Source organism: Papaver somniferum, chromosome 7 (genome assembly GCF_003573695.1).
Source record: "Papaver somniferum cultivar HN1 chromosome 7, ASM357369v1, whole genome shotgun sequence".
NCBI classification, from domain to species: domain Eukaryota; kingdom Viridiplantae; phylum Streptophyta; class Magnoliopsida; order Ranunculales; family Papaveraceae; genus Papaver; species Papaver somniferum.
Genome location: NC_039364.1, coordinates 204,525,040 through 204,597,128, shown reverse-complemented (window position 1 = coordinate 204,597,128; position 72,089 = coordinate 204,525,040). Strand labels below are relative to the sequence as shown.

Genomic DNA, 72,089 nt, shown 5'->3' with positions numbered 1-72,089 from the left:
TTACTAGAGATATACCCACAAAACCTACTTTTCCAACTTACTAGTTCTCCGTAATGATAGCATCCAACGCGCTAAGAAGACATAGAAATTCTGCACACTAGTAATAAGAAGTTAGACACATAAATGAACACAATCTCATCCTAAAGTTGAGAGAGAAATAACCATCCCTTATCGAAAGAAATTTAGGTTCGGAGTGATCAGAAGTCTCGACTCTGCCTCACAAGAAAGGGTTTTATGAAGTTTCTCTCAATAATAAATAGCTTTTTATGGGTCACACATGTGTCCAGGTAGGAATGAAGAGAGAATCCTGCGACACGTTGGATGGTAGGAAGGCAAACCCTCCGAATTGTTTTGAAAACCCACATATTTTATTCATTTTGAAAACCCTTTTTTCTGACGATCTCTAAGAAAAGAAATCAACCACTTAACGAAGGTGGGAATATGCTTACTTACCTCGTTATCCGTTCGGCGTGCAGTTAGCACCACTCTCACAACATCCATAGAAACGTCTTCGGTCTTCAATCCTTGTCTTCATCTTCGGTCTTCAACTAGTGATGATAACTCTTGAACTTCGTAGAATCTTGACAATGTGATTCTTTCCTCTAATTCCTTGTTGCTTGAAACTTCATTGTGGATATTCCTTCTTTCCATTGGCTTTATTGAAAGAATACAAAACTAAAAACGAACTATACAAACCAAAATATGATGCAATGATTTTTTTTTTTCATTTTTTTTGACGACGGACTTATAACAATGACCACGTCCCAAGTTTTTTTTTTTTTTTTTTTAGAACAAGAGAAAATAATATACAAATATGATAAAATAAAAATTGCAAATACAAAGGCCACGGTGTAAGTACTTTACCGCTTGATTCTTCACAACTTGTATGTCTCGATATCATAAACTCCTTGAACTCTCATCTTGATAATCTTCGCTCTTGTACATAAAGTCTTCAACTTGTAAAAATTCTGCTCCTTGTCTTGTTTCTTTACTTGAATCTGAAATCTGCTCATTTCTGTTCTGTTGCTTGTAAACCTTGAACGTCTTCAACTTTCCTTCGAATTTGTGATGCTCTTATTGTTGATGATGATAGTGTTTCTATGGACCTGTTGGTGTAGAGAGAGATAAAGTGGATGGTGCTAACTGCGAACAAGATTACAAGTGGTATGTAAGTTAGCAATTCGACGTCACCATCATGATTGATAAAATAGCACTCAAGAGATCAAAATAGTGCTTCTATTGGTTGGAGGTTGGGTAGCTCACCGTTCTACCCGGAGTTTACGTACGGTGACACACACTCTAAAAGCACATATTTAGACAGGTACAAAGAAGTGAAGGTCGGTGTCTCTCATGATGTAACATGGGTGGTCTCCACTATAGGGGATCACAAATCTAATACCGAATTCAGTCTGCACCTCATTTTCCACTGGCATGGTTAAATCCAACTTTAACTCTCATACAAGTAAGAAACCCGACCACGTTCTCTGTCATCTCTAAGTTCAGTCACTGTTATGAGAATTTCCATGTAATCTTAGCGACATGTATACTATGTGACTCTAAACTAACTACAAGTTGGAGTTATTCATGCACTAATTTACAAAAAAGTTGAAAAATCATGAAAAATTTACAATGCAAGCTTAACCACTCCCCCACACTTAAACTTTACATTGTTCTTAATGTAAATTGAATCGTCCAAAAAAAGTCAAGGTGGGAAATCATATAATGATATGTGACAAGAAATCAGAAAAAGTAAATACAAGACAAGAAAAAGCTAAAAACAAAACAAGAATATAAAAATAAGACAAGAAATACTCATCGTATGGGTTGCCTCCCATTTAGCGCTTGGTTTAAAGTCGTCGACCCGACTTGCACGATGAATTCCCCATACACCAATAATCTGAAAAGTTGGGGATCCTTCCATGTAACCTGTTTTGCAAATAGTAACTTCACACAAACATTAGTATAATAAAGCAAAAGTGAAGTTATAGCCCAATAGAAGTTTCCCCCACACTTATTTTTTCTACACTTGGAAGTGTATAAAGAACATAAAAATCAGGAACTTCTATGGTTTCTTCTTTGCAAACATTCATAATATGAGAATCAAATGTTTCTAATGGTGGAAATCGAGAAACAAAGTCATTCAACAATATTCTCGAAGCACATACATTCAAACCAACAAGAGGTAAAGTAGAAGAAAAAATATGCAAAGGGTTAGACAAAACTTGCACAATCTCTTGTATCACATAATCCTCTTCATCCTTGAAAAACTCACCTCTTTTATATCATGGTCCTCTATCAAACCTTGCAACCATTCTTCATTCGTTCCTACCTTAACTAAAGTCTCGGAATTAACATCATCATTATAATCCTTTGCAAGATCAATTGGGTCTTCCACAATATTGGTCATAACGGTCACATTCTCAACATACTCGTCATCATTAGGCTCAAACTCTTTTGCGGCTGCAAATTTCGCTATAAGGAACTTTTTTAGAAGACTCAAAAATGCATCATCCTCAAGCTCCACCCTTTGAATAGGCTCTTGATCATTATTAAGATGAATGCCTGAGTAATCTACACAAGTGTCAACATATTCCTCTTCGTCTTCATTTTGATCCCAAAAAGATTCCGTTGTACACCTTTGGGAAATGTCACCATGAGTTGGTTCAAGCGATGTATCTTCGTAATCATAATCACTTTCATAGTTAACATAAGATTGGTTCTCGCTGAATGTAGTGTTGCTAATCTCAATATCATTCTTTTGAATAGGTGAATGATCATTATTAAGATCAAGAGTTGAGGTAGTTACACAATTATCAACGAAAGACCCCAAAGGTTGGCCCTTTTCAACATTAGCATCAATCAAATATTCATCACAAACCATAGGCACATTAGAATAGTTATTGTTTTTAAAGAAAAGTTCTTCCTCATACCTTTCTTCTTTGTATTGATCAATATCTCTTTGTAAGTTAGCAATACCTTCACGAAGTTCTTGGAGTTGCTCGTCTGTAGTCTCTTTAGCTTTTTGAAACTCTTCTTGTAAAAAGTTGGAAACTTTGTCTAGAAAGTCAGAGACTTTTTGTTCACGAGCATAAGAATCCTCCCATCCTTGTGGTTGTTCACACACATACCCGCCATAAGGTTGTTGAGGAAAACCATAAGGATCCATGGAATAATGGTCATAACCAATGAATTGGTTTTGATTATACCCTTAGAATTGGTAGTGTATTGTTGAGGTTGTTGAAAATCGTATCCATTCATGTAATATGCTCCTTCCATAAGAAACAAGTACCTGAAATTAGATTCTCAAACCAAGGTTAAAAACCAGAAAATAAAACAAAAATAATAAACAAACTATAAACAAAACTAAGAAACCAAAAACAAGTGACAACCGTTGCCTCCCCGGCGGCGGCGCCAAAATTTGATCGATGTCGTATGCGTCAAAAATAAATTACACTTTGTCACTACTCAAAATATGTAATATAGCAAGGGTAAGAAAGGATCGTTCCCACAGAGAGGACTATGGTTGTCAAATTGTTTCGGTTTCCTATAAATAACAATGGGGGGTTTTCTAATTTTTATATACCAAAATAAAATAAAAGCAAAACAAATAAATAAAACAAAATCAATAAGATTATAATATTGGTCAAGGATTGGTTTTCATTCACAAACATGTATTTGAAACAATAATTAGAATTGATATTTAATCTCAAATTTTATCAAAGGCCCTAGGATACCTTGATCGCAAGAATATCCCGTTAATTTCCTCTTATCATCAACAAACACATTAAAAGATGCGGGTATAAGTTCTACCTTAGAGAACAACCTAATGTTTAAAAGCACTAATCAAGTTTAATTCCCTAGATGCATTAAGTTCTATGAAATCAGGCCAATCAAAGCTATCAAACGTGTAAAAGCACTAATCCAATTTAACAAAGGTTATGATTCATATGTGACTACTAGGATGCATCACTACAAGCAATATTCACAATATGCTACTTGCAATCAGAAATTTATCACTTTTGCGTATAATAAACTCTAATCTAGTAATAGAGATAAAAACAAACTCAATCGATTCTAGACTCGACCAAACAAGCATTCAATTCACATAACAATATTAACGATGAATCATAAACGATAAAGTATGGAACACAACTCATGTTTGAAAATCCAACTTATTCCTTTGACCAATGATAAAAACTAGGTACTCATATTCATGGAGTTCATAACAAGGAGGAAGATAAAACCTATCATGTTTCTAAACCCTAGAAATGAAAGTATAAGAAAAAGACCAGATCCTCTTTAATGCCGAGAAGGGTTTTCTTTTTATACCCTCCAAACTAAGTTCTCCAAATCCTGGCCATATCACATCCCATACGCACCACTACTGTCCAGGCCTTACAAAGCCCAGAAGACCATTATCTTGTTAAGCTTGTCAGTCTTGTAGAACTGACAAGCAACTCCAGCCCACAACAGCACTGCAAAAGCTGGTTATTCCATTTACGCTTATTCCCTGCACAGTCCTAGCATACATCTAAGTTATTCATTTCCATTGCCACCAGAACTACCTGAACAACCACCTTATATCGATCCACAACATCAACTCCATCCTAAATTCCATCTCCATGGTTCACTGACCATTACTGGCAACATCAGCAACAAACGACATTTCCTGTATTCATTGAAATCCCGAAATTTTCCTCTAGCATTCATCTATTCGAACACAATTCAATCAATTCATTCCTGCGATAGTACTTGTTCTTCTATGCTCAACTGCAATTCTCAGTGGCAACAACTACAGCCTCATTCACCTGTATCTTTACCAATACATCACCACAGTTCCATTGCATCTTGTTGTTCAGCTGCACTACCATTACCTCAGTCCATCTACCTGTAATTTAGCTCAACCACTTCCTGCAATTTTTTTCTAAATCTCAGCTCTGCACTGCCTGTAACCATTCTCATCACCATTCCCTGTCTCGAATTCCACCAGAATCAAGGCATCAACATTAGTACTCATTCCTAGTTCAGCCAATGACACTGAGAGCTCCATTTCTGAACTGCTCAGCTACTGCAATCATCTGCTACACCATCTTGCAACTCCATATTCACATTTGAACAGCAACCAACAATCATCTCCAACTCAGCCTTCCCAACACCAGCTCAACTCACCACCACTTCCATTCCCATCTCAAAATCACTGGAACCCATTTTTTCTACATCTGCAGCTCATTTTTTCCATTCTCATACAATTCTCAGCATCACCACCAGCTAAACCCATTGTAAACAAGCACCAAGCTGCAACTGCAATCAGGCCATATCTTCCATGTTCTTGTTATTCTGAAATCTAAATCACCACCAGTTCCTTCTCTATTCAACAATTTGTAGCCTCCAATTGCAGACCACCAGTCTTCTCAACTTCGTCCCTGAACTTCTCTGAATTCTGACCTAGCCGTAGCAGCAACCACCATCAATATCCATACTCTATTTCTGAATCACACAAACCCATAATTGCAACCCATTTCTCAATCATCTCTCCTTTAACAACCATTCGGCAAAATCCACCGGATACAGCAACAAATCCCTTTGTAATCTCGGTCTCAAGGCTGTTATAACATGAATTAGAACAAACCCATTCTTCAATTCGCTTTCAGCTGTCAAACCTCTATCAATCACAGCTGTAGATCCTCTTTTGTTCTTCTCGGATTTCTCAGTTAGAACCCAAAATTATCACATCTCGTCACTGCAATTCGAACTACAGCTCCTTGTTTCCATTGACCTCGAACCTGTTTAACACCTCTGGAAAACCCCTATGAACCCATGGTCTAGCCGCCGAGAGTTTGTTGCAGCGGCAGAGAGCATAGTAACCAAGTCTACTAAGACAAGAAAAGAGAATTAAACTCGTTCTCTCTGTTCAACCTAGCTTCTGGGTTAAAAGGATAGGAAGTGATAAAGGCACCCACTATCAAGATAAAGGCCACCAAAAAAATTATTAGGCCTATCAGTTCCGGGTAACTGACAGTATAGTTCTTCACATCCTCCTTGCGCAATCTCAGCCGGTTTCAAATATGAGTTGCCTATGAATTGATCCTCTCTGTCCTTTTCGCTTCATATTGACGATTTCTTCTTCTTTTGCTCTAAATGACTCCAAAGTACCTAAACACTCAAAAGCAAACATAAGATACATAATTTACAAGAAAACTCGCAAAGAAAGCATAAACAATAGATAAATATCAAGGTGTTTACAACACCTATCAGGTACTGATGCTAAGTACTCTTTGATCCTGTGAAAGGCTTGTTCACATTCTGTGGTCCATGTGAACCTGTTTCCTTTCCTTAGTGTATCAAAAAATGCTTTGCATCTATCTGACGACCTTGCTATGAATCTTCCCATGGAAGCTAAGATTCCATTTAGCTTTTGTACTCATTTTAAAGTTTGTGGAGATGGCATCTCCATTATTGCTCTGACCCTTTCGGGGTCTACTTCTATTCCTCACTTAGTTACCAAGTATCCCAAGAATTAACCTGAGGTTATCCGAATGTGCATTTATCCGGGTTCACCTTCATGTGGAAGTTTCTCATGGCTTCGAATATTTCCCTTTGGTCTTACAGGTGGTTTTTTGCTCTTTTCTCTTGACGAGCATATCATCCACGTAGAGCTCCAGTATCTTGCCTATCCATGGCTTAAAGATTTTTTCTACTAATCGCTGGTATGTTTCGCCCGCTTTCTTTAGTTCAAATGGCATCCTTGTATAGCAATACAAGCCTCGTGGGGTAAAGAACGCAGTATGCTCCTGATCTTCTTCTGCAAGGGCTATTTGGTTGTAGCCCTCTGGTGACCTTCGGTTGCGTTGACCAGTTGGTCAATGTTTGGCAGTGGGTAGCTGTCTTTGGGGCGCGCTTTGTTGAGATTTCTAAAGTCAATGCAAATGCGCACGCCCCCGTTCTTCTTAGGTACGATGACCATGTTAGATATCTGAAAAAGCGGGGGTACAACAACCACACCCAATATTTCGCTTAGCAATATGTATGGACAAACTCGAATATACTTTCTAGAGAATCAACTAGACAGTCAGACTCAATCTAGATAAAAAGTATATCAAAGAGTTTATATCTCAATCTCTCGATTTGATCTTTACTCAAGAAAATAGAAATCTGCGAGTCTTTATCAAAGAGAGATAACTTGGATGGTACCAGAGACCAATATCCAAGTGTCAATCAATTAAAATCAACAACCAAAAGGTCGGATATTCTAATTGATTGAACAACACAAAACCTGAGATATTTCAATTATATAAACAAATATAATGCGGAAAGGAAATAACACAGACACCAGAATTTTGTTAACGAGGAAACCACAAATGCAGAAAAACCCCGGGACCTAGTCCAGATTGAACACACACTGTATTAAGCCGCTACAGACACTAGACTACTCCAAACTAACTTCGGTCTGGACTGTAGTTGAACCCCAATCAATATCACACTGATCCAAGGTACGGTTATGCTCTTACGCCTCTGATCCCAGCAGGATGCTACGTACTTGATTCCCTTAGCTGATCTCACCCACAACTAATAGTTGCTACGACCTAAAGTCGAAGACTTTAATAAACAAATCTGTATCACACAAAAAGTTCTACGGTAATAGATAAATCCGTCTCCCATGAATATACCTACGAGTTTTGTTCTGTCTTTTGATAAATCAAAGTGAACATGAACCAATTGATAAACCGGACTTATATTCCCGAAGAACATCCTAGTATTATCAATCACCTCACAATAATCTTAATCGACGTAGCGAAAAAAGATATTGTGGAATCATAAACGATGAAACGAAGTGTTTTTGATTACTTTTCTATCTTGCCTATCGGAGATATAAATCTCAAGCCAATTATTACAATTGTACTCAAAACGATAGAAACAGCAAGATCAGATCACACAACTACAAGAAAAGTAGTATCGGTCTGGATTCACAATCCCAATGAAGTCTTTAAGTCGTTAACCTGGTTTAGAAGAAGAAACCAAAGGTTAAAGGAGAATCAACTCTATCTTATGTAACTAGTATCACACGTAAGGTGTGGGGATTAGGTTTCCCAGTTGCTAGAGTTCTCCCTTATATAGTCTTTCAAATCAGGATTTGCAATCAATGTTAGCTTGGTAACAAAGCATTCAATATTCACCGTTAGTTGAAAACCTGATTAGATTCAACCTAATAATTCTCAATCGTTGGATCGAAACCTTAGCTTGTTACACACAAATGAAATGTCCAATTTTGGGTTTATGTAACCGTTCCCAAACATTAACATTTGTTGGTTCAACAATAGTTAACCAAATGGTTAGCCATATGATCACTTTCATATCCACCATATTCTTCTTCACCATAAATAGTCCAAATGACTCAAATGAACTAGTTAGAGAGTTGTTCAATTGCTTAGATCTTATGTAACTACACAAGAGACAATCGAAGCAAAAACGGTTTGATTCACTCAAATCGGTACATGAACTTTATAGCCACGGTTTGCAAAAGCATTCCTTAGTTTATATAAACATGAGTTCAAGAACAACTGATTTTAGATATAACCTACTCAAGTTCGTGGACTGGGTTTGCGGACTTAAGCTCATGGAAGGAGCTCACAAACTCCAGCAGAAATTCTCGGGTCGAGAACTTCCTCCAGTTCGCGGACTGAGTTCTCGGACTTGGCTCACGCCACATTTCGTTTCTCTTGATCAACAAAGTTCGCAAACTTTGGTTCAAGTAATAAGGACTTATACATATATGTGTTTCCACAATAATGCTTATATCCTTCCAATAGTTATGTAATATAAACTCTCATTTCAATCATTGAAACATTCTCAGAGGACGTTATACAGTCGTTATTCATAGACCATTTTTCGTCAGAGCAATTTCCAAAGTGATTGAAACATAACATGACATTCGTCACTAGGTAAAGATGAATTTGGCTAAAGTGAAAGCTTACCAACACATATTTCGAGAAATAAATAGGCGAGTTAAACTCGGCTCGAAATAGCAAATGTGTATAATGAAAGTCTATATATCAAAACGACTTTTGTCTCAAGAATAGGAGATAGAGTAAATAGACTTTTGAGTGACATATAAGTTCAAGTCTCCGCATACCTTTTAGTCGATGAAGTTCCACCAGTTCCTTGAGTAGTCCTTAGTCTTGTACGATGATTGCCATAGAGTCTTGAGCTCAACTACACTTTCTATCCTAGTCCGAGACCTTTATCTATAATAGGCTAGAAATCAAGACTTATAGTTTTGATCACTAACATTGACAAACATGCTTGAGATAGCAATGCATGCGAGTTCGACCGAGTAATGCTCTAACAATCTCCCCCTTTGTCAATTTTAGTGACAAAACCATTAATACATATGGAATACAAAAAATAAATAAATTAACTTTTGTAGCTCCTATTCCACATCCCTAATCTTCAACATTACTCGAAATCTTCGTCACTTCCAAGTACTCCAATGATCCCAAAGGTTATAAGTTTAGCATCATCGTTGTTGAAAATCCGTAGCTATAACAACGAGAAAACAAGAGTTCTCAATCATTGTTATACAGTGTCATAGTATCATTACACATCGTCAAAGTCCAATTGTATCACAACTTCAACAACAATACTATGGTGATATGTATCACTCCCCCTTAGTCAATACTCCATCTCACATGGTGTGACTACTCGTTTTCCCGTAACCTACGTGATGTGTACAACTCAAAGGATCTGATACTAAGGAGTATCGATACCTCTGTTGAACTGATTAAGCTAAGCAATAAATGGCATCTAAGATCACAATAATAACAAAGAACATAAGAGTAATGTAAAATCCTCCAAGTTATCATGAGACACAAGATGTAACGTGGTTCGACATTTGTCTACGTCCACGGGGTAATGAGTGATACAATCGTATTAAGTATGTGGTGGTTACAAAGATCTTAAATGCATCCCAAAGTAATAGAGAGAACTCAAGTTGAAGTAACTACTTAAGCTCTAAACATTAAAGAAGTATAAGCTTAAGACTAGATCTTCTCTCCTAGATATTGAATGCCCTTAATTTGTTGGTGAAGCTTGGTATTTATATCCCCTTCTGCTCCTGGTATATCTTTGCTGCCTCTGGGTCCATCGTCTGCCGATATACCTTCCGTACCAGTGGTACCTTCGTCCACCGCATGCTTCTCCAGTTGTATCTCGCCACCTCAGCTGACCCACGTTCCTTTGGGAACTACCCAGCCACAGTGCGCGTTATACCTTCGTTCACCGCTTGCTTCCACCAATCGGGTTTTGACAAGCTTCCTCTCTCTACGTGCTTTGACTCATACGTGTAGATAAGAATCAGAGCATTTAATGCTGATTGGATGCATCATCTACCTCTGTCCCTTTGCCAGCTGACCCTATGTAGACTAGCCTTTTTCTTCCTTTATCTTGACCGTTCACGTCCCTTCTCTTGGGATGATATAAAGCAGATCTGCGAAGGTATCCCTTGTTACTCAGGCTCCTCTGTCTAGCGAAGGCTATACAGTTTTAGACATGTATGCGGCCACTAAGATCGTGACACGTGCTCTGCAAAATATTGGTATTCACAGTTTGCCCCTTTTCTTTCATATTCTGCCGTTTGGTAGAAGTGGAAGGAAACTTCCGTTACGCCGCAAATTTTGCACGTACCGATTGGGTGGCCCTACATGTTCTTTCATGCAATAACTTCCCCTTGAATTTTGGGACATCCAAAAAATATTTGGATTTTCCAGCCGCCTATAAGAGGAGAACAAAGAGAAGACAATTTCATTAACTTTTCTTCTTTTCTTCAGAACTGTCGCTCTCCATCACTTTCGTGGAGATGTTCTTCTGCTGTTAACTGCTCTTCATCCTGTTTTCTTCTTCGATTCTCCTCGTACGTTGGCTTCACTGTGTCGATCGTACAAGTAAGTGATACTCACTTTCGATCATGATTTTCTTCTTGTAGTTATTGTTATACTTGCATGTGAGAATTTTCGCTCGTTTTTAACTGCTTGTGATGATTGGGAACTTGGGTTTTGTTCCAATTTGGCTTTTGATGTTAAATTTTCCATGATTGTTTTTTCGCCTGCCAGTTTGGTCGTGTGATCAAAGATTTTCGCTTTTGCGTCATGATATGTTCAAACGTGTCTTTTTGGTTGGTTTATAAAACCCATGCCCAAAATTTCCCGTTTCTGCCCCTTTATTTGCCTTTTGGAGGTACTGTAATTTTTCTGCCGCCATTGTTGATGATGAAGTTTTTCCTGATGGTGTTAGGTATAATGAGGCTTCCGAAGAAACCTACGCGTAAAAGGTTGAGGGTGTCTTCGTCGACTGATCCTCCTTCGCGGATGGATCATCCTGATTCTACGCCATCCCCTCCTCCTGAGGATACTGACGTGCCTGCGATTGCTGATATATCTACGGTTTCCGAGAAGGCCGCAGAGTCTGGGGATGAAGAGTTTGATGTTGAAGATCTTCCTCCTCCTCCTCCTCATTATGAGCTGCAGAGGCTTCAATTACGTGACAAAGATGGCTACGGTCACTTGTCCCTTGCTGAGATTGAAAAGAACTTTCGTCTTCACAAGTTTGAGGTCTTTTTTGTTAACGGCCCTGATGTCCTCACCGATTCTCTCATTCGAGATTTTCCTTACGATGAGAACAACCTTTTGATTAGTGTTGGTCAGCTGGACGTTGGTATGTTTCTTCCTCTTTATAGTAGAAAGGATTCTTTCTATTATGATGTCTTATCCCCTAGGGATGACCCGGCGAACAAGACTCAAGTTCGAGTAATCTATCAGTATACTGGTAATTACTAGCGTGCCCTTCGTGAATGCTGGTACCGTAGTAGGGGCAAGACCACCTTGGAGTCTTATGATCCCTTTGGTGAGGGGAGATCTAAGAGAGAGGACTATACTCCCGCCAACTTCAATGCCACCTATACTGATGCTATTTAAAAGACTAACCTTCTTCCTTGGAGCGTTGGCCCTCGTCGCATCCATGTTACTGCTAAGCAGATTAGGGAAGGTAACAGCTTTCATTTGCTGGAGGAAGTTGACAAGACCGGTTTGACTACGATCCCATACTCCGCTAGGATGTCTCTGCCAAAGTCTGACCGCATTCGTATTGATCATGATGACCGCTGGGCTCGTACTCCCCTTTGTGTGGTTGGTCCTTGGGCCTATGGTTTTACCACTGCGGACCCTTCGGTTCCTCGCTCAGCTCGTTCTCTGCCGGAGAAGTATGATGGTTATCAGCCTTGGGTTTTCAATCATGATGCTTCTCACGAGGTACCCTTGTTGTAGCGCCTTTGTACTGCTTAGATAGCTTCGTCTGCTATGGTATCTTTTCTAACTTTAGCGTCTTTATTTCGATAGCTTCCAGTCTGCCCCTGCTTCTTCTGCTGGGACTGCTCAAGGCTCTGCTGGTAATTCCGTGGCCACCAGGAATAGGAAGAGGAAGGCTTCGTTTGGTACACCTGCGGAGGTAAGGATCATACCTTTGTGTTTATATATTCCTTAGTACCTTGCCCCTGATTCTTAGCTGTCGCATGTGTTTCTTTGCAGTCTTCTCAGAGGAAGGGAAAGCTGAAGATCGTGGTTGATCTTGATGCCTTGGATGATGACCCTAAGGCCGCCGTTGAGGAACCTGTTGACGAAGATATGGAGGATATCGAGGATACTGGCTTTAGTCCTCACTTGGATGACATTGAAGAGGATTTTGCCAAGGATAACCCTAGCCCAGTCCGAGCTGCTTCCGTTGAGGGTGAGAACCTCTCTGCTGGTGTCGGTCCTCAGTTGATCGAGCCTGTTAGTATTCAAGCGCCTGCGCCTACGTTGTCTTTGAAGATGCCTTCGCTTTCTGCTCCCTGCAAGGCTTTGCCCACCGTTTCTGCTACTGTGGAGCTGCTGTTGTAGCTTCGAAGAGCCTTCCTTCGTCTCCCGCTACTTCCCTCCAATCTAGCGGTTCATTTGCTAAGGTTGTTGCCCCTTCGGCGAGGGCTGGTAGCTCAGATTCTCAGCAGAAGAAGAAGGTTGTGATTTCACTAGCCAGCTTCTCCTTCGATGCTTGCTCCTGCTTCACTAGGGAGTGCTTGGTCTGTTTCTACTGCCCCTGCTAGCAAAGTGTTGGAGTTCCACCTTCGTCACCAGACTGGGCCATACTGGGAAATCTTCCTTCTGCTGGTGATATGGATTTGGGCTCTCAGGCTATTCCTTCTGTTCCTAGCTCTTCCACCATGCCATCCCTCCGTCGTGGTGAGGGTTCAGCTGTCGTGCCCCTTGCTCGCGTGCAAACGAACGAGGGTGCAGTTGTGAGTCTAGCCAAGGTCGAATGTCGGAGCTTGAGCTTAGGTAGCTCTGATGATGCTATTCTTGAGGCCATCCTTCGTAATTCCAAGGGTCCCTTTGCTGTTGGAGTTGACCATCATCATCTTGGTAGTTCTTTTGAGATAGCTTCGCAGTTGGATGTCTTGTCTGCTCAGTACCGTGCTGCCAAAGACTTGTTCTTTGATCCTGATTGTCTTCGCTCTATTCAAAGCTTTGGTGAGATCCGCCGGGGTAACATTCAAGAAATATAAGCTTTTATGGATACCTACGCCATCTTTCTCCCTCGTCCCTCATCATTCTCGGTAAGTGATTCTTATTTTGTCGCCTTTCTTCTCGATTTACTCCCTCGCCTGCTCTCATACTGCCTTGTTTGGAACTCTGCAAGCAAATCGATGTTAGTTATACCTTGTTTAATGTATATAGGGCTAAGTGTACTCATCTGAGTCCTCTGCTGGAGCGTGCTCGTCAAGACCATGCCCTTGCTATTGCTCAGCAGCCATCGTCTAGTGATGCTGCTTCAATTGCTAGGATATCTTCGTTGGAGGGTGACCTGAGGAAGACGCAGAGGTCTATGGAAGCTTGCTTATTGGCTCTTGAGAGAGCTAATAACTCTGCTAAGGTTGTCGAGGAGGGTCGTAAAGCTGCTGATTCTGCCTTAGCCACTGAGTCCTCTAAATCTATTAGTTAGTTTTTTCCCTTCTCCTTAGCTTGTTTCTTTACTTTGTGGTTGCTTGGTTCTGAGACAACCTTCCTCTGCCAGCCAGTAGTTCTAGTGAACTTAGATATCTCCAAGATCAAGTGGCTAAGCTAACCTCCGACGTCTGTTATTACCAAAAGAAGTCTGATATGTTGATGAATGTGACCGTTCATAATGAGGCCCAGCTTTCCCTTGAGTCTGCCCATAATGATGATTTAGTGAAGCAGATGGTTGTGCTTCGTAAGGAGTGTGACGAAGCCCTTAGATGAAAAGAAGGTCTTATTTTAAAGAAAAAGGAGGATATTGCCTTAGTTGAGAAACGTCTCTCTACTCAAGAAGTTATTCGTAATAAATACCATGCTGATTTTGAAGATGCTTGCGCTTCTTTAGGCAAGGTCATTGCAGAACGTAATGTATTGACCTCCGAGGTCTGCTCCCTTAAGAACAAACTTGTTGACGCCGGCTCCGTGCCTTCTTATATGTCTCATGCATCCTTAGTAAAAATATTTTAAGAGTTAGAGAATGTGTACCGAGCTTTATCTTCTGAGAATGCGTCGCTCCGCATAGATGTTGACGATCTTCGGATTGAAAGGGATACCCTATTGGATAATCTTGATACGGCTGAGGTGGACCTTGCTGAAGCTCAGCATAATTTAGAAGAGTCCCATATCCATGCCGGAGGTAGCTTAAGATGACTATTCCCTTCGTAGTATTCCTCGTATCTTTAGTTGCTTTGCATTGTCTCTAATATCCTTCGTATCTGTAGGTCTCCAAGAGCAGCTGGTGGGTGAAAATGCTAAGATCAACAACCTCGAGGGTCAGATATCCAGTTGGAAATATATCGCCAGTTTGATGCTGCTGCTAAATTTAAGGCTGATGCTCTTCAGCGAGCTAACGATCAACTCAGTGCTCAGCTTAGGGAGCTTCGTCAGAAGTCGGCTTCTGATCTGTTAGCTCAGGCTTCTGAGATGGAGGCGCGGTTTAAGAGTTCTGTCATCGATTATATCAACAATGCTTTTGCGGAGGCTGAGCTCCAAGCGGAGGGTGTCACCTTTCCTCGTCTTCCTTATCCTTGATTGTGTTATGCTGACTTCGTTTTTAACCGAACTCCTTTGTTGTATTATGCCCCCAGCTGAGGGGCCTTCGTTGTCTCCTTTCTTTTGAAACAATGCTATGTTATTTGTAACTGTCGGACCTTTGTCACCTGCAACTTTTGGGGTGTGTTAGTCTTCTTTTGGTAACTCTATTGTGGTACTTTTAAATTCATATATATATATATATATATATATATATATATGTGTGTGTGTGTGTGTGTGTGTAGACGTATTGTGTCTAATTATTTGCACGTTCGAGTCATCACTAGGTGCTAAGGTATTTTTATATTTTTAACCTTTGGTGGAACATTCATCGTCCTACGTTAGTATCCTTTTGCCAGAAGGTACCGTGGTGGCGAGGGTTCCTACGTGGGCAATATTTTTCCTGTAACCCTACGCGTTCAGCGTGATTGCTGCTTTACTTCGACAAGGTATCTCTCTTTATGGGATATATTGCTTATTATTTTCCTTTTGGAGGGATTCTTTTGCCCTTAGGATCCGAGATTGACATATGCGCAGTTATGTTGTGCCTTGTCTCATCGTCAATTCTGACGGATGGTGTCTATTCTAACCCACTTTGTTTTAATAAACATACACTTTCTCTTAGCAAAAAGTTTCTTTCATTGATTAGTTAGGTTTATAATACCTTTGATCAGGGATAGAACATGGTGGGCTTCCGCCCCTTCCCTTCTTCTCCTGAGTGATAACCATTCTCTTACGGGTAATACTTCTTTAGGTACATTGCGTTCCAAGGGTGTTGTAATACCTCCCCTTTGAGGTTCCTTAGGTAGTATGAACCTTTCCCATCAATGTCGTGTATGATGTAGGGTCCGTCCCACATTGGAGCTAGCTTTACCTATTCCTTGTTCCTTTGGTATGGTGGTGTTTGACGTAACACATATTCTTCTACCACAAAGTTTCTAGGGATTACCCGCTTGTTGTATTCACGAGCTAGCCTTCGCTGATAATTCACCATCCTTTGCAAAGCTACTTCCCTCCTTTCTTCGAGGTCGTCGAGCTTTTCCAGCATGAGGTCAGTTGTTAGGTTCTTTTCACACGCTTCTGTTTTTGTCGTTGGCAGTATTATCTCCGTTGGAATGACTGCTTCGGCTCTGTAGGTTAGTAAGAACGGAGATTCTCCCGTGGCTGCCCTTCTTGTAGTGCGGTAGTCCCATAGGACATTGTGTAGCTGTTCGCACCATCTCTTCTTGTATGCCCCCAGCTTCTTCTTTAAGTTCATCGATATCGTCTTGTTAGTGGCCCCCGCTTGTCCATTGCTCTTAGGGTATATCGGAGTGAACTTGTTTTTCTGAATGTTGAAGGCGTTAAAGAGCATATTTATGTTCTTTCCCTCCAATTGTTTGCCATTGTCAGAGACTATGGCTGCTGGTATTCCGAACCTGCAGATGATTTGCTCGAACAAGAACTTGAAGACATCTGTGTCCCTAATTCTTGCCAAAGCCATTGCTTCCACCCATTTGGTGAAGTAATCCGTAGCTACAATAAGAATCTTCTTTTTGACGACCCTTCTATCAAAGGTCCAACGATATCAACACCCGATTTGGCGAATGGCCAAGGGCTGATGACTGAGTTAAGATTCGTTGCTGGCGCTCTGATTTTTCTTGCGTAGGACAAAACAGGTCCATTAAAAACAACCCTGGCGATTGAATCTCCTCCAAAACCTCCCGAAATTCCAACCCTAATTCTTGTCCGTGAATATCTACTTTTCCCGCAAAATTTCAGTTTTCAAATGAAGAGGATGAAGTGCCCCTTATCATGTGATAGGGTGCCGATAGCAGGTGGCTGTGAATAGTAAAGAGCATGCCCCTTATCAAGTGGATGCCCCTTATCCAAAATGGGGGTCCAAATAGCAAATATCCTCCAGGGGGTTTTATCAACTTTTCGAGCCAATTTTTCCTCACATGTTTATTTCTCCAAAAACACCTACACACATAAAAACACCATAATAAGTACAAAATCAAGTATCAACAATATAGAAAATTGAGGAAAACTTAGATACAAAAATGTGTCTATCAGGATGTTGGTATCAAATTTCGAAATGACCAATTACGTGACGTAATCGTTGACATTTGTCACAAAGCTGGTGTGCCTGCACGTAAAGACGCGGCCCTTGGGCTTCTGTCTGATGATAATAGAGACTTACTCCCTGCGGACATCCTTGTTCTTAACTGGGAGAATGGCCAAGATGTTTGTATGGATGTTACAGGTGTCTCTCCCTTCACAGGTGAGGGTGTCCGCGCTTTTGTCCCAGATCAAGCTATTTCTAATGTTGTTATGCGCAAAAGAAATAAGTACTTGGATCAATGTACTTCACATGGTTATGGTTTAGGTCTCCTAGCCTTTACCACGTCGGGGGAACTCGGAGATGATACTTTGTGTTTTTGTAAGAGATTGAAGAATTGTCTTGTTAGTAATGATGTCAGTAGTGGTGTTGGGAAATTTCTTTTTTATAGACTGGGTGTCGCTATTCAGAATGGGGTTGGTGCTCAGCTTGTTGCTAGGCTACCAACTAAAGTTCTGTATGATTCTATGTAAGAAGTATTAAATAGTGATTAAGATATCGAACTTGGTTCTACAAATAAAGATAACTAATAAAATCCAAAAGAAAATACGATAAAATTTCTATGTCTTCTTTCCGCTTTGTCTACAACTCCAAGTCTTTAATCAATCACCAAAATCTTTGGCACAACTTTCATTTTGATCCAAAACCTGTAGCAAATAGTGAAATACATAAAAACGTAAAATTGAACAAAATAATAGAAACCTAAAGTAAACATACTACTACTAAAAAAAAAAAACCTAACATAAATCTAAAACCCTAAACCTAAAACTAAGTATGTTTCCGCGGCACCAAAAATTGATGTGATTCTAATTGTCGTACAAAAAGTGATAATAAAAGAAATTCGTTATTCAGACTTGTGAAGATTTGATTTTAAACCTAATTCTGAATTAAACTGGTAATTAAATGAAACATGATAACAATATCACGAGAGACTGGGACTCAGGATTCCACCATTCTTCAAATTTATGTGATTCATATATCATTTTTAGACAATTTTTGCTCATCTAATAGAAATATTGACTCTGATTCTTTGCTAAGTATATTTTTAAAATATTAACTATAAAATAAGCATAGTGCACCAAAAGTACTTAAGACTAAGCATACACCATCAAACAAAATCACAATTACTTAAGAAAACTCATAAATCAATTGAAATTAATGCAAAAAGTCATAACAACATTAATTATAATTACCACAAGCGTGAAATATGGCTACCTCCGTCATCCCAGTGTTGGGGTTTAGCTCCTCATATTGAAAACATTCTTAAAAGATTTATTCATAGCTCAAAAAGTGTTCGGATGAAAAAAGATAAACCAATAAAAACAACAAGTTTGTAACGTTGTGTTGCCGTTACAGACTAGCTGTTACAAAGTAACTGTTGCAACCTGAAGATAAGTGTTGCAAACAGAAAATAAGTGTTGCAAAAATCATGTTAAAGAATAACGACTTTTCCATGCAGTCAACTTCTTCTTCTTCACCTGCTGCTACAACTCTCTGCAACCTCTCGATTCTTCTATGTAGCGTCCCCAATCATTCCCAACCTCTTTGTTGACTTTATGTGGCTCGCACCACCTTATATATACGAAACAGGTCTAAAAATATCTCCATAAATTCCTTATTTATCTTGTTTTTCTTCTCCTAAAATTTGAGGGAATATATTCTTTCAATTTATTTACACGGCTTTTGATTTGTCTCCCAAACTCTTTCCAAAGACAGAGTAGAATACAACAGATAAGATTTTATTCACCCAATATTCACGAAATTACCAAAAATAAATTAATAATCGAGACATTCTCTTCCCAGTTTTACCGGAACAATAAGAAATTTTCCTTTGTTTTTACGATTCTAAAACAAATAGCTTCCCTGTTTAATCGCAGCAAATCAATCTCAATCCATATCTGAGATAACTTATGTGGAAAACTTGACTAAAATCATTCCAGAAAATCTCATTGTTGAAAAGCAATTTTTTCTGCCAAAACTCTCTTGAACATGAAGAAGAAAGTAGGGTCCCCTAACAGAAATGGGGTCCCTTTAACACATGTAATGGGGTGCCTTTAGTTTTTTTTTCCATGGGGGTGCAAATATCACTTTTCAAGCCAATTTTTCCATAAAAGTTTACTTCTCCAAAAACACCTATAAACGCATAAAATACCATAATAATTTCAAAGTCGAGCACTATCAATACAAAAAATTAAGAACAATTCAGACACAAAAGTGTGTCTATCGGTGGATCTTATGTAAGGATCTGTAACTACTCATAATACAAATCCCGATAGAAGTAATGGTGGGAGCCCTGAAGTTACTATTATTGCTGCCAATCCTCCTCCTTCCAGCATCACTCTTGGTGCCACCAACCCTCCTCCCCCTGGTAGCACCCTTGTAGGTACCAAAAACACCCAAGCTCCGCTTAACCTAGCCGATTTAATGCAGATGAATAAGAAGTTTTGTCCAAGACACGAGCGTATGTGGCTACTGCTCAGAGAAAGATACTTATTTATTTCAAGTCTCTGATGGAACAACTTTCCCCGAAGCAACGTAATCGTCAGGTGGAACAATCCAGGAATGCTTTCATATTAGTTGTTGGTGTTGACACATCAGGAACTCCAAGGGATGTCGAAGTTCGTGTCGTCACAGAGCCTCCACCATCAAGGAATCAACAACCCAATTATGTTACTCGTGAAGATTTGGATCGACTTTTGTGGAACCGTGATAAGGTAGACCCGTCTTCACTTCATCAAGACCAACCTCCTTATCCGCTCGAAATCCATAGGATTCCACTGCCAAGAAGATATTCCTCTCGTGTCTCATTTATGATTATCAAAAAGTATTTATAAAATAAAAATAAATTCTTAAGGGCATACTAGCGGCAGGTGAACGTATAAATGCTAGATTAAAACAGGAAAAACATGGAATCATATGCAAGATTGACATGGAGAAGGCATTCGATAATGTGAGGTGAGTGGCTTTATTCAAAATTATGAAGATGCATGAGTTTGGAAATAAGAGGAGAAAATTGATGGAATGGTGTATCTCTAGTGTTAACCTTTTGATTCTTGTGAATGGTAACTCTTCCGAAAAGTTCACATCTAGTAAAGGCCTAAGACATGGAGACCCACTATCTGCCTTCTTATTTCTACTGGTAGCGGAGTTCCTCACCAAACTACCACAACAAGAAAATCTTAAAGGAATAATGAAGGGTTTTAGAGCATCACGAGCATGAATTGTAATCTATCACCTGCAATTTGTAGATGACATTATCATATTCCTTGATTTTTGAAATTCTAGTAATTTTTTAGAACATTCAAGAGGTAAGATATTTAGTAATTCTTCTCATAATTTTTGAAACTCTAACTGGACTCAAACTAAATATAAAAAATTACAATGGTAAGTACTAAGGTAGATAACAAATTGTAGAGCTTACAAAAGAAATGAGTTGTAAAATACAGAAATTGTCAATTAAGTATCTTGGATTAACTTTAGGCGCCACTCCCAGAACTTATTTAATATGAGAGACGGTATTGGATAAAATGAAGAGCAAGTTAGCACATCGAAAGACCATATTCCTAAGAAAATTGGATGGGTTACTTTGATAAAATCAACTTTATCCAGCCTTCCAATTTACTATTTATCCTTAATAACTTTGGTAGATCTAATTGAGAAAAAGTTGGTCAATATCATGGGAATATTTCTTTGGAATACTAAACAAAACAAGCTCAAAATATGTTGTCTGGCACGGAGGAAGATGTGCAGACCTAAAAAACAGACGTATTGGGATTAAAATCTTAAGATATGCTAATATTTTTTTTGCTAGGTTGAAATGGTTTACTAAAGCAAAAAAACATAATTACAAGAATTACAAAATGAGGGCTCAAGGCTTCCCCACCCCCATAAACCAAAGGGGCAAAAAACTCTAAAAACACATAAAATAAGCTCATAGGAAAATTAGAAACGTTTCGCCCCTTATTTTCAACCCTAAAATTCTTCTTCTTAGGAATGAGACCAGCAATTATTTGAGTCAAATCATAGTCACTATAAGTCTCCTTGTAATCATCTTCATAATCATCATAAGTTTCATCATAGTTACAATCCTCTTCATTTTCATCTGAAGCACAATTACCACCCGGAACAAGCTTAATAGGAGATTGAGCTTTCTTCTTAGTTGACATTCTATCCAGTTGCTCTTTTTTTCCTTGAAATAGTCTTGTCTATAAGCTGGATCTCTAATGAATTTAGCACGCACTTCATCAATCTGAATAGTACTTGCCTCATCTAGTTCCTCCTTAGTCAAAATATTATCCAAATCAAAAACATTTTCCTCCAACCATGCTTGAATATCCTTGTTATGCTCACGGCTTGGACTTTCCTCATTAGATTGAATTCATAGCCATGATCTTGGCAGCTTGCTTGGCCACTTTTCTAGCTTGTTTCCTTGCTAGAATATCTGCATCAACTTCACCATAATCTTTCGAACCCATACTATTATCTAATTCACTAGAATCATCTTGTTCCTCCTCCACCAAAACCTCATTAGAGTCGTAAGATATGCTAATAAATGTCTCTTTAAAATGTATTATTAGGCCGACCGAGTAAAGCGAGTGAGGACTCTATATATGGTGAGTTTATGTGAATGTGGCACATAACTTTTTTTTCTAATTTGAAGCAAAAAGATTAGATTTGGTGCCCCAAACCTTTTTCAATCAACAATGAAAGGTCCAAAATGACCCTCCACATCTAATCTAATCTAATCTAATTCTTTTAAAAACCCAAGTCATAGGAGACCCCACGTCGCGCAGTGGGAATACCTCCCTCCTCCTTCAATGGTGACCCTCACCCACTCATAGAATTGATCCGTTCCACTTTTCCTCAAAGAAGAGAAAACCTAGGCTTTTTTCCACAATTAAACAAATTTTTCTATTTATCACCAAAAAAAAAAGAAAAAAAAAACACGAAATCTCAAAACCTACATCTCAAATATGTTTCAAAAAGGAAAAAAAAAAAACAAGTTTTCTGTTGAACGAAGTTGAATCTCCATAACCCTAATGACATCTCTTTTATCCATACCCTTATTCTATTCTCTTCTTCTCTCTTTGTTTGCCTTCTCCACCTCTTTGGTTTTGTGATAAAACCCTAACCCATGTATTATTTTGCAGTTACAATCAATAAACCCTAACCCATGTTTATTTTGCAGGTACAAAAGAGCAATATCACATTCTGTTAATCGGTGTGTGATCTTATACTTTTTGCCTATCTCACAGTTTTGTGAGATACTTATTTTTTTCTTTTTCTTTGATTGATAAAGAATTTGATTATGGGTTTCTTAGTTGATGTACACAGATATTTGGTTGGTATAAATTGCAGTGTGGATTATGTGAATCGATTCTTGCTATCGTTTCTTCTTCTCAGCACTTTGGTCGTTGGTTTTATTTTGATTACAAGTTATTTCATTGAAAAAAACGGCATTCCGGAAAAAGAAAAAAAAAAAGAAAAATGTGATCTGCACATATATAACACTTTCCCGGAACAAAAAAAAGGAAGGAAAAAAATTCATTAAAACCCTAAAACCACAGCATAATGTTCTCTTTTCACTCATCGTTTTTCTCCATTATATTCTCTTTGATTTTCAGAGTAATCATCGTGGCTTTTAGGTCATGTTCTTATTAATACGAAGGATAATCACGAAACAGGGGTTTGCTTATTTGGATGTTTCGATTTTGCAGACTAGGGTTTATTGAGGTTTCGCTTTTGACTTCAATCAAAATCACTGGTATGGCATCGCTTGATTCATTCTCTTCTTATTGTTTGGTTTCGAAAATCACTGTTTCAGACAAAACCCCTAATTGATATTTAATTTTGATTCTTGATGTGTTAGGTTTTTTTTTAATTTGTCTTATTGTATCTGAATTGCAGTAATTTTCTTAATTTTAGTTTACTGATTTTTCTAAGATAGTGTTTAGGTTGTACTGTTGATGGTAAGGTTTTTGTAGCCTAATTCCATTGATTTTCAAGTTTCTAATTCTCTTAGGGTTTCCTAGAGATTGTATTTCATGTTTGGCCACATGCATTCTTCTAATTGAACTTCCATCACATATTTCTTTATAAGGTTAGATTCTATGAACAGATTGTCCAATAAGGGTTTAGATGACTTGGTATTTGGATCTTAGTTGATATGAGTTCAGGTTGTGCTTTCTGCTTGGTTAATTGTGGACAAAACCTTTATCTAATAAGAGTTTATAAAATTTCCCCCTTTTTTTCCTCAGCTACATTCAAGTCAAAAAAATTCGTAAGAACAATCCTTATTACTCTATATACTACATATCCATTTTTCTCATCTTCGAGATCATGATGCAACTGTGGTACTTGCGCTGCTCATCCATCAGTTATGCTTATACTGTAATATCTTAATCTCTTTGCTAAAGTAAGCATGAATTTGATAAAAATGATTATAATAAGTTGTGAAACAAAAATGTAAGCATCAAGTTTCCAGATGTGAACATATGCATGAACTACATCTTTGGTTTCCGTTGACTATTAGCTTTTTCAACTAATTTTTAATGGATTCTTACGGATCAGGTGATCCTTACAACATACTTATACAAGTTTTTCTGATTGCTATTTGATGCATTACTACATGCATATACAGTTACTCTGATTGCTATATTATTCTTTTAATTTTCGTAGATGTTTCAACTGATTAAAAAGCAGGGAAATTTGACCCTTGCTGTTGTCAAGCTTGAATACACCACCATGCGCAAAGAGAGGCCAATAGATCTTTCTACTCCTTCAATGACCCTAATTAAGAACTTGAGGATGACCACATACATCCGTGGTGACAGGCCTGTCTTATGCGAAAAAAGGTTGTACTTCACTCACTCCTCCACAAACGTCGAAGTTGCGACCAGAGATAATCATGGAGTTCCAAGGTATGAGTTCCAAGGTATATTTGAGATAGGTACCTATGCGGTTTAGTAAAACCAATCGAAGACTTTAGAAGAATGTGATATTGTTGAACATACAAACTCAGGTAATCCAAAAGATTAAATTTTATTTTTGAAACCCCTATACAAGTACCAGATACAAAGTAGTTCTGATTTTAATGAAGAGTACCCATATGCAAGTAATGAAATTCCATTTTTGGAACTTATATTATTAATCAATGTAGCATTCTTTGTATTTGTGACCAGGAATGAATTTGATAAATATGATTTTGGACCTGAACACTGCTATTTGTTCCAAATACAGATTGGATCATTTGGGGCAAGTGAGACAAAGGAGCTGGGCTCAACAAGCTAGAGAGTAATTTTACTATCAACATTCACTAGAACCACTCACATGCAATCTAAGTTTGTTGGAAACAACTAATTTCTATAATGAAGTTGAATCAGCCCGTGAAGGACTTATGTCGTAATAGGCAATTCAGTAAGGTAATATGAGGTACATTTTAACATCTGTGTTTTCTTATATTCTTTATTACTTTGGTCCTCGATATATACCTTATTTTTTTAAATAATATGTGGTTGGCTGTCCCTTCGGTGATGGAGAAGTTCATGTTGCTAACAATGACCGATTTGGACATTATTGAAGATGTTGTTTATTTAAATATTTTTCCTATCTACATAACACAACATTGTCTCCCACCAAACAAAAATTTGCAATTGCATTAGATATCTGATTTATTAGTTAGCATTTACAACAGTGTAGGCATACACTTTTTGGTAGCACTGCAGACGTAAATCTTTGTTAGGATATGACGAAGGTTTCTAATTTATCGGTACTTAAAATAGTTGCTTTGGAACTTTGTAGTTATGCATTATAACTCTCTGCTAAAGAATGTTTATATGAGTTTTATAGTAACCAAAATCTTTGATTAAAATATTTGACATAAAATCTTAGGAAATAGATGGGGGACAAAAAGTGAGTAACTAGATTTGATTTTTAGACGTAAGTTTTGTATAAGATTGCAGATTAATATTCTAACCTCTTTATATAATTCATGTTTGAGACATATTCTAACTATTTAAATTACTTCTTTGGTTTTGTGTTGTGTAAAACATGCACTATATGCACCTCATATGTCTGTAAACCTTTCTCAAATACCAACCACTTAGTGAGTTTATGATTGTGTATTTGAGAAAGGGGCATGTTAATATCCGGTGTTTAGACTAAACTGTAGCTTATTAAATATCAGCGATATGGTAGAGCCGCACGTTCACGCAGGGAGTGTTATACCAGAATTCACTTATCGTTTAATTGGAAATGTTAGCCTAAACAATCCTTAGTGCCATCCACCCCTCCAGTTCATGGCCAGATATTTTTCAGTGGAGAATTAGCCTTTAGCCTGTCATGTTACAATGTTACGTGCACAGTCATCTACTATAGCGCCAACTACTATAGCATAGCAAGAGTTCTCAAATGTCCGAGTTCTTACCAACATGAAGGTGTTCATGTATTGAAGATGTTTTTGCAGGGTGCTACCTGCACAATTCTGTCGTTACCGGTATAAATTAGAGTTAGAGTGCATTGAATTATGGTGTTTATGATCTTTTCTTTAGTTTTACTTACTTTGTTGAGTCCTCTTTTCTTCTTTGTTCTGTTGCAGGTCCGAAAGATGCACTATGGTCGCAGAATCTTCAAGGTGTTGTGGTAGGAGATACCATAGAAACCCAAAAAAAAAGTGCAGCACATGTGGATCTTAAAAGAAAAATAGTTGTGCCAAAAAACTAATATTGTGCTCTATATTTAGATAGATTATATACAGGTTTTAATCTAGGGTAATAAAAAATAGTTGTTTACATGTAATTTAGCGGGTCAGGTAAAAATTCTATTGTTGGATTAATAGCTAATTTTGATGTATTTCATTATCATAATTAAGCGCTTTATTCAAATAAATGATATAAATATTGGTAGTATTTTGTTATAGTTGGAGGAGTCTTTGGACTATTATTTCATACCTACAGCAGGAGAAGCAACACCCATAGGAGAAAAGAGAAGAAATCGACTACATTGTTTAGAGATCAAAATCAACTTTAATCGTATATGGGATCAAAATCAATTTTAATGAAAAATTATCGTTATTCGTCTTTAATCTCAAATTCTAACTCTACCAAGAGAAATTCACACAGTGGCTAACAGACATAAAAAATTAAAATTATAGTTGGGTATGAAATAATAATACCACAATAAAAAATTACTCTCTAGCTTCACCAATAATACATTACAATGGAAGCAAATTTTGTGGCATGAGCTATTCTTAATATCAGTAACCAAGCTAAAAACTTAATATCAAGAGAACGTTATCCGTTATTTACTGCATCAAAATCAAAAATGTATCGGGATGGGGAGAGGCGAATCCGAACGACACCAAACTAAAAATTTAAGCTACGGGGCGAGGCGCAGCCGAGCCACACCTAATAAAAAAGGCATCGTGATGAGGTGGGGTGAAGCCCCGCAACACCAAATCAAAAATGCATGGGGACGGGGCGAGGCGCAGCTGAGCCACACCTAATCAAAAATACATCGGGACGGGGGGAGGCAAAGCCGACCACACCAAATCAAAAATGCACGATGGGACGGGGCGAGGCAAAGCTGAGCCACACCAAATCAAAAATGCATGGGGACGGGGCGAGGCAAAGCTGAGCCACACCTAATCAAAAATACGTCGGGATGGGACGAGGCGAAGCCGACCACAACAAATCAAAAATGCACGACGGGACGGGGCGAGGCACATCCGAGCCACACCTAATCAAAAATACATCGGGACGGGGCGAGGCGAAGACGACCACACCAAATCAAAAATGTATCGTGATGAGGTGGGGCGAAGCCCCGCAACACCAAATACAAAATGTACGACGGGATGGGACGAACCCACATCACACCAAATCAAAAATATGGTTAAAAAAATGCTCGGTGCGTAGCACGGGCACAAAATCTAGTTTCTAATTACCTTTGCAACTGATGTAATACCTTCATTCAGTCTCAATCCTCCAACTTTCGAAAAATTCTTATTGAAATCTAATCACCAAATTCAACATTCTCATCCATCAGTTTCAATTTTAACGGTGGATTTGGACTTCTTGCGTACAAATTTGAATTCAAAAACCCTAATTTTCATGTGAAAGGATTAGAAATCCCTGGATCGAAAACAAACCCTAGAAATAATCTAAAGTAACAGTGATATTTGTGCAAACCCTAAAAATCATCTAAAGTAACAGTGATATTATGAGGAAGAGTGGTGGTGGTGGTGATTGAATCTGCTTGGTAGTTGATGCCTTAGCTAAAAAAGTATGAGTAGTTCCTTATGTAATAAAGTATGTGTAGTTCCTTGGTACTTTGCTAATATCCTGGCAGATATTTTGTACCTTTCTGGTTCTTTTCAGGATATTTCTTTTAGGCATAATTATAGAGAAGGTAATTATGTGGCTGATGCCTTAGATAAAAAGGCAGTTGTGATAGACTTATCTATACATGGATAGAATTACCTTCTTCTTTTTTGTGCACTCTGTTAAATAATGATCACAGAGGGAGGGTCTTCCCTCGTTTTGTAAGGCCCATGTAGTTTTGTTTTAATAAATTTCCTTTACCAAAAAATGATGTAATACATTTGCAACTTATGTAAATATAACACAAACTAAGCGCCGTAAAGACTTTTGTTCTAACAGAATTACGCGATTCCCCCTCCGTGTTTTTAACTTTCTAACCTGTTCCATCGTAATAACGCAAAGTTTAGAAGGATAATTGTGTAAAAAACCCACATAAGGGTGAAATCGAAACTGAATTCTTCGACAACTCTCCTCCACCTCCAACCACCACCAAGCAGATTCAATCACCACCACCACCACTCTTCCTCATAATATCACTGTTACTTTAGATTATTTCTAGGGTTTGCACAAATATCACTGTTACTTTAGATTATTTCTAGGGGTTGTTTTCGATCCAGGGATTTCTAATCCTTTCACAGGAAAATTAGGGTTTTTGAATTCAAATTCGTACGTACGAAGTCCAAATCCACCATTAAAATTGAAACTGATGGATGAGAATGTTGAATTTGGTGATTAGATTTCAATAAGAATTTTTCGAAAGTTGGAGGATTGAGACTGAATGAGAATCGAAATTCTTTTTCAACTTTCACCGACTTCTCATTGAAATTGAACCACCACCACCTCGATCTTCAAAAAATTGGTAAGAAACACTTTACATGGGTCAATTATGTGTCGTAATTGAAATCAGTCGTATTCCTTATGGTTGGTTTGTTTTCATGATGAATCCTCCGGTTCAGGTTAGTGCTTTTTGTTGGAGTCGAATTCAATTGTTTTGGAATAACATAGGGTGGTGAAGATACAAATTGAAATGTTGCAGACCCCAATATGGGTAAGATTGTAGTTTATGGCGCTTCATCAATCTCTTTACTTATTACCTTTTTCGATTTGATTTGATTTGATTTGAGCCAGTTCAAAATTGATGATTTGGTTTATGATTGTTGATTCTGTAGACAAGCGAAACTGTACCGATTTGATAATGATGGAAATAAGTGGAAAGAAAGAGGAAATGTATTTATTAAGCTTCTTAAACATAAAGAAACTAAGATATTTTGTTTGGTTCTGAGACAATCTGGAACACTGGAGGTTATTGCTAATCATCCAGGTTTGTTTATGTTTTTAAATTGATTTGGTTTTTTCTTTTTGAAATTTGGATTTGATATGAGAAATTTGATTTAGGTTTTTTTTTTTTTGATTTTTTTTTTGTAGTTCTTCCTACAATTTTGGTTCAAGAACATACTGGGAATAGGAGTCAAATATCATGGTCCTGGCATGTACTGATTTTTCTAATAGTGAATTGAAAGAAGAGGTGTTTTGTGCTCGATTTGTTGGGCTGACCGAGCGAAGCGGGGGAGGGCCTTATATGACCACTTTTTTTGTAAAATGTAAATGATCGATTGGAATAAAAAGATTGTAAATTGTCAGGGCTGAAAAACCAAAAATATCCTTATGGATGACATTTTTGTCAAACTGACCTTAAGGGTGCGGGATCGAATCCCGGCCACCTCTTTCTTTTTTCTCCTTCTTTTCTTTTTCCTTCTTCTTTCTTCCCTCTCCTTCGTTGTTTTTTCTTCTTCGTCCCCAAACTCCAACAGAGAATTGAAGCCAAGAAGACAAGATGGAGATGTTCATGGGAAGTGGTTACTGGTTTTGAAGGGTGATGTTTCTAGGTTTGATTTGAAGATAATTCAATCGAGAAGAAGGGTGAAATTGCAATTTGAAACTAGGGTTCGAAGTTAGGGTTTCCTTGAACTGAGATTTGAAACTGGAAATGCTTCCGTTGAGAGGAATCGCAGATGAGTTTTTTTCTTGAACTGATTGAAGTAAGAAATGGAAATTAGGGTCTCATGATTCTGAATCTAGGGTTCGTTGAGGTGAATCTGTGGCTGAATTAGGTGGAACGGTGATTGAGATGGAGAATCAGGAGGAGATGTTGATTCTTGTGGTTGCTGTGGTGAATTCATGAAATGGGGTTTCCTTGAATCCGTGTTAGAATCAAGAAATAAAAGAGGACCCTAGTGTACTGCTATTGATTCATGGCTGCATGTGGAGAATCAGAAGAACATAAAGATGGAGCTTGATTTAGGGTTTGCCGATTTGAAGGACGGTTGGTGTCGGTGCTGGAAGAAGTTCAAGGAAGAAAGGAGCGGAAGGTGTTGATCTTGAATGGAGTATGAAGATTCAGGTGGTGTTGGTCCTCAGCAGCTGGAGTTACCGGGAGTATGAATTATAGCTGTATGTTTAGGAATGATTGCAGAGAAAGCATGGAAGAGCTGGAGCAATGGCTAGGCTTGAAGTGCTGAGGTAATGGAATTGAACTGGCAAGCAGTGAAGATTTGGCGGTGTTGTTTGTGGAGATTTGCCTTGTTGTTGTCTTCAGTTGGAGGAAGTTTTATTGGCAGAAGATGATGAAGTTGAGTTGAGAAGATAGACATGAAATGGTAAGTTGCAGATTGCAGTGCAGTTTTGGTGTTGGGATGTTTGAACTGGAATGGCTTGAACTCTGTTGAAAAATGCAACTGTGCAGTGAATGAAACTTACCATGGGAAATGAGTAAGTACTACAACTAAAGAGCCGCGATAGGGTGCACTTGCGTGCACTGCAGATAGCCTAATAATCGCACCCTTGAGCAAAGAATCTTTTGGCAAGAGTACCACATTGAAATGGTTTCAGGAGGATTCTGACAGAAGGTAATTCAAATGTATATTCTTGTTTTCATTCCCATTAACATATGAATCAAAAGTGTAGGACCTGGATTCATGCTTGGTGTCAAACTTATGTTTTTTACTGGTTCTTTACTCATTGGTTTACTGCAAAATGTGGGAATTTAGTGGAGGAGGAGATCTTAGTTCTTAATATTGATTTTGAAATCATTTCAATAATTTGTCTCCGACAGCAAACTTTGTTATAGTAAAACACACCAACATTGAGTTTGCATAGATTTGGCACTTGCTTTGAATATGGCCATCTACTTAGTTCTCAAAATAGTTATTGTGAACAATTGTGCATTTACGGGTTTCTGAAGAAATTATGCTATTAGGATCTGATTATCATTTCAGTTTAGAAATTATGCTTTTACTTTAGTGGTTCACAAATTATTACATCTGTTCTGCACATCGTCGTTATGAATGGACCACTGTCTGTTAATTCTAGGAATTTCAAGTTTCCCATGCATGTTGTTTTGTGATAAATGAATAGAGGCTATATTATTTATTCAATTCATTGTTTGAGTCGCCTATATTCAGTTCTCTTCTCATGCTTAATTTTTTCCTTGTGATGATAAAACCAGCATTGTATGCTCGCATTATTCAAATGTTAGACACTGGGGATGAGACCAGCAGGAAATCTCTGAAAGAGGAACTACTGAAGATTATAGAGGAGCAGTAGTAAGCAGAATGGTGAGACCAATGTGAAGGTGATTGACAAAAATGGTGGCTTGAGAGTGGATGAGGATAAAGTTGATAGTAGCAAAGAGACTGGTAAGTGTACTTGCCTTCAAATTGAGGCTTTTTATTTTTCCATTTGAGTGATTGTTATGGGAGTTTTTGTTTCTGAATGTGGAGGGTTGGTGAAGCTAGTTGATCGTTTGCACTCTACTACTCTCCATTATTTTGCATGGACGTATTGTATGCTAAATAGGTGCCCAAGGGTTTGCAGCCATGCCTAACTTCTGACTTCTGTTCTATAGACTATAATGGTGAATTTGATATGTTAAGGTCAATAGATAAACAGATGTTTCTACACCCCTATGGATTTTTTCTCTCAGTTAGGCACCTTTCTTGAATTTGGTGATTGCTAGGGTCTGATTGCCATTTCATGAGGGAAATGATATGCTTTTGTTGTTTCTCAAGTGGTTCTGAAAGTATTACATCTATGTTACACATCGTTATTTACAAATCTTGTACAGTGTGCCCAGTTTTATGAGCTGAAATATCTTTGTTAATTCTGGGGTTTTAAAGTTTTCCATGTGGGTTCATAAATCTTAATTTGGTATTGTTATTATTAGTTTATTTAATCATATGCCACTAAAAAAAATTTATATCTAGCTCACCTGTATATAGTTTTGCTTTTCATTCTTTTCCTTTTAATATTTTGTTTTTGGGTTTGAAGATTTAGGCGATCGCTGTGTAAAATGGTTTAAGGGTAAGCAGAAAACCATCAGAAACTCCCGAGAAGAGCCACCACTAAAGAAGAACAAGTTGGAGGAGAAAAATGGTAATCAGAATGATGAGCCCAACGACAACGAAGGAGTCAGAGTAAATAAAGTAATAACCCTCTTTTGTCTGGCGGTTTGAAAGAGTTCCGTAAGTACTCCCGACTACTACATTTCTTTTTCATTTGATTGATTTGTTGAGAGAGTAGCAAAATTAAGCACCTTGCAATATCTCAACTCTTGTTAAAGATAAAATAGAAGTTTTGTACGTAGCTCTTCATATTGTCTTTCTCATCATTCTTTCTGGTCCTTGCTCTATCATTTCGTGAAAATTGCAGCGGAAGAACGTGCTAGGCTTGCAGATGGAAAAGAAGTCCATCAGGTTGATTATATGTCACCTAAACCTTGGTATCATGAGAGAATTGTGGTATGTTTCCCTTGTTCGTTTAAATTTGATGTCCCTTTGAGAAAATATATCTAAACCGGGTAAACTGATCAATTTTGATGTTTGTTTCGCAGAAACCTCTCGGACCTTATCTTACATGGTAGTGTGCTAACTGAAGAAGACAGCTGATGATAATGTAGATTTTTTAAATATTCCTCCCTGAATGTTTCAGAAAAATTTAAAAGAAATTCATAGAATTGTAAAAAGTCTCCTTATATGTTTTGATTTTTTAGAAAACAAAAGCAAGTATAAGCTGTATTAATAATGTAAGTAACTTTTGCTAAAGAATGCAAGTAATTTTTGCTAAAGAAGCAACTTTGATGCGAATACTGGCAGTTCGTCATTCACTTTTTAACTAGCCCAGTAGAAACATTCCTTCTGTTCCAGGAAAAGTGATATTCTCAGTTCTTGTCCTATTTTCAGACAAAAACGAAACAAATGAAAGTATCATTTTTCTGAAATGGGCGTTATAATTGGCAGTCCGAATTTTCCCATGTCTTAAAATAAAATGGGCGTTATAATTGGCAGTCCGAATTTCCCCATGTCTTAAAATACTGGAAACCTGTGACCCCAATGGTCTACAGGCATGCCAATTGTCTCTTGGTAGTCTATCAAATACTAAAAGTTTGTAGTTCTTGCAAACTGTTTGTCAGAGAGAGTTGCAGCCAAATTTTAAAAATCTGAATCTATGCAATCACGTAGTGGTGACGTTTCGTCAAGTTCTTCGGTCGGCCCTCCCACCGTGGCAACGGTTGTACTAGTATACATGGACGGTAAGTATTTGCTTGGAAGTTTCATTGAATTTTATTTACTAAATGGATATATTGTGCAGAGATTTGGCGACCAAATTTGGGTTTACTCCTCACCACTGCGATATTTTCTGGGACCAAATTTGGGTATCGTGACTGTGGTTGCTCTAAGTATCCAAATAATTTGAGAGGTTTATTTTCACTACTCTTTTGCAATTTCTTATGTGCTTTTTTGGGGATGAATGTTTTTTTGTTAAGAAGTTTTTACTCTTTGCTGCAGTAATAATGCAGGAGTTATGGTATTGCCTTACAAGCTCTCTGCAGACAAGATAGAGCTTCAGTTTGCAACAACATCTAGGTACGTCGTATCAGTGGTCAGGATTATGTTTTGTCTGTCAATATAGAGATTTATTAGGGTACTCTAACCTTATCAAGCATCAACCAACAAGACGTCCTTTCGTACTTGAGTTCTGCGCTATACTGTCCTGACCGTCTTATCTAATTCCTTATTCCCCAACATAATTTAATTTTGTGGACACGTAACTGGCGATGTTTCTATCTTATATTATTTCAATTTTGTTGCAGGTCATTTTCTTTTAACAAATCTTTTGTTGGAGACCATGAAAAATACTGCATCTCAAAGTACAGTAGAAACTTTATAAATTAATGTTGTTGGGACCAAGATTTTTAAAGCGTGAAGCGTTTTTCATTTTTAAGAAGCGATGCGTATGTTGAAGCGTGAAGCGTCGTTTCATGGTTAGTGTTTGAAGCGCCTATAAATAAAACTAGTTGTTCTTAGTTAGCTATGAAATTTATGTTTAAATAGGAATTACCAATAGGTACTATTATGGTAGTCTTAGTTAATGGCAGGTCCACCCACTAAAGCCCAGTAAGCATAGGTCCATAATTAAAAGAAAACATGAAACTGGACCTAATTTTTTAAGCCTAGGTCCTGTACACGTGCGGGACACATGTGACGTATTATCATAATTCCCAAAACACCCCGCAAGTTTTTTTAAGCTAAGAAACACGTTCGTTTCTTTTTCATTCTCTCAATTTATGTTTTCAGAGAAGAGCTCTGCAAGTGAAGATTATTTGAGGTCCTTGTTCGATTCATGAGTTCGAGCTCTTGCAAGTGTAATCGGTAGGTGGATTTTTTGTTCTTACGATATTAATCATCACAACGATTTTTTGTTCGAGCTCTGCAAGTTTTATTCGAAGTTTTTCCAGTTTTTTTTGTTCGATCCATGGTCTAATCGTTGTGGTGTTTGATTAAGATTTTGATCTCCATGTTTGATTTCTTGATTATTTACTAGATCTAGATGAATAATCACGTTTTTGGTTCATTTCGATATTAGATTTGATCTAACTAGTTCCATTTTGTTGTTTTTAGATTTGTTTTTTTGTATGAAACAACAGTACGTATATCCTGTATTGACAGAAACCTAGATTATTTTGAATGAAGAAGAAGAAGAAGATGCATCGTTATGACTTACGACAAGAAGATTTGTTGTGTTTCCATGTATGTTTTCTTATCATCTTCTTTGATTATTTTTTTCGTTTTTCTTCTATTGATTGTATTATGAAGATGCAATCGATTTTCCTGACGTTTTTATGTTTTCAGGTTTTTTACAGTTTTTTTTGTGTATGAATTGACAGTACATATTTGGTGTACTAATATAAAATTCTTATGATTTACGAGGAGAATATTTGTTTTCTGTTTCCAGGTATGCTTTCTAATCATCTTGTTTGATTATTTTGTTCGGTTTTCTTTTTTTGATTTGTTTTTTTGATTGTATTCTGATAATCAAATCGATTTGATTGACGCTTTTATGGTTTTTAGGTTTGTTACAGTTGTTTTTCGTGTATGAATTGACAGTACATATATGGCGTACTGATACAAAACTCTTCTAATTTTGTTTTATTTGAAGTTTTTCCAATTTTTTTGGTTTGATCCATGAATATGTATGTATAATACTGATAGGAAGTGCTATTTGCTGTGTTTTTGCTCCTTTTTTAGTCTTACCCTTCAATACTTATGTGAAATACTGTAATATGTCTTTCGATTCTCTTATTTTTCATAGATCTGTCACCTGTTGTTGTCATACTGTTGATTTGTAGTTCATGAATCTTCAGTACATATATCGCATACTCATAGGAAGTGTTCCTTGTTATGTTTAAGGAGAAGTGAAGAAGATGCAGGCATACAGTGGAGCTGCAATAATGGGTGCTGCTGTACAACAACCCAATCTTTTTACTAAAGGTTCTTCAACTTTTTTCCCCAAGTTGGGTACTACTACTGCGGATAGATTACCTTCTCAAGTTAGGCAGACCCTGAAGTACGTTCAATAATTGATAGTGAGAAGAATCGTCAGTTTAACAGCTTGGAGCTCATTGCTTCAGAGAATTTTACATCTCGCGCAGTGATGGAAGCTGTGGGTTCTTGCCTCACAAACAAGTATTCAGAAGGGATTCATGGTAAAAGGTAAAGATGGTGCTTAATGTTGTATTTTTTCCCTGTAGTTGTATTGAAATGCATTTGATCATTTCATTCTGCAATGTAGGTACTATGGTGGCAATGAGTACATTGATGAGCTAGAGACACTTTGTCAACAAAGGGCTTTGGCTGCATTTCACTTAGACCCAAAGAAATGGGGAGTTAATGTCCAACCTCTGTCTGGTTCTCCTGCTAACTTTTAAGTTTACACTGCACTTCTCAACCCACATGACCGTATTATGGTAAGTTGAGGCCTCTTTCTCTTTCTCTCCAGAAATCAGTTTTGAACCCCTAAGGGATGTAATCAACTCTCCTTTCAAAATATGGGGCTGTATTAATTTGTTCATGTAACTGGCACAGGGTCTGGATCTTCCTCATGGAGGTCACTTGTCACATGGATTTATGACTCCTAAAAGACGGGTATCTGGGACTTCGATTTATTTTGAATCGATGCCCTACCGTCTTGATGAATCAACAGGTGCTGCTCTGCATTCTTATATTGTGTAATGACTATGTGGTCTATTGTTGTTCATTTATAATTCGTTGATAATTTGCATTCATTACCAAATTCACTTGCATGCCTTATTGATTTTGATATGCTTGAGAAAACTGCCACCCTCTTTCGATCAAAACTCATCATTGTTGGTGCTAGTGCTTATCCTCGTGATTTCGATTATCCTCGAATGAGAAAGGTATACACATATCTTTTGATTGTAAATAGTTGTGATTCTTAGTGATCAGAGAATCAGACTAGTTAACCCATTACGCACACCTAATTCCCTTTCCTGCTATGTTTCTTGAAGATTGCAGATTCTGTTGGGGCTTTTCTCATGATGGATATGGCTCACATAAGTGGTCTCGTTGCTGCATCTGTACTTGCCGACCCATTTGAATACTGTGATGTTGTAACAACCACCACTCACAAGGTACACCTAGTCCCATTCATGAAGTCTGCAAGACTGCAACTACTGACACCAACACAAGCAGCATTTGTTTTTATTGGTTTAGGTTCAAGGGTCATGTTGTTTACTATGTCTTCTGTTTCAATTTGCAGTCATTACGAGGTCCCAGAGGTGGCATGATTTTCTTCAAGAAAGATCCTGTTCTTTGGGTTGATATGGAATCTGCGATTAACAATGCTGTTTTCCCAGGGTTACAGGTAACTAAAACTGTATCGGTTATTTGTGATTTATCATTGGTTCAACATTATAACATTTTTTAGGTTTGTTACAGTTGTTTTTCGTGTATGAATTGACAGTACATATATGGCGTACTGATACAAAACTCTTCTAATTTTGTTTTATTTGAAGTTTTTCCAATTTTTTTGGTTCGATCCATGAGTATGTATGTATAATACTGATAGGAAGTGCTATTTGCTGTGTTTTTGCTCATTTTTTAGTCTTACCCTTCAGTACTTATGTGAAATACTGTAATATGTCTTTCGATTCTCTTATTTTTCATAGATCTGTCACCTGTTGTTGTCATACTGTTGATTTGTAGTTCATGAATCTTCAGTACATATATCGCATACTCATAGGAAGTGCTCCTTGTTATGTTTGATTCAGTACGTATATGAAATACTGAAATAGATGCTCTTTGTTACGTTTGATTCAGTACTGGAATTGGATATGGAGATGATCTGGAGCTGCAGTTCAGAACTTATTGCAAGAAATGACAGATTTTGAATGATAGGAACATGAGTTGTTGTTGGTTCAGATTTGCAAGCCTGTGAAATCGGTGGTGGTCTTGATGAAGTTACAAATTGGTTGTGACGTGTGTTTGAAAGAAGGTGTGCTGCAAATGGATTTGGAGGAACATAGAATGTTGGGTTGCTACATTGTATGATCCTACAATGTATGTGATGTAATACGTTTTCTAATTTATTTATCATTGATTCTTGTAGATTTGTACTCTAACTGGAAGCAGTGAAGCAAATATGTACTCGAATTTGTAAGCATTCAGATATATAATCGGATTTGTAAGCAGTACGACAGATATGTACTCAAATTTGTAAGCAGTGTAGCAAATATGTACTCGAATTTTTAAGCAGTGTACCAGATATGTACTCAAATTTGTAAGCAGTGTAGACACACACGTTTGGTAGTAATGCGCATTATGGACATTTCCATGTTTTAATTAATTTTGGACCTCCGGAAAAAAAAATTCCGGTAAGACCCTACTATAAATAACTATATGGGCCTAGGACCAAACAAGAAATTTTCCTTCCGGCATTCATGAAATAGAGTGTTTCATCTGCTAGGACACCAGGATTGCACAAGTTGTGTTTAATTTCTCCAATGCTTCTCCATCCTCTGCGATTGCCAAGAGTGTATATCTGGACCGAACCAACACCTGGATAGCTGGGGTAGTAAATCCTCACAACCTTATACTCGTTAGTCTTCTGTAAATAACCGAATCCATATACTATAACAGAGAAGTCACCAGACTTATCCATGTTTAGCATTGGAAGATTGGCATATTCTCCGGTGAACGGATTGCAGACATGGACTGGATCACGGACACCGTGATTATTAGATATACCCAAACAAACCAAACCATTGCAAGAACCTATCAGGATATTAGCATCACCCCGTCTAACTTTTGGATGCTCGATCTTAGTAAGGGGTTTCAAAGGGTTCACTGTGTAATAATCACTCATAATGTCATCATAATCTCCGTAATAAAATGTAGCCGTCCTTTCCCATATTACTGTTGGGGGATGTCTGCGTAGCGTAGCAGAGTAAAGAAGACCCTCCTTCACCTTTCTATCGCGGAGGAGTGTTTCCCATATCTTGCATACCAACTTGCAGTTTAAGACGCATTCACCAGTTACACGCGAAAGAATTATTGATACAATATCTTTAGGAAGATCCTCCATATTGAACATGGTTCTCTCCATTCAAGATCACCTAAGGTAGAGGAAAAAGAAGATAAACCAGCTATAACAACTTAGTTTATACGACGATGATGTCTCTGATTACTTTATCTTATGAAAAATTTCTTGTTTGGTCCTAGGCCCATATAGTTATTTATAGTAGGGTCCAACCGGATTTTTTTTTATCTGGAGGTCCAAAATTAATTAAAACATGAAAGAAGGTGTGCTGCAAATGGATTTGGAGGAACATAGAAGGTTGGGTTGCTACATTGTATGATCCTACAATGTATGTGATGTAATACGTTTTCTAATTTATTTATCATTGATTCTTACAGATTTGTACTCTACCTGGAAGCAGTGCAGCAAATATGTACTCGAATTTGTAAGCATTCAGATATATAATCGGATTTGTAAGCAGTACGACAGATATGTACTCAGACAGATATGTACTCAAATTTGTAAGCAGGGTAGCAAATATGTACTCGAATTTTTAAGCAGTGTACCAGATATGTACTCAAATTTGTAAGCAGTGTAGACACACACGTTTGGTAGTAATGGGCATTATAGACATTTCCATGTTTTAATTAATTTTGGACCTCCAGATAAAAAAGAATTGCGGTTGGACCCTACTATAAATAACTATATGGGCCTAAGACCAAACAAGAAATTTTCCATGTTTAAATGCTCAACTAAAAGATAATTTTTGTATAGAATGAAATATGTCCTATAACTGTCAAAAAGTAATTCGTGGCTCAGGGGCTAGGCCTACTTTAGGTGGGGTGGAGGAGGGAGGTTCGAATCCCCTCGGCGTTTCGAAGGGGTTTGGAGAATTTTTTGAAGCGAAACTTACGCCTTACGCTTTTAAAAATCATGATTGAGACCATCAAAATTTATTAATTAAATGAGATATTAATTAATTAATAAATTAATTATAGATAAGTTTCATATAAAATAATTAATTTTTATATAAACAAAATTACCATATCATATCTTTTATATTTCCTATTAGGTATCACCGGGTCATTACGGCCTCGACTCAGCCTCTCCTTTTAATATAAATACTTTAGGTTTACACAACGACTTTGTAGAACAAATCGTAAAACATATTAAATAGTTTTTGTACCGTTATTGTCACTCCGAAAATGAGAATTACATATAGAAATCACCTAACGTACGCTTTTAAAAATCATGATTGGGATCATCAAAATTTATTAATTAAACGAGATATTAATTAACCAATAGAATTAATAATTATTAATTTATATATTAATTAATACTTTATTAATTTATAAATAAACTTCATATAAAATAATTAGTTTCTATACAAACAAAATATCATATTTTTTATATTTCCTACTAGGTATCACCGGGCCTTACGGCCCCGACTCAACCTCTCCTTTTAGTATAAATACTTTAGGTTTACACAACAATTTTGTAGAACAAATCGTAAAACATATTAAATAGTTTTTGTACCGTTATTGTCACTCCGAAAACGAGAATTACATATAAAAATCACCTCAATCTTATGTTATTGGTTTGGTATCTATCAGTTCTCAACCTTTACTGTTAATAATTTTTGAATACACATTGCATGTATCTTAAAATAAGTTTATGTTTGTCAGGCACCATAAGACGAAGATAAGCCTAAATACCACCACATTTTATGCGTAAAACCATTAAATGATGGGAACTCGGATATTAGTATACAATATGTGTCCATCAGGATCAACATTGAACACCGGACATTAATTGGTATTCTTGAAGTTGACAACTGTAGACATAAGCGATGTTCGGTAATTTCGTTATATATGGGTTTTAATTGGCCGCTTTTAGTTGCAGCATAATGTTTTCTACCCAAAGGATCATGATAAAGCGTCTCTAAATAACTTGAAAGATCAATTTGGTGAATCGACCCCCTCACCTGAAATACAATGTCAATAAAATAAAATGCTGACACATAACCCAGCCTCTGATTAATGTCGTGCAACTTGTAGTCTTCAACACATGACACATGGTTTTTAAATTTGTACGTCCCACGAAGCCACTTTAAACTACATCAATATGTTTTTCTTATCCATTGATACTAGGTATCACCGGGGCCTCACGCCCCGGCTCAACCTTTTTCTTATAATTAAGTCACTAGTGGAAAATGCAATAAAAAAGTCGGTCAGAAACACACTTAAAACCTCTAGAAAGGATTGCTTTTGGGAGCCTAACATTGTAGTCTTAATTATCAAAAGACTGTCTCTGGGATTCTTATAATTTTTCAGATTACGACCATCTTGAACAGACTATGTAGAACGATCTGAAAGACAAAGTCGTATCATTGATTATATTTTATAAAAAAAAATGAAATTTGATTTAGCTTAATCAGCAGGGAAGCTGATTCAGCTGAATCTCAAGAAAGAATAAAATACGATATGAACGAACCATAATTTGAAATTGCATGAACATTATCTTTATAACTGAATTTACTTTACAACATCAAGGTTTCAAATCTGAAAGATAAATAAATTACAGATTAAAGAAATGCAACCCAGTGATTGTGGCCCTAACATGAGGGATAAAAAAAGACAACACGTGATCAATGAATGTCTTTTTCTTAGGCTAACCCCTGGACTAGATATATCTAGCAGCAGTTAGATTGGTCAACCTCCTAAATCCTATGGTGTGGCGCTGAACAGTACATCGTCCAACGCTGAAGGATACAGCGTTTTGAACAAAACAATGACAACACCGAACCATTATCATTTTCGTGCAGAAAACAGCACAAAAATATGCTTTTCTTCACCCGAGGTGTTCGTACTCTTCCATTGCATTGAAGAACTGTGATTTTATATTTGCGGATCGAGGAGGATGTGGGGACAGAATTGCAGAGAGGACAGTGTAATTAGGGAGGACTATAAGAATTGAAGCTTAGGTGGACAGAGAGTGGGAAAATGTATCAAAATTTTTTAGTGTACGAATAGGACATGACCTAGAGTGAGAAAATGAATCAGCTAGTATTGTACACCATCGGAATATGATACTATAACAAAAAATATGAGCGCTGAACGGTTCAGCATAAAATTATTTTTAGAGCGCGTTTCAATCTCGCTGCTACTTGGACTGCGAGCAGTTGCTAGGAGAGAGAAGTATCCAGAAGTAGTATTAACTTTTTCCCCACATTTTTTTCTTGATTTGCAACACTTTTTGGCCAATCTAGCAGTTCAATCTAGCCCATAGGGGTTAGCCTTACTCTGCAAAATAATCACCACTGAAGTGTAGATTTTGGAGTTTTTTTTGACCTGATGCCTCCACTTGCAGGGTCTTTCCTTCCAAGGGGTAAGGTTCGCTTGATGCCCACCACCACCTTTCTTACCATCAACACCTGCAAACCAGTGACATTTTCAGCGCTAGAGTAATGCTCAATCTGAAATTCGTTTACAAACCTAATTTAAAAAGTTCAAAAATTTTCATACAGTTCAAAGTTTCACCCGCAAAAGATAATGTAATCATTGATCCTAACATCAGCGGAACATAAGATGCGGCAAACATATAGCTTTTAGAAATGCAACATATTTACTATGAACAGCTGCAGAACCCCACTAAGATAATGAGTTGAGCATTTCTAAGCAATTAAAAGCTAATTCCAATAATGGTTTCATCCAAAAACAAACGTTAACTCTTTACAACTTAAGGGAAGTGGGTCAGTGAGCGACCACACTATATACTGACCAATCATTCAACACAAGTAAGTTGGTATGGGCCAGCTACTTTTGAAAATAAATTGCTATTTTCATGAGAAATTTGTTAACGAAAAAAAAAAGGTTCCAACATGTATAGAACTTATATACTAGTGGATGCACCTTCAGGGTCAGGTTCTATGACCAGACTACGGGACAATAATACCTGAAAGATGATAAGGCTAATGACTACTGGATATGCGTCAAACCCAAAGCTTTGAAACAGGCCCTTTAAGTTCTTCACAAGAGTGTATCCTCAAAATCGTAGTAACATGAGAATCTGCATCATATAGGCAAACAAGGGATTTACGTAAATAAAGACGTCCAAGCTATAAAGCACCTCTTGCATGATTCAAAACGACTGCAATAACAGAAGCAATACCTACCTGAAGATCTTTCTAACCGCAAATAACAAGTCAAAAACATAATTGATTATAAATCAAGTCAACTAGATGGAGGAATACATCTCCACGGCCCTGGTAGAGACCCACTTGTTAGTAAGTAGAAATCGAATAAAATAGGCAAACCGTTGTCATTGTAGAACATGAACTAGAAAAATGTATTTTTTCCTTACTTGGACATAGTTTATCAGTAGGACTGTCTTCCCCAGCATAAGCTAAACTACAACTTATGATCATAACCATGATACACCTTTAGCAAGTTGCGTAACTGGAAAACAAATAAAGGTGGATAAGAAAAACGGGATAAAGAAAATCAGCTGAGAATATTAATCAAAAATAGGCGTATACCTCACTGAAGTACCCAACTAGCAAAGGGCTATGTGGTGGTTTGGTGCCATAAATGAGGAGAGCAATCCCTTCAGCTGGAACTATAAGGAAACCATTCCAAAATATTAGTACACGAATTGAGCTCCAACTCTCAATGAACCAGTGCCAAATGAGGGCTCAAGGCTTCCCCACCCCCATAAACCAAAGGGGCAAAAAACTCTAAAAACACATAAAATAAGCTCCTAGGAAAATTAGAAACGTTTCGCCCCTTATTTTCAACCCTAAAATTCTTCTTCTTAGGAATGAGACCAGCAATTATTTGAGTCAAATCATAGTCACTATAAGTCTCCTTGTAATCATCTTCATAATCATCATAAGTTTCATCATAGTTACAATCCTCTTCATTTTCATCTGAAGCACAATTACCACCCGGAACAAGCTTAATAGGAGATTGAGCTTTCTTCTTAGTTGACATTCTATCCAGTTGCTCTTTTTTTCCTTGAAATAGTCTTGTCTATAAGCTGGATCTCTAATGAATTTAGCACGCACTTCATCAATCTGAATAGTACTTGCCTCATCTAGTTCCTCCTTAGTCAAAATATTATCCAAATCAAAAACATTTTCCTCCTAACCATGCTTGAATATCCTTGTTATGCTCACGGCTTGGACTTTCCTCATTAGATTGAATTGGAAAAAAAAAAACAAGTTTTCTGTTGAACGAAGTTGAATCTCCATAACCCTAATGACATCTCTTTTATCCATACCCTTATTCTATTCTCTTCTTCTCTCTTTGTTTGCCTTCTCCACCTCTTTGGTTTTGTGATAAAACCCTAACCCATGTATTATTTTGCAGTTACAATCAATAAACCCTAACCCATGTTTATTTTGCAGGTACAAAAGAGCAATATCACATTCTGTTAATCGGTGTGTGATCTTATACTTTTTGCCTATCTCACAGTTTTGTGAGATACTTATTTTTTTCTTTTTCTTTGATTGATAAAGAATTTGATTATGGGTTTCTTAGTTGATGTACACAGATATTTGGTTGGTATAAATTGCAGTGTGGATTATGTGAATCGATTCTTGCTATCGTTTCTTCTTCTCAGCACTTTGGTCGTTGGTTTTATTTTGATTACAAGTTATTTCATTGAAAAAAACGGCATTCCGGAAAAAGAAAAAAAAAAAGAAAAATGTGATCTGCACATATATAACACTTTCCCGGAACAAAAAAAAAGGAAGGAAAAAAATTCATTAAAACCCTAAAACCACAGCATAATGTTCTCTTTTCACTCATCGTTTTTCTCCATTATATTCTCTTTGATTTTCAGAGTAATCATCGTGGCTTTTAGGTCATGTTCTTATTAATACGAAGGATAATCACGAAACAGGGGTTTGCTTATTTGGATGTTTCGATTTTGCAGACTAGGGTTTATTGAGGTTTCGCTTTTGACTTCAATCAAAATCACTGGTATGGCATCGCTTGATTCATTCTCTTCTTATTGTTTGGTTTCGAAAATCACTGTTTCAGACAAAACCCCTAATTGATATTTAATTTTGATTCTTGATGTGTTAGGTTTTTTTTTTAATTTGTCTTATTGTATCTGAATTGCAGTAATTTTCTTAATTTTAGTTTACTGATTTTTCTAAGATAGTGTTTAGGTTGTACTGTTGATGGTAAGGTTTTTGTAGCCTAATTCCATTGATTTTCAAGTTTCTAATTCTCTTAGGGTTTCCTAGAGATTTGTATTTCATGTTTGGCCACATGCATTCTTCTAATTGAACTTCCATCACATATTTCTTTATAAGGTTAGATTCTATGAACAGATTGTCCAATAAGGGTTTAGATGACTTGGTATTTGGATCTTAGTTGATATGAGTTCAGGTTGTGCTTTCTGCTTGGTTAATTGTGGACAAAACCTTTATCTAATAAGAGTTTATAAAATTTCCCCCTTTTTTTCCTCAGCTACATTCAAGTCAAAAAAATTCGTAAGAACAATCCTTATTACTCTATATACTACATATCCATTTTTCTCATCTTCGAGATCATGATGCAACTGTGGTACTTGCGCTGCTCATCCATCAGTTATGCTTATACTGTAATATCTTAATCTCTTTGCTAAAGTAAGCATGAATTTGATAAAAATGATTATAATAAGTTGTGAAACAAAAATGTAAGCATCAAGTTTCCAGATGTGAACATATGCATGAACTACATCTTTGGTTTCCGTTGACTATTAGCTTTTTCAACTAATTTTTAATGGATTCTTACGGATCAGGTGATCCTTACAACATACTTATACAAGTTTTTCTGATTGCTATTTGATGCATTACTACATGCATATACAGTTACTCTGATTGCTATATTATTCTTTTAATTTTCGTAGATGTTTCAACTGATTAAAAAGCAGGGAAATTTGACCCTTGCTGTTGTCAAGCTTGAATACACCACCATGCGCAAAGAGAGGCCAATAGATCTTTCTACTCCTTCAATGACCCTAATTAAGAACTTGAGGATGACCACATACATCCGTGGTGACAGGCCTGTCTTATGCGAAAAAAGGTTGTACTTCACTCCTTCCACAAACGTCGAAGTTGCGACCAGAGATAATCATGGAGTTCCAAGGTATGAGTTCCAAGGTATATTTGAGATAGGTACCTATGCGGTTTAGTAAAACCAATCGAAGACTTTAGAAGAATGTGATATTGTTGAACATACAAACTCAGGTAATCCAAAAGATTAAATTTTATTTTTGAAACCCCTATACAAGTACCAGATACAAAGTAGTTCTGATTTTAATGAAGAGTACCCATATGCAAGTAATGAAATTCCATTTTTGGAACTTATATTATTAATCAATGTAGCATTCTTTGTATTTGTGACCAGGAATGAATTTGATAAATATGATTTTGGACCTGAACACTGCTATTTGTTCCAAATACAGATTGGATCATTTGGGGCAAGTGAGACAAAGGAGCTGGGCTCAACAAGCTAGAGAGTAATTTTACTATCAACATTCACTAGAACCACTCACATGCAATCTAAGTTTGTTGGAAACAACTAATTTCTATAATGAAGTTGAATCAGCCCGTGAAGGACTTATGTCGTAATAGGCAATTCAGTAAGGTAATATGAGGTACATTTTAACATCTGTGTTTTCTTATATTCTTTATTACTTTGGTCCTCGATATATACCTTATTTTTTTAAATAATATGTGGTTGGCTGTCCCTTCGGTGATGGAGAAGTTCATGTTGCTAACAATGACCGATTTGGACATTATTGAAGATGTTGTTTATTTAAATATTTTTCCTATCTACATAACACAACATTGTCTCCCACCAAACAAAAATTTGCAATTGCATTAGATATCTGATTTATTAGTTAGCATTTACAACAGTGTAGGCATACACTTTTTGGTAGCACTGCAGACGTAAATCTTTGTTAGGATATGACGAAGGTTTCTAATTTATCGGTACTTAAAAATAGTTGCTTTGGAACTTTGTAGTTATGCATTATAACTCTCTGCTAAAGAATGTTTATATGAGTTTTATAGTAAACCAAAATCTTTGATTAAAATATTTGACATAAAATCTTAGGAAATAGATGGGGGACAAAAAGTGAGTAACTAGATTTGATTTTTAGACGTAAGTTTTGTATAAGATTGCAGATTAATATTCTAACCTCTTTATATAATTCATGTTTGAGACATATTCTAACTATTTAAATTACTTCTTTGGTTTTGTGTTGTGTAAAACATGCACTATATGCACCTCATATGTCTGTAAACCTTTCTCAAATACCAACCACTTAGTGAGTTTATGATTGTGTATTTGAGAAAGGGGCATGTTAATATACCGGTGTTTAGACTAAACTGTAGCTTATTAAATATCAGCGATATGGTAGAGCCGCACGTTCACGCAGGGAGTGTTATACCAGAATTCACTTATCGTTTAATTGGAAATGTTAGCCTAAACAATCCTTAGTGCCATCCACCCCTCCAGTTCATGGCCAGATATTTTTCAGTGGAGAATTAGCCTTTAGCCTGTCATGTTACAATGTTACGTGCACAGTCATCTACTATAGCGCCAACTACTATAGCATAGCAAGAGTTCTCAAATGTCCGAGTTCTTACCAACATGAAGGTGTTCATGTATTGAAGATGTTTTTGCAGGGTGCTACCTGCACAATTCTGTCGTTACCGGTATAAATTAGAGTTAGAGTGCATTGAATTATGGTGTTTATGATCTTTTCTTTAGTTTTACTTACTTTGTTGAGTCCTCTTTTCTTCTTTGTTCTGTTGCAGGTCCGAAAGATGCACTATGGTCGCAGAATCTTCAAGGTGTTGTGGTAGGAGATACCATAGAAACCCAAAAAAAAAGTGCAGCACATGTGGATCTTAAAAGAAAAATAGTTGTGCCAAAAAACTAATATTGTGCTCTATATTTAGATAGATTATATACAGGTTTTAATCTAGGGTAATAAAAAATAGTTGTTTACATGTAATTTAGCGGGTCAGGTAAAAATTCTATTGTTGGATTAATAGCTAATTTTGATGTATTTCATTATCATAATTAAGCGCTTTATTCAAATAAATGATATAAATATTGGTAGTATTTTGTTATAGTTGGAGGAGTCTTTGGACTATTATTTCATACCTACAGCAGGAGAAGCAACACCCATAGGAGAAAAGAGAAGAAATCGACTACATTGTTTAGAGATCAAAATCAACTTTAATCGTATATGGGATCAAAATCAATTTTAATGAAAAATTATCGTTATTCGTCTTTAATCTCAAATTCTAACTCTACCAAGAGAAATTCACACAGTGGCTAACAGACATAAAAAATTAAAATTATAGTTGGGTATGAAATAATAATACCACAATAAAAAATTACTCTCTAGCTTCACCAATAATACATTACAATGGAAGCAAATTTTGTGGCATGAGCTATTCTTAATATCAGTAACCAAGCTAAAAACTTAATATCAAGAGAACGTTATCCGTTATTTACTGCATCAAAATCAAAAATGTATCGGGATGGGGAGAGGCGAATCCGAACGACACCAAACTAAAAATTTAAGCTACGGGGCGAGGCGCAGCCGAGCCACACCTAATAAAAAAGGCATCGTGATGAGGTGGGGTGAAGCCCCGCAACACCAAATCAAAAATGCATGGGGACGGGGCGAGGCGCAGCTGAGCCACACCTAATCAAAAATACATCGGGACGGGGGGAGGCAAAGCCGACCACACCAAATCAAAAATGCACGATGGGACGGGGCGAGGCAAAGCTGAGCCACACCAAATCAAAAATGCATGGGGACGGGGCGAGGCAAAGCTGAGCCACACCTAATCAAAAATACGTCGGGATGGGACGAGGCGAAGCCGACCACAACAAATCAAAAATGCACGACGGGACGGGGCGAGGCACATCCGAGCCACACCTAATCAAAAATACATCGGGACGGGGCGAGGCGAAGACGACCACACCAAATCAAAAATGTATCGTGATGAGGTGGGGCGAAGCCCCGCAACACCAAATACAAAATGTACGACGGGATGGGACGAACCCACATCACACCAAATCAAAAATATGGTTAAAAAAATGCTCGGTGCGTAGCACGGGCACAAAATCTAGTTTCTAATTACCTTTGCAACTGATGTAATACCTTCATTCAGTCTCAATCCTCCAACTTTCGAAAAATTCTTATTGAAATCTAATCACCAAATTCAACATTCTCATCCATCAGTTTCAATTTAACGGTGGATTTGGACTTCTTGCGTACAAATTTGAATTCAAAAACCCTAATTTTCATGTGAAAGGATTAGAAATCCCTGGATCGAAAACAAACCCTAGAAATAATCTAAAGTAACAGTGATATTTGTGCAAACCCTAAAAATCATCTAAAGTAACAGTGATATTATGAGGAAGAGTGGTGGTGGTGGTGATTGAATCTGCTTGGTAGTTGATGCCTTAGCTAAAAAAGTATGAGTAGTTCCTTATGTAATAAAGTATGTGTAGTTCCTTGGTACTTTGCTAATATCCTGGCAGATATTTTGTACCTTTCTGGTTCTTTTCAGGATATTTCTTTTAGGCATAATTATAGAGAAGGTAATTATGTGGCTGATGCCTTAGATAAAAAGGCAGTTGGTGATAGACTTATCTATACATGGATAGAATTACCTTCTTCTTTTTTGTGCACTCTGTTAAATAATGATCACAGAGGGAGGGTCTTCCCTCGTTTTGTAAGGCCCATGTAGTTTTGTTTTAATAAATTTCCTTTACCAAAAAATGATGTAATACATTTGCAACTTATGTAAATATAACACAAACTAAGCGCCGTAAAGACTTTTGTTCTAACAGAATTACGCGATTCCCCCTCCGTGTTTTTAACTTTCTAACCTGTTCCATCGTAATAACGCAAAGTTTAGAAGGATAATTGTGTAAAAAACCCACATAAGGGTGAAATCGAAACTGAATTCTTCGACAACTCTCCTCCACCTCCAACCACCACCAAGCAGATTCAATCACCACCACCACCACTCTTCCTCATAATATCACTGTTACTTTAGATTATTTCTAGGGTTTGCACAAATATCACTGTTACTTTAGATTATTTCTAGGGGTTGTTTTCGATCCAGGGATTTCTAATCCTTTCACAGGAAAATTAGGGTTTTTGAATTCAAATTCGTACGTACGAAGTCCAAATCCACCATTAAAATTGAAACTGATGGATGAGAATGTTGAATTTGGTGATTAGATTTCAATAAGAATTTTTCGAAAGTTGGAGGATTGAGACTGAATGAGAATCGAAATTCTTTTTCAACTTTCACCGACTTCTCATTGAAATTGAACCACCACCACCTCGATCTTCAAAAAATTGGTAAGAAACACTTTACATGGGTCAATTATGTGTCGTAATTGAAATCAGTCGTATTCCTTATTGATGGTTTGTTTTCATGATGAATCCTCCGGTTCAGGTTAGTGCTTTTTGTTGGAGTCGAATTCAATTGTTTTGGAATAACATAGGGTGGTGAAGATACAAATTGAAATGTTGCAGACCCCAATATGGGTAAGATTGTAGTTTATGGCGCTTCATCAATCTCTTTACTTATTACCTTTTTCGATTTGATTTGATTTGATTTGAGCCAGTTCAAAATTGATGATTTGGTTTATGATTGTTGATTCTGTAGACAAGCGAAACTGTACCGATTTGATAATGATGGAAATAAGTGGAAAGAAAGAGGAAATGTATTTATTAAGCTTCTTAAACATAAAGAAACTAAGATATTTTGTTTGGTTCTGAGACAATCTGGAACACTGGAGGTTATTGCTAATCATCCAGGTTTGTTTATGTTTTTAAATTGATTTGGTTTTTTCTTTTTGAAATTTGGATTTGATATGAGAAATTTGATTTAGGTTTTTTTTTTTTTTGATTTTTTTTTGTAGTTCTTCCTACAATTTTGGTTCAAGAACATACTGGGAATAGGAGTCAAATATCATGGTCCTGGCAGTACTGATTTTTCTAATAGTGAATTGAAAGAAGAGGTGTTTTGTGCTCGATTTGTGGGCTGACCGAGCGAAGCGGGGGAGGGCCTTATATGACCACTTTTTTTGTAAAATGTAAATGATCGATTGGAATAAAAAGATTGTAAATTGTCAGGGCTGAAAACCAAAAATATCCTTATGGATGACATTTTTGTCAAACTGACCTTAAGGGTGCGGGATCGAATCCCGGCCACCTTTTTTTTTCTCCTTCTTTTCTTTTTCCTTCTTCTTTCTTCCCTCTCCTTCGTTGTTTTTTCTTCTTCGTCCCCAAACTCCAACAGAGAATTGAAGCCAAGAAGACAAGATGGAGATGTTCATGGGAAGTGGTTACTGGTTTTGAAGGGTGATGTTTCTAGGTTTGATTTGAAGATAATTCAATCGAGAAGAAGGGTGAAATTGCAATTTGAAACTAGGGTTCGAAGTTAGGGTTTCCTTGAACTGAGATTTGAAACTGGAAATGCTTCCGTTGAGAGGAATCGCAGATGAGTTTTTTTCTTGAACTGATTGAAGTAAGAAATGGAAATTAGGGTCTCATGATTCTGAATCTAGGGTTCGTTGAGGTGAATCTGTGGCTGAATTAGGTGGAACGGTGATTGAGATGGAGAATCAGGAGGAGATGTTGATTCTTGTGGTTGCTGTGGTGAATTCATGAAATGGGGTTTCCTTGAATCCGTGTTAGAATCAAGAAATAAAAGAGGACCCTAGTGTACTGCTATTGATTCATGGCTGCATGTGGAGAATCAGAAGAACATAAAGATGGAGCTTGATTTAGGGTTTGCCGATTTGAAGGACGGTTGGTGTCGGTGCTGGAAGAAGTTCAAGGAAGAAAGGAGCGGAAGGTGTTGATCTTGAATGGAGTATGAAGATTCAGGTGGTGTTGGTCCTCAGCAGCTGGAGTTACCGGGAGTATGAATTATAGCTGTATGTTTAGGAATGATTGCAGAGAAAGCATGGAAGAGCTGGAGCAATGGCTAGGCTTGAAGTGCTGAGGTAATGGAATTGAACTGGCAAGCAGTGAAGATTTGGCGGTGTTGTTTGTGGAGATTTGCCTTGTTGTTGTCTTCAGTTGGAGGAAGTTTTATTGGCAGAAGATGATGAAGTTGAGTTGAGAAGATAGACATGAAATGGTAAGTTGCAGATTGCAGTGCAGTTTTGGTGTTGGGATGTTTGAACTGGAATGGCTTGAACTCTGTTGAAAAATGCAACTGTGCAGTGAATGAAACTTACCATGGGAAATGAGTAAGTACTACAACTAAAGAGCCGCGATAGGGTGCACTTGCGTGCACTGCAGATAGCCTAATAATCGCACCCTTGAGCAAAGAATCTTTTGGCAAGAGTACCACATTGAAATGGTTTCAGGAGGATTCTGACAGAAGGTAATTCAAATGTATATTCTTGTTTTCATTCCCATTAACATATGAATCAAAAGTGTAGGACCTGGATTCATGCTTGGTGTCAAACTTATGTTTTTTACTGGTTCTTTACTCATTGGTTTACTGCAAAATGTGGGAATTTAGTGGAGGAGGAGATCTTAGTTCTTAATATTGATTTTGAAATCATTTCAATAATTTGTCTCCGACAGCAAACTTTGTTATAGTAAAACACACCAACATTGAGTTTGCATAGATTTGGCACTTGCTTTGAATATGGCCATCTACTTAGTTCTCAAAATAGTTATTGTGAACAATTGTGCATTTACGGGTTTCTGAAGAAATTATGCTATTAGGATCTGATTATCATTTCAGTTTAGAAATTATGCTTTTACTTTAGTGGTTCACAAATTATTACATCTGTTCTGCACATCGTCGTTATGAATGGACCACTGTCTGTTAATTCTAGGAATTTCAAGTTTCCCATGCATGTTGTTTTGTGATAAATGAATAGAGGCTATATTATTTATTCAATTCATTGTTTGAGTCGCCTATATTCAGTTCTCTTCTCATGCTTAATTTTTTCCTTGTGATGATAAAACCAGCATTGTATGCTCGCATTATTCAAATGTTAGACACTGGGGATGAGACCAGCAGGAAATCTCTGAAAGAGGAACTACTGAAGATTATAGAGGAGCAAAGTAGTAAGCAGAATGGTGAGACCAATGTGAAGGTGATTGACAAAAATGGTGGCTTGAGAGTGGATGAGGATAAAGTTGATAGTAGCAAAGAGACTGGTAAGTGTACTTGCCTTCAAATTGAGGCTTTTTATTTTTCCATTTGAGTGATTGTTATGGGAGTTTTTGTTTCTGAATGTGGAGGGTTGGTGAAGCTAGTTGATCGTTTGCACTCTACTACTCTCCATTATTTTGCATGGACGTATTGTATGCTAAATAGGTGCCCAAGGGTTTGCAGCCATGCCTAACTTCTGACTTCTGTTCTATAGACTATAATGGTGAATTTGATATGTTAAGGTCAATAGATAAACAGATGTTTCTACACCCCTATGGATTTTTTCTCTCAGTTAGGCACCTTTCTTGAATTTGGTGATTGCTAGGGTCTGATTGCCATTTCATGAGGGAAATGATATGCTTTTGTTGTTTCTCAAGTGGTTCTGAAAGTATTACATCTATGTTACACATCGTTATTTACAAATCTTGTACAGTGTGCCCAGTTTTATGAGCTGAAATATCTTTGTTAATTCTGGGGTTTTAAAGTTTTCCATGTGGGTTCATAAATCTTAATTTGGTATTGTTATTATTAGTTTATTTAATCATATGCCACTAAAAAAAATTTATATCTAGCTCACCTGTATATAGTTTTGCTTTTCATTCTTTTCCTTTTAATATTTTGTTTTTGGGTTTGAAGATTTAGGCGATCGCTGTGTAAAATGGTTTAAGGGTAAGCAGAAAACCATCAGAAACTCCCGAGAAGAGCCACCACTAAAGAAGAACAAGTTGGAGGAGAAAAATGGTAATCAGAATGATGAGCCCAACGACAACGAAGGAGTCAGAGTAAATAAAGTAATAACCCTCTTTTGTCTGGCGGTTTGAAAGAGTTCCGTAAGTACTCCCGACTACTACATTTCTTTTTCATTTGATTGATTTGTTGAGAGAGTAGCAAAATTAAGCACCTTGCAATATCTCAACTCTTGTTAAAGATAAAATAGAAGTTTTGTACGTAGCTCTTCATATTGTCTTTCTCATCATTCTTTCTGGTCCTTGCTCTATCATTTCGTGAAAATTGCAGCGGAAGAACGTGCTAGGCTTGCAGATGGAAAAGAAGTCCATCAGGTTGATTATATGTCACCTAAACCTTGGTATCATGAGAGAATTGTGGTATGTTTCCCTTGTTCGTTTAAATTTGATGTCCCTTTGAGAAAATATATCTAAACCGGGTAAACTGATCAATTTTGATGTTTGTTTCGCAGAAACCTCTCGGACCTTATCTTACATGGTAGTGTGCTAACTGAAGAAGACAGCTGATGATAATGTAGATTTTTTAAATATTCCTCCCTGAATGTTTCAGAAAAATTTAAAAGAAATTCATAGAATTGTAAAAAGTCTCCTTATATGTTTTGATTTTTTAGAAAACAAAAGCAAGTATAAGCTGTATTAATAATGTAAGTAACTTTTGCTAAAGAATGCAAGTAATTTTTGCTAAAGAAGCAACTTTGATGCGAATACTGGCAGTTCGTCATTCACTTTTTAACTAGCCCAGTAGAAACATTCCTTCTGTTCCAGGAAAAGTGATATTCTCAGTTCTTGTCCTATTTTCAGACAAAAACGAAACAAATGAAAGTATCATTTTTCTGAAATGGGCGTTATAATTGGCAGTCCGAATTTTCCCATGTCTTAAAATAAAATGGGCGTTATAATTGGCAGTCCGAATTTCCCCATGTCTTAAAATACTGGAAACCTGTGACCCCAATGGTCTACAGGCATGCCAATTGTCTCTTGGTAGTCTATCAAATACTAAAAGTTTGTAGTTCTTGCAAACTGTTTGTCAGAGAGAGTTGCAGCCAAATTTTAAAAATCTGAATCTATGCAATCACGTAGTGGTGACGTTTCGTCAAGTTCTTCGGTCGGCCCTCCCACCGTGGCAACGGTTGTACTAGTATACATGGACGGTAAGTATTTGCTTGGAAGTTTCATTGAATTTTATTTACTAAATGGATATATTGTGCAGAGATTTGGCGACCAAATTTGGGTTTACTCCTCACCACTGCGATATTTTCTGGGACCAAATTTGGGTATCGTGACTGTGGTTGCTCTAAGTATCCAAATAATTTGAGAGGTTTATTTTCACTACTCTTTTGCAATTTCTTATGTGCTTTTTTGGGGATGAATGTTTTTTTGTTAAGAAGTTTTTACTCTTTGCTGCAGTAATAATGCAGGAGTTATGGTATTGCCTTACAAGCTCTCTGCAGACAAGATAGAGCTTCAGTTTGCAACAAATCATCTAGGTACGTCGTATCAGTGGTCAGGATTATGTTTTGTCTGTCAATATAGAGATTTATTAGGGTACTCTAACCTTATCAAGCATCAACCAACAAGACGTCCTTTCGTACTTGAGTTCTGCGCTATACTGTCCTGACCGTCTTATCTAATTCCTTATTCCCCAACATAATTTAATTTTGTGGACACGTAACTGGCGATGTTTCTATCTTATATTATTTCAATTTTGTTGCAGGTCATTTTCTTTTAACAAATCTTTTGTTGGAGACCATGAAAAATACTGCATCTCAAAGTACAGTAGAAACTTTATAAATTAATGTTGTTGGGACCAAGATTTTTAAAGCGTGAAGCGTTTTTCATTTTTAAGAAGCGATGCGTATGTTGAAGCGTGAAGCGTCGTTTCATGGTTAGTGTTTGAAGCGCCTATAAATAAAACTAGTTGTTCTTAGTTAGCTATGAAATTTATGTTTAAATAGGAATTACCAATAGGTACTATTATGGTAGTCTTAGTTAATGGCAGGTCCACCCACTAAAGCCCAGTAAGCATAGGTCCATAATTAAAAGAAAACATGAAACTGGACCTAATTTTTTAAGCCTAGGTCCTGTACACGTGCGGGACACATGTGACGTATTATCATAATTCCCAAAACACCCCGCAAGTTTTTTTAAGCTAAGAAACACGTTCGTTTCTTTTTCATTCTCTCAATTTATGTTTTCAGAGAAGAGCTCTGCAAGTGAAGATTATTTGAGGTCCTTGTTCGATTCATGAGTTCGAGCTCTTGCAAGTGTAATCGGTAGGTGGATTTTTTGTTCTTACGATATTAATCATCACAACGATTTTTTGTTCGAGCTCTGCAAGTTTTATTCGAAGTTTTTCCAGTTTTTTTTGTTCGATCCATGGTCTAATCGTTGTGGTGTTTGATTAAGATTTTGATCTCCATGTTTGATTTCTTGATTATTTACTAGATCTAGATGAATAATCACGTTTTTGGTTCATTTCGATATTAGATTTGATCTAACTAGTTCCATTTTGTTGTTTTTAGATTTGTTTTTTTGTATGAAACAACAGTACGTATATCCTGTATTGACAGAAACCTAGATTATTTTGAATGAAGAAGAAGAAGAAGATGCATCGTTATGACTTACGACAAGAAGATTTGTTGTGTTTCCATGTATGTTTTTTATCATCTTCTTTGATTATTTTTTCGTTTTTCTTCTATTGATTGTATTATGAAGATGCAATCGATTTTCCTGACGTTTTTATGTTTTCAGGTTTTTTACAGTTTTTTTTGTGTATGAATTGACAGTACATATTTGGTGTACTAATATAAAATTCTTATGATTTACGAGGAGAATATTTGTTTTCTGTTTCCAGGTATGCTTTCTAATCATCTTGTTTGATTATTTGTTCGGTTTTCTTTTTTGATTTGTTTTTTTGATTGTATTCTGATAATCAAATCGATTTGATTGACGCTTTTATGGTTTTTAGGTTTGTTACAGTTGTTTTTCGTGTATGAATTGACAGTACATATATGGCGTACTGATACAAAACTCTTCTAATTTTGTTTTATTTGAAGTTTTTCCAATTTTTTTGGTTGATCCATGAATATGTATGTATAATACTGATAGGAAGTGCTATTTGCTGTGTTTTTGCTCCTTTTTTAGTCTTACCCTTCATACTTATGTGAAATACTGTAATATGTCTTTCGATTCTCTTATTTTTCATAGATCTGTCACCTGTTGTTGTCATACTGTTGATTTGTAGTTCATGAATCTTCAGTACATATATCGCATACTCATAGGAAGTGTTCCTTGTTATGTTTAAGGAGAAGTGAAGAAGATGCAGGCATACAGTGAGAGCTGCAATAATGGGTGCTGCTGTACAACAACCCAATCTTTTTACTAAAGGTTCTTCAACTTTTTTCCCCAAGTTGGGTACTACTACTGCGGATAGATTACCTTCTCAAGTTAGGCAGACCCTGAAGTACGTTCAATAATTGATAGTGAGAAGAATCGTCAGTTTAACAGCTTGGAGCTCATTGCTTCAGAGAATTTTACATCTCGCGCAGTGATGGAAGCTGTGGGTTCTTGCCTCACAAACAAGTATTCAGAAGGGATTCATGGTAAAAGGTAAAGATGGTGCTTAATGTTGTATTTTTTCCCTGTAGTTGTATTGAAATGCATTTGATCATTTCATTCTGCAATGTAGGTACTATGGTGGCAATGAGTACATTGATGAGCTAGAGACACTTTGTCAACAAAGGGCTTTGGCTGCATTTCACTTAGACCCAAAGAAATGGGGAGTTAATGTCCAACCTCTGTCTGGTTCTCCTGCTAACTTTAAGTTTACACTGCACTTCTCAACCCACATGACCGTATTATGGTAAGTTGAGGCCTCTTTCTCTTTCTCTCCAGAAATCAGTTTTGAACCCCTAAGGGATGTAATCAACTCTCCTTTCAAAATATGGGGCTGTATTAATTTGTTCATGTAACTGGCACAGGGTCTGGATCTTCCTCATGGAGGTCACTTGTCACATGGATTTATGACTCCTAAAAGACGGGTATCTGGGACTTCGATTTATTTTGAATCGATGCCCTACCGTCTTGATGAATCAACAGGTGCTGCTCTGCATTCTTATATTGTGTAATGACTATGTGGTCTATTGTTGTTCATTTATAATTCGTTGATAATTTGCATTCATTACCAAATTCACTTGCATGCCTTATTGATTTGATATGCTTGAGAAAACTGCCACCCTCTTTCGATCAAAACTCATCATTGTTGGTGCTAGTGCTTATCCTCGTGATTTCGATTATCCTCGAATGAGAAAGGTATACACATATCTTTTGATTGTAAATAGTTGTGATTCTTAGTGATCAGAGAATCAGACTAGTTAACCCATTACGCACACCTAATTCCCTTTCCTGCTATGTTTCTTGAAGATTGCAGATTCTGTTGGGGCTTTTCTCATGATGGATATGGCTCACATAAGTGGTCTCGTTGCTGCATCTGTACTTGCCGACCCATTTGAATACTGTGATGTTGTAACAACCACCACTCACAAGGTACACCTAGTCCCATTCATGAAGTCTGCAAGACTGCAACTACTGACACCAACACAAGCAGCATTTTTTTTATTGGTTTAGGTTCAAGGGTCATGTTGTTTACTATGTCTTCTGTTTCAATTTGCAGTCATTACGAGGTCCCAGAGGTGGCATGATTTTCTTCAAGAAAGATCCTGTTCTTTGGGTTGATATGGAATCTGCGATTAACAATGCTGTTTTCCCAGGGTTACAGGTAACTAAAACTGTATCGGTTATTTGTGATTTATCATTGGTTCAACATTATAACATTTTTTAGGTTTGTTACAGTTGTTTTTCGTGTATGAATTGACAGTACATATATGGCGTACTGATACAAAACTCTTCTAATTTTGTTTTATTTGAAGTTTTTCCAATTTTTTTGGTTCGATCCATGAGTATGTATGTATAATACTGATAGGAAGTGCTATTTGCTGTGTTTTTGCTCATTTTTTAGTCTTACCCTTCAGTACTTATGTGAAATACTGTAATATGTCTTTCGATTCTCTTATTTTTCATAGATCTGTCACCTGTTGTTGTCATACTGTTGATTTGTAGTTCATGAATCTTCAGTACATATATCGCATACTCATAGGAAGTGCTCCTTGTTATGTTTGATTCAGTACGTATATGAAATACTGAAATAGATGCTCTTTGTTACGTTTGATTCAGTACTGGAATTGGATATGGAGATGATCTGGAGCTGCAGTTCAGAACTTATTGCAAGAAATGACAGATTTTGAATGATAGGAACATGAGTTGTTGTTGGTTCAGATTTGCAAGCCTGTGAAATCGGTGGTGGTCTTGATGAAGTTACAAATTGGTTGTGACGTGTGTTTGAAAGAAGGTGTGCTGCAAATGGATTTGGAGGAACATAGAAGGTTGGGTTGCTACATTGTATGATCCTACAATGTATGTGATGTAATACGTTTTCTAATTTATTTATCATTGATTCTTGTAGATTTGTACTCTAACTGGAAGCAGTGAAGCAAATATGTACTCGAATTTGTAAGCATTCAGATATATAATCGGATTTGTAAGCAGTACGACAGATATGTACTCAAATTTGTAAGCAGTGTAGCAAATATGTACTCGAATTTTTAAGCAGTGTACCAGATATGTACTCAAATTTGTAAGCAGTGTAGACACACACGTTTGGTAGTAATGCGCATTATGGACATTTCCATGTTTTAATTAATTTTGGACCTCCGGATAAAAAAAAATTCCGGTAAGACCCTACTATAAATAACTATATGGGCCTAGGACCAAACAAGAAATTTTCCTTCCGGCATTCATGAAATAGAGTGTTTCATCTGCTAGGACACCAGGATTGCACAAGTTGTGTTTAATTTCTCCAATGCTTCTCCATCCTCTGCGACTGCCAAGAGTGTATATCTGGACCGAACCAACACCTGGATAGCTGGGGTAGTAAATCCTCACAACCTTATACTCGTTAGTCTTCTGTAAATAACCGAATCCATATACTATAACAGAGAAGTCACCAGACTTATCCATGTTTAGCATTGGAAGATTGGCATATTCTCCGGTGAACGGATTGCAGACATGGACTGGATCACGGACACCGTGATTATTAGATATACCCAAACAAACCAAACCATTGCAAGAACCTATCAGGATATTAGCATCACCCCGTCTAACTTTTGGATGCTCGATCTTAGTAAGGGGTTTCAAAGGGTTCACTGTGTAATAATCACTCATAATGTCATCATAATCTCCGTAATAAAATGTAGCCATCCTTTCCCATATTACTGTTGGGGGATGTCTGCGTAGCGTAGCAGAGTAAAGAAGACCCTCCTTCACCTTTCTATCGCGGAGGAGTGTTTCCCATATCTTGCATACCAACTTGCAGTTTAAGACGCATTCACCAGTTACACGCGAAAGAATTATTGATACAATATCTTTAGGAAGATCCTCCATATTGAACATGGTTCTCTCCATTCAAGATCACCTAAGGTAGAGGAAAAAGAAGATAAACCAGCTATAACAACTTAGTTTATACGACGATGATGTCTCTGATTACTTTATCTTATGAAAAATTTCTTGTTTGGTCCTAGGCCCATATAGTTATTTATAGTAGGGTCCAACCGGATTTTTTTTTATCTGGAGGTCCAAAATTAATTAAAACATGAAAGAAGGTGTGCTGCAAATGGATTTGGAGGAACATAGAAGGTTGGGTTGCTACATTGTATGATCCTACAATGTATGTGATGTAATACGTTTTCTAATTTATTTATCATTGATTCTTACAGATTTGTACTCTACCTGGAAGCAGTGCAGCAAATATGTACTCGAATTTGTAAGCATTCAGATATATAATCGGATTTGTAAGCAGTACGACAGATATGTACTCAGACAGATATGTACTCAAATTTGTAAGCAGGGTAGCAAATATGTACTCGAATTTTTAAGCAGTGTACCAGATATGTACTCAAATTTGTAAGCAGTGTAGACACACACGTTTGGTAGTAATGGGCATTATAGACATTTCCATGTTTTAATTAATTTTGGACCTCCAGATAAAAAAGAATTGCGGTTGGACCCTACTATAAATAACTATATGGGCCTAAGACCAAACAAGAAATTTTCCATGTTTAAATGCTCAACTAAGAAGATAATTTTTGTATAGAATGAATATATGTCCTATAACTGTCAAAAAGTAATTCGTGGCTCAGGGGCTAGGCCTACTTTAGGTGGGGTGGAGGAGGGAGGTTCGAATCCCCTCGGCGTTTCGAAGGGGTTTGGAGAATTTTTTGAAGCGAAACTTACGCCTTACGCTTTTAAAAATCATGATTGAGACCATCAAAATTTATTAATTAAATGAGATATTAATTAATTAATAAATTAATTATAGATAAGTTTCATATAAAATAATTAATTTTTATATAAACAAAATTACCATATCATATCTTTTATATTTCCTATTAGGTATCACCGGGTCATTACGGCCTCGACTCAGCCTCTCCTTTTAATATAAATACTTTAGGTTTACACAACGACTTTGTAGAACAAATCGTAAAACATATTAAATAGTTTTTGTACCGTTATTGTCACTCCGAAAATGAGAATTACATATAGAAATCACCTAACGTACGCTTTTAAAAATCATGATTGGGATCATCAAAATTTATTAATTAAACGAGATATTAATTAATCAATAGAATTAATAATTATTAATTTATATATTAATTAATACTTTATTAATTTATAAATAAACTTCATATAAAATAATTAGTTTCTATACAAACAAAATATCATATCATATTTTTTATATTTCCTACTAGGTATCACCGGGCCTTACGGCCCCGACTCAACCTCTCCTTTTAGTATAAATACTTTAGGTTTACACAACAATTTTGTAGAACAAATCGTAAAACATATTAAATAGTTTTTGTACCGTTATTGTCACTCCGAAAACGAGAATTACATATAAAAATCACCTCAATCTTATGTTATTGGTTTGGTATCTATCAGTTCTCAACCTTTACTGTTAATAATTTTTGAATACACATTGCATGTATCTTAAAATAAGTTTATTTGTTTGTCAGGCACCATAAGACGAAGATAAGCCTAAATACCACCACATTTTATGCGTAAAACCATTAAATGATGGGAACTCGGATATTAGTATACAATATGTGTCCATCAGGATCAACATTGAACACCGGACATTAATTGGTATTCTTGAAGTTGACAACTGTAGACATAAGCGATGTTCGGTAATTTCGTTATATATGGGTTTTAATTGGCCGCTTTTAGTTGCAGCATAATGTTTTCTACCCAAAGGATCATGATAAAGCGTCTCTAAATAACTTGAAAGATCAATTTGGTGAATCGACCCCCTCACCTGAAATACAATGTCAATAAAATAAAATGCTGACGTTCATAACCCAGCCTCTGATTAATGTCGTGCAACTTGTAGTCTTCAACACATGACACATGGTTTTTAAATTTGTACGTCCCACGAAGCCACTTTAAACTACATCAATATGTTTTTCTTATCCATTGATACTAGGTATCACCGGGGCCTCACGCCCCGGCTCAACCTTTTTCTTATAATTAAGTCACTAGTGGAAAATGCAATAAAAAAGTCGGTCAGAAACACACTTAAAACCTCTAGAAAGGATTGCTTTTGGGAGCCTAACATTGTAGTCTTAATTATCAAAAGACTGTCTCTGGGATTCTTATAATTTTTCAGATTACGACCATCTTGAACAGACTATGTAGAACGATCTGAAAGACAAAGTCGTATCATTGATTATATTTTATAAAAAAAAATGAAATTTGATTTAGCTTAATCAGCAGGGAAGCTGATTCAGCTGAATCTCAAGAAAGAATAAAATACGATATGAACGAACCATAATTTGAAATTGCATGAACATTATCTTTATAACTGAATTTACTTTACAACATCAAGGTTTCAAATCTGAAAGATAAATAAATTACAGATTAAAGAAATGCAACCCAGTGATTGTGGCCCTAACATGAGGGATAAAAAAAGACAACACGTGATCAATGAATGTCTTTTTCTTAGGCTAACCCCTGGACTAGATATATCTAGCAGCAGTTAGATTGGTCAACCTCCTAAATCCTATGGTGTGGCGCTGAACAGTACATCGTCCAACGCTGAAGGATACAGCGTTTTGAACAAAACAATGACAACACCGAACCATTATCATTTTCGTGCAGAAAACAGCACAAAAATATGCTTTTCTTCACCCGAGGTGTTCGTACTCTTCCATTGCATTGAAGAACTGTGATTTTATATTTGCGGATCGAGGAGGATGTGGGGACAGAATTGCAGAGAGGACAGTGTAATTAGGGAGGACTATAAGAATTGAAGCTTAGGTGGACAGAGAGTGGGAAAATGTATCAAAATTTTTTAGTGTACGAATAGGACATGACCTAGAGTGAGAAAATGAATCAGCTAGTATTGTACACCATCGGAATATGATACTATAACAAAAAATATGAGCGCTGAACGGTTCAGCATAAAATTATTTTTAGAGCGCGTTTCAATCTCGCTGCTACTTGGACTGCGAGCAGTTGCTAGGAGAGAGAAGTATCCAGAAGTAGTATTAACTTTTTCCCCACATTTTTTTCTTGATTTGCAACACTTTTTGGCCAATCTAGCAGTTCAATCTAGCCCATAGGGGTTAGCCTTACTCTGCAAAATAATCACCACTGAAGTGTAGATTTTGGAGTTTTTTTTGACCTGATGCCTCCACTTGCAGGGTCTTTCCTTCCAAGGGGTAAGGTTCGCTTGATGCCCACCACCACCTTTCTTACCATCAACACCTGCAAACCAGTGACATTTTCAGCGCTAGAGTAATGCTCAATCTGAAATTCGTTTACAAACCTAATTTAAAAAGTTCAAAAATTTTCATACAGTTCAAAGTTTCACCCGCAAAAGATAATGTAATCATTGATCCTAACATCAGCGGAACATAAGATGCGGCAAACATATAGCTTTTAGAAATGCAACATATTTACTATGAACAGCTGCAGAACCCCACTAAGATAATGAGTTGAGCATTTCTAAGCAATTAAAAGCTAATTCCAATAATGGTTTCATCCAAAAACAAACGTTAACTCTTTACAACTTAAGGGAAGTGGGTCAGTGAGCGACCACACTATATACTGACCAATCATTCAACACAAGTAAGTTGGTATGGGCCAGCTACTTTTGAAAATAAATTGCTATTTTCATGAGAAATTTGTTAACGAAAAAAAAAAGGTTCCAACATGTATAGAACTTATATACTAGTGGATGCACCTTCAGGGTCAGGTTCTATGACCAGACTACGGGACAATAATACCTGAAAGATGATAAGGCTAATGACTACTGGATATGCGTCAAACCCAAAGCTTTGAAACAGGCCCTTTAAGTTCTTCACAAGAGTGTATCCTCAAAATCGTAGTAACATGAGAATCTGCATCATATAGGCAAACAAGGGATTTACGTAAATAAAGACGTCCAAGCTATAAAGCACCTCTTGCATGATTCAAAACGACTGCAATAACAGAAGCAATACCTACCTGAAGATCTTTCTAACCGCAAATAACAAGTCAAAAACATAATTGATTATAAATCAAGTCAACTAGATGGAGGAATACATCTCCACGGCCCTGGTAGAGACCCACTTGTTAGTAAGTAGAAATCGAATAAAATAGGCAAACCGTTGTCATTGTAGAACATGAACTAGAAAAATGTATTTTTTCCTTACTTGGACATAGTTTATCAGTAGGACTGTCTTCCCCAGCATAAGCTAAACTACAACTTATGATCATAACCATGATACACCTTTAGCAAGTTGCGTAACTGGAAAACAAATAAAGGTGGATAAGAAAAACGGGATAAAGAAAATCAGCTGAGAATATTAATCAAAAATAGGCGTATACCTCACTGAAGTACCCAACTAGCAAAGGGCTATGTGGTGGTTTGGTGCCATAAATGAGGAGAGCAATCCCTTCAGCTGGAACTATAAGGAAACCATTCCAAAATATTAGTACACGAATTGAGCTCCAACTCTCAATGAACCAGTGCCTAATAAGTACTGGACAACGGCAAAAATTATAAGTTACACAAAAGCAGAAGAGTATCACACTTGCATAAAGTTTATACCTGACTATAGTGGGATCATGTAGTCTCCAACTTATCAGTTGGAGGGGCATGGAAAATCGAGATGGACAACATCCCATTTCAGAAATGCTCGAAGATCCTGCTAACTAATACTTCCATTGGGACTTATCTCCAGAGATGCAATCACACTGCAACACAGTAAAGGAACTCTTCAATCGAATCAGTTGCTCAAGCTTGTTTCCTAGAAAACGGTAGCTACTTGAATATGATAAAACAAGTAATTTAGATACAGAATACTGTTAGAGCTTCAACAATCAAGGTTTAAGGTCCAAGTCTTACCCTTACATTCAAAAGTGGGAAATAAAGAACTTCTTAGTATCTCATATTCGAAATGATTGGATAAGTGAGTTACCTTAGTTAAGTGACCGCACAATCCTTCGTTTACATTGGAGGTACCCAATACATGATAAAATCCAAGCTTGATGTGAGCTAAAGGAGAGATGCTAACATAAATGCCTGCACCATTTTAATACAAGCTTGCATGTTGTGAAACCCCAAGTTCTCACCACTTCGTAGTCTAATAAATGTCATTTAGATGGCTCCCCTGCAACAGCAAAAAAAAAAATAGAACACCAAATTATAACATCAATGACATGAAAGTGCAATACATATTACAAAAACAAGTACAATGATTAGTGTGAACTCTAAACAATTGACATGAATGATATAAGACTTCAGCAAGGACAACTAGAAGTAATTTGGGTGTAACATTAAAAGACAAATTTGACGTGTTGCAAACAGATTGAGGAAAAAAAAAATTACATCCTTACATTCATGAAGCTTTTATTCAGCACCATCAACGTCATTGATGTCTTCTCTTTTGGTTGAGAATCAGCAGAGATTTAAAAATTCTCAAGTGTTCCTCCACAGACCCTACTTTCAAAAGCAAAAGTAATGGATTAGTAAATACGATGACTCTGTTTTAGGTACAGTAATTGATTACAAATCAAGCTTACCATGAAGTTGTTGTGCTTGAGCACCCCAAAATATGATTGTTCCTGCTTCTCTGCTTTCGAATAATCTACTTAGCCTGAAAAAATCACACACCAAACTCATTATAAATCCAACAAATTTCAGATCTAAATGATGGAATACTGTTAAGACAAACCAAATCAAAACAAAAATAAACCCTAGAAAATCAATACAACCAGATGTACATAAATATAGTAACCTAACTCAAAATTGAGATCATAAAACTGAAATTAAAACCAAACCCATGATTTAAACTCCATGAAATCAAACAAAGAAACATAAAAATTGTGAATCCTTGATTTATTTTCACTATATACACTCACAACATCGCCATAAACAAAGAAACTAGGGTTTACTAAACTCATTTTCTTGGACTGGTCTGTAATATTTCGTGCAGAGAAATAAGATATTAAGTTGCTAGGAATTATGTCGGAGAAAATCAAACTTCTGGGGTTCAATAAGAGATTTGGATTATTGAAATATTGGGTTTGGTTTCTGAAGATGGATTTGGTTTACAAAATATAGGTTAGGAAAGATAATTTTAATTAATTTGCTACGAACATATATCCGATTCATGGTTTCAATAATATGAATCGAGTGAAGAGATTTACAGAAGATGTGTTTGAGAAGAGAGGAGTAAGAGAACGAAGAGGAAAATATCTAAGCTAGGGTTTTATCCTACCTAAAACGAGGACTACATAAATAATTTACAAAACTACCACTTATAGTTACGACTTCCACAACCGCTCAATTTGGTTTTCCTACGATTATGACTACCTTTGGAAGCCCAACTAATTAAGAAAGCTCATAGGTAGGACGTTTTTATAAAACCCAGGTAGACTTATAAAACCCATTTTCCACTAGTGAGTGTACGTACTTTATTTCTTGGTAATACTACATCAAGAAACACTATAACTTAGTTAATCATACACAATAGATATATCATTTTAGGGTATTATGTACTTCCATAATATCAGTAAGTATCTAATAACATCAGTATTAATAAAATCATTTTATATTTACACACACATTTCTAGCAAAATCCTAAGGTTTAATTCCATAACTTCGTTTACATATATGGGTTTATTTTGTATAATATGTTTTTGATGATCAATAGTAATTTGGTAAGTAACAAAGTTTTCTTAAATGAAAAAATGCCACCACCATTAGTATTACATGGTTTGAGCCTTGTGAATGAAGGAAGCGCTATAAAATTCGGGAGGGAAGAAATGAAGCTGAATTCTATGAAAACCCTCTTATCGACCTCCATAGTTGATGTTGGTTTTATATTCATCCAAGTTATTGAAGACGATTCTTCCTTCGATCCTGATCACTAAACTGATAGACATGTTTGTGTTCTCAGTGATGATCCTTAGAAAAGGTCTCTCTTTGATACATGAATTTAAGTCACGATCGAGTCTCTAACACTTCAAAATATTCCAACTTCCTTGGATATGGCATTGTTGTACCCCCAATTGTCGCCAGACATCATTAATCTCACAATGTTTATTGGTTTGTGGGATGAAATTACTTGCTCTTGTTCTGATTTTACAGGACTATTATGGATAAAGCTCCAGAAATCAACCCATTGAGAGTAACCAACACAAAAGTGTGCGCAACCTGCTCACTCAGTCACTCTCTAACATGCAATCCTCAACTTCAGAGATGATAGTTACATTATGGGCCACCATTAGTCTCTTATTACCAACTAAGACCAATTTATCATCCACATTCCCGCTGACCTATATCTTGGGTGTACATCAAAGTCCTCCAATTTTTCTGTGTGTTTCAGGTTAGATGCATACATCTGGTGCAGCTTTTTAGCATGTTGTACAACATCCTTAGCTATTGGATGCTCACTGGTTGCTTGCCTAGAATAAAATTTCTCAACTTCATTAAGTTAATAAACAACATAGCCAAGCTACTTGGGGGATACGTAAATTAGTTTTCTTTTATTCGTTAAAATAGAAAGAAACCTGTCCTTCTGATGTCCTAAATTAGATGCGTGCATAAATCCTTAACGAAATTCATGCATATAGGATTACTTAGGAAAGAAGAACAAAATCTGCATAGCTTCTATCAGCCATATAAGTGAGTAACTGAACTATGTTGGTATAATTTAGAAATCTTACCTGGAGACCTCCATCACTATCCGTGTACAGTGGTTTGTTGCTCCTTGCTTCTCGTACGTAACTGCACATTTTATTTAGAGCCTTACAATGAATGCTTAGTCTAAAATAAAGTACTTATTCATGTCCAAAATGCTCCACTTTAGCTGAGTCTCCCCAGAGATGTGTGATTGGATAAGATAGTATTTTGAACTGAAAATTGTGAATTTTCGTACCTAACATGTTGCATACACCATGTGAGTTTAAGATCACAATACAGTCTTCAATAAAATTCATGGAACATCTGCAAAACAATGGCAAGTAGTAGCAAGAAAAAAAAAGTTTCTAATAGCATACGCAGAAAGGAATTGATATAAGTCCCAGTTAGAATTATGGTCAGGTTTTCGGGATCAGAAAAACCGTGCTCATCAACTATTACTAATGCACATCCAATAGCTTCTTCAACAAATTCCATAATATGAGGTACGACCCGTTAAAGTTATGATAGAAGATATGGTCTAACATATCGACTATCGTGCATCAAGTCAAATCTTCAATCTAAATTACTACAGAGCTGCACAGAAAACAAAAAGAGTCTCAATTTCTATAACCTTAAGAGGAAAATGATGGCTCTTTTTAACACTGAAATACTGAGCAACTATTGCGATACCAAGAACTGAAGTCCAATCATAGGCCTAAGCATGCTGCTGCTAACCAACACAACCTCATCAAGATGACCATTCTTTTCTAACATCAAAAATATGTTGGATATATAATCATGTCCTGAACTCAAATTCATTCCTCTCAATCCAACAAATCTTTATCCAGATATACGTGTAAGCTATTAGAGAGGAAATTTGTGGATTAAACTTCTTTTCACAACTTTCCAAATGTTGAGTTCACTCAACTTCAGGTTAGTAATAGCCAACACGAATAATTAGAACCTGACCCGCTTTGTGGCGTGGTCCATATTTAAAAAGCTTCAAACAATTGTTGTCTTCGTCCGCACTTTCTATCTTTGTATGAAGTCCCATTATATGTAACACTGGTCATAGTAGACTTCTTCTCATGTGTACCACGCAGCCTGAGCACAGTCTCAAAAACCACCAACAACCACTAAGAGTAATATCAATATACAAAGCACTACTGATTCAGTCACTGTTTGTGGGAGTCGAACCCACAATCTCATGACTAAATCCATGCACTCTACCTGTTGAGCTAAGACATCCAATGGAATGCAGTAATCTACATATCTGCACTTAGTAGTGAGCATAACTTCAATCAGAACATGACTTCGTTGTTCATCCACATCTTACAAAGGACATATCTTCTTTTGCCTCAAGTTCTGAGAAAATATGCATAATGATTAATGAATCAGATTTTTAATTGAGTGACATAAGAAAATCTTCATCATCTTTCGATAATTTTTCATGGTGAGCATATGTGATGGACGTTGCAAGTATCATGTGTAAGATAATAGTCCTGGTTAATTCCCTAAACAATAATTTCACCGTCCCTCAGTGATTGCTGCTGATTTTGTTTAATTAAAAAATCCAAAAAGAAGTACCTATTTCACATCCAAAGATTTCATCCTTTGCTCAACTGATTTTGACTACAGAAATCTTTCCAAACATCTTCATAATCTTTGGATTACTAAACTGAACATAAGCATCAAAAGTCGAAAAAAATTATCAACTACTTTGGGGCTTCACTGGTAGGTTTAATCTAAGTACAATACTTATATGTGAGCCTACTTACAGCCTCTGTAGTCCAAGTTTTGCATACGCTTCCCAGGTAAAGGGTGCCACTGTCTTGATTCGGAGTAACACCACATTATTTTCCATTAACCTGAAACGGATTATTTATTCAGAAAATATATGCACCGCATATGTAACTCTATTCAACTTAAGCAAGAATTAAATATTACTTACCACTGGGATAGTGTATGGAAGCAAAACCTTTATTTATCCTAGTTGTAGTAACTAAAGTTTTGTTCCTAGGCATTATGTGGATGGTTTACCTTTCAGTTGCTCTTGTAACATCTTTTTGATTGATTCTTTTCAGTGCGCGTCGTTTTTCTCAGCTTTAGTTAACAGAACAAAAAACATAATAAGCCCACGGATAATAAACTGTAATCTGTTTGATAAGTTCAATCCAATAAATTAAATCTAGAACAGAAGAAAACTGACCTGAATTGGAAAAAAACTTCTTATTTAGAGATACAACTGTGCAACATGCTTAGCATTCGTAGGGAGATGTCTTATTACACCACAGTAATCAACATCATAAAATTTGAAGAAACTTCTTTTAAATCTTCATTAGTTGCACCCTTCTCCAAGCCTCCAATAAATACTTCAAACTCCTTGCACTTGCGCCTCGCCTTAGCAACTTCATGATGCTCCTCATCTTCACCTTCAGCCATGTGCTCTCTTCACCTTCTTCCCCTTAACCCCAATAAAATCTTTAGGCATGAGCAAATTATTGCTGCAAAAAGTCATTTCATGTTACCAACATTACGTTCTATGCACGCCCTTAAATAGGCTGTATTAAATGCAGTTCATATTTCTTCATTTGCAAATAAAAATAAAATGAAAAATTATGACGAAACTTATACACCGAGGTACATAATGATACTTAAGAGCCATATATGAGCACCTCTTTTCCTATGAGAAGCCCTTTTAGTAACAAAATTTTCAAATAAGCAGGAATATATCAATTTGGATGACATCACTAGATCATGCTAAGTAAGGTAACATCAATGTTTGACCTAAACGATAGTCTAGTTTAACTACATGAAAGAACCTTTACGAATAATGAAGCATTAACTACCTTTTTAAATGAACAGCTGTAATAGCAAAAGTACATACCGCAAGAAAGTAATGACTTCCTACATTGCCATAAGCTATAAAAGCCTTACGCAACTTGAGGAATGTTATCCAGTGATGCATGTACTTTCTTGTCGGAAAAAGATAAATCAACAACAATACCTTGTAAACACTTCTCAAACGCAAGAAAATCAAAATGACTATGTCTGACTCCACACATAACTCAGTGAATAACTTTTGATTCCCAGTTTCTTTGCAATGGAGAACTTTCCTGACGACGACAGAATTGAATGAGTTGGTTTTGGGTACGGTATTAAACCTTATGTCCAAGCAAATTTTATCGCACCTTCAGCAACCACAACAGCAGAGTCTTCATTCAAATTCAAAATTATGATAAGCTTCAAACTTAGAAGTACAATTTTATAAGGAAAAGAAATAATATAATTCACCTTAAATATTCGATTTGAGGAATATTTCTTTTCTTTTGCAAGGAAAAGAAATAAAATCTTTCACCTGATGTGAAATAAGTGGTGCCACAACATGGCAATATAGGCATACATCAAAACATAACAATTGTCCCTTGTTGGGGAAAGCATAGAAAATAAGCTTTAGAATCCGAAACATATTATCACCAGAATGAATGGGATCGGGAATGAAGTCATGCCCAAGTGTGTGCATCTTCATCCGAAGTGTCATTCTCGCAGTCTCTATATTCAGCATATACACCTTTGGTTAGTGAAGGACAGGCAGCAGGCTCAACTGCCTAATAAGTGTCTTAATTATTCCATAAATTTTCAACGCACCATACAACCAATGATCAGTCCTATCATCTCCATTTGTTTTATACACTCCTCACAATGACAGTCTGGTACAATAAAACATAGTGTAGAACTTGGTATCTTCATTGGCAGCCGACATTTCTTATTTAATATATAAAGCTCACATATTATTTAACATAATGCAATTACTCTCATGGATTGTTTACACCAATCCCATATACAGTTATGTCGCATATAGGATTTCCATGAGACATGCATATATAATTTTCCCCATATAGGATCTCCTATTCCTTCCGTTGTTAAGGATCTCAAGGAATCTTGTTAAATGTGGAAACCTAAAGGTAGTGAAAAAGTAAATCAAAATTATCTTATCGTACTCAAATAAAACTTACTTAACCACTGAAATTTCAAACTACCTACTGAAGGAAATAATACCCAACAAACAAAATGAGGGGTTGTGGAGCTACCAATCTCTTTTCCAAGATTCGCTAAAGCGGGATACATGAAAATGGATCTTCCACTCCCATGTTTTGAGAAGCTCAGAGTCTTTAGAGAAGCCAACACTTCAAGTTCATATGCAATTTTATCAGAAGACAAAAATCAATATTGAGAATCTCAATAATTAATATTGCATATATACCATCATTTGTGATTAACAACCTGTGACCTTAACAACTGTAATTTTTACGGAAAACTACATGATCTAGGAACTCTGGAAAAACAAATGCTGACTTAATATACAGGGAGGATTATTAACCTGGGTTCCCAGCTGGTCAAACAAATTTAGATCGGCTAGAAAGTTCTCAATGAATCTC

At 36.7% G+C, this 72,089-nt stretch overlaps 7 long non-coding RNA genes and 2 pseudogenes across 18 annotated transcripts; 7 read left to right on the top strand and 2 right to left on the bottom strand.

Moving 5' to 3' along the window:
* The first annotated feature begins 22,150 nt into the window (after nucleotides 1-22,150).
* Nucleotides 22,151-25,872, top strand: LOC113299421. Of its 3 annotated transcripts, none has more exons than XR_003334891.1 (4): nucleotides 22,151-22,432; nucleotides 22,929-22,975; nucleotides 23,914-24,632; nucleotides 25,808-25,872. It is a non-coding gene; the product is annotated as an uncharacterized LOC113299421 (long non-coding RNA). The 3 variants fall into 3 exon arrangements; XR_003334893.1 differs by having other exon boundaries at nucleotides 23,890-24,632; XR_003334892.1 differs by having other exon boundaries at nucleotides 22,546-22,975.
* Nucleotides 25,873-31,126: 5,254 nt separating this feature from the next.
* On the top strand, nucleotides 31,127-32,668 carry LOC113299422. The gene is made up of 4 exons (XR_003334894.1): nucleotides 31,127-31,222; nucleotides 31,854-32,047; nucleotides 32,235-32,323; nucleotides 32,416-32,668. It is a non-coding gene; the product is annotated as an uncharacterized LOC113299422 (long non-coding RNA).
* Nucleotides 32,669-35,313: 2,645 nt separating this feature from the next.
* On the top strand, nucleotides 35,314-37,541 carry LOC113295836 (annotated as a pseudogene).
* Nucleotides 37,542-40,920: 3,379 nt separating this feature from the next.
* LOC113299419 lies at nucleotides 40,921-43,075 on the bottom strand. Its single transcript, XR_003334886.1, has 5 exons — nucleotides 42,937-43,075; nucleotides 42,762-42,856; nucleotides 42,574-42,663; nucleotides 42,354-42,467; nucleotides 40,921-41,832 (listed from the first exon to the last, which is right to left on the bottom strand). It is a non-coding gene; the product is annotated as an uncharacterized LOC113299419 (long non-coding RNA).
* Nucleotides 43,076-43,557: 482 nt separating this feature from the next.
* On the top strand, nucleotides 43,558-47,282 carry LOC113299420. Of its 4 annotated transcripts, none has more exons than XR_003334887.1 (4): nucleotides 43,558-43,839; nucleotides 44,337-44,383; nucleotides 45,324-46,039; nucleotides 47,218-47,282. It is a non-coding gene; the product is annotated as an uncharacterized LOC113299420 (long non-coding RNA). The 4 variants fall into 4 exon arrangements; XR_003334890.1 differs by having other exon boundaries at nucleotides 45,321-46,039; XR_003334889.1 differs by having other exon boundaries at nucleotides 45,300-46,039.
* Nucleotides 47,283-50,675: 3,393 nt separating this feature from the next.
* On the top strand, nucleotides 50,676-54,074 carry LOC113299418. The gene is made up of 5 exons (XR_003334885.1): nucleotides 50,676-51,837; nucleotides 52,437-52,628; nucleotides 53,260-53,453; nucleotides 53,641-53,729; nucleotides 53,822-54,074. It is a non-coding gene; the product is annotated as an uncharacterized LOC113299418 (long non-coding RNA).
* Nucleotides 54,075-54,825: 751 nt separating this feature from the next.
* LOC113300451 lies at nucleotides 54,826-55,120 on the top strand. Its single transcript, XR_003335803.1, has 2 exons — nucleotides 54,826-54,856; nucleotides 55,084-55,120. It is a non-coding gene; the product is annotated as an uncharacterized LOC113300451 (long non-coding RNA).
* A 1,596-nt stretch (nucleotides 55,121-56,716) lies between these two features.
* Nucleotides 56,717-58,941, top strand: LOC113295835 (annotated as a pseudogene).
* Nucleotides 58,942-62,333: 3,392 nt separating this feature from the next.
* LOC113299416 lies at nucleotides 62,334-66,238 on the bottom strand. Of its 7 annotated transcripts, none has more exons than XR_003334882.1 (10): nucleotides 65,924-66,238; nucleotides 65,547-65,620; nucleotides 65,361-65,466; nucleotides 64,943-65,134; nucleotides 64,573-64,718; nucleotides 64,350-64,429; nucleotides 64,175-64,269; nucleotides 63,987-64,076; nucleotides 63,767-63,880; nucleotides 62,334-63,245 (listed from the first exon to the last, which is right to left on the bottom strand). It is a non-coding gene; the product is annotated as an uncharacterized LOC113299416 (long non-coding RNA). The 7 variants fall into 7 exon arrangements; XR_003334879.1 differs by having other exon boundaries at nucleotides 65,361-65,463; XR_003334881.1 differs by having other exon boundaries at nucleotides 65,361-65,463; nucleotides 66,174-66,217.
* Between the last annotated feature and the right edge of the window lie 5,851 nt (nucleotides 66,239-72,089).